The sequence below is a fragment of the Arachis ipaensis genome, chromosome B6, assembly GCF_059453495.1.
Source record: "Arachis ipaensis isolate K30076 ecotype BB chromosome B6, ASM5945349v1, whole genome shotgun sequence".
Taxonomy (NCBI): domain Eukaryota; kingdom Viridiplantae; phylum Streptophyta; class Magnoliopsida; order Fabales; family Fabaceae; genus Arachis; species Arachis ipaensis.
The window spans coordinates 82,569,031-82,641,119 of NC_142441.1; the positions used below are offsets into that span (position 1 = coordinate 82,569,031).

Genomic DNA, 72,089 nt, shown 5'->3' on the forward strand with positions numbered 1-72,089 from the left:
CAACTTGGTGTCTCAATAAAAAACCTTTTCAGGAAAAAGGGTGCATCCTATGACGAGATCTTCTAGCTATAGTACCTTCTTAGGTTGCAAGCGTGCCATGATATGGGGAGCTCTCGTCCCTCGAGTTCGGACAGTCTGTAGTAGCTCTTTCCCAGTACTTCTATAACTCGGTAGGTTCCTTTCCAGTTTGCTGCCAGCTTTCCTTCTCCAAGTCGAGTTGTTCCAATATCATTTCGGATTAGGATGAGATCATTCTCAACAAAACTTCTTGGCACTACCCTCTGATTATACCTCGAAGCCATTCGGCGCTTTAGCGCTTCTTCCTTGATCCGAGCTCTTTCTTGGATTTCTGGAAGTAGGTCGAGCTCTTCTCTTTGAAGCTGAGAGTTGGCTTATTCATTGTAGTGGACCACTCTAGGGGACCCTTCCTCGACCTCTACTTGGATCATTGCCTCCACTCCGTACGCTAATCGGAACGGTGATTCGTTTGTGGTGGAATGTGGCATGGTTCGATATGCCCATAGGACCTGTGGAAGTTCTTCATCCCAAGCTCCCTTCCTTCCTTGGCCTCTACTGGGATCATTGCCTCCACTCCATACGCTAATCAGAATGGTGATTCATTTGTGGTGGAATGTGGCGTGGTTCGATATGCCCATAAGACCTGTGGAAGTTTTTCAGCCCAAGCTCCCTTCGCATCTTGCAGTCTCCGTTTCAACCCAGCCAATATGACTTTGTTGGCAGCTTCAGCTTGCCCATTGGCTTGAGGATGTTCGACGGATGTGAACTGGTGCTTTATGTTTAAGTCGGCTACTAATTTCCTGAAGCCTGCATTTGTGAATTGAGTGCCATTGTCTGTGGTGATGGAGTATGGAACCCCGAACCTTGTGACAATGTTCCTATATAGGAATCTCTGGCTTCTTTGAGCAGTGGCGTTGGCTAGGGACTTTGCCTTAATCCACTTTGTGAAATAGTCTACTCCGACTATGAGGAATTTGACTTGTCCTGATCCCTGGGGAAAGGGTCCGAGAAGATCAAGTCCCCATTTTGCAAATGGCCAAGGCGAAGTTACGCTGATGAGTTCTTCTGGCGGGGCGATGTGAAAGTTGGCATGTTTCTGGCATGGGGGACATGTCTTTACAAATTCTGCAGCTTCCTTTTGTAGAGTTGGCTAGTAAAATCCCGCCCGAAGTACCTTTTTGGTGAGAGCTTGTGCCCCAAGATGATTGCCACAAATACCGCTGTATACTTCCTCTAAAACTTCCCTTGTGTTAGAGGTCGGCACACATTTTAACAAAGGTATTAAAATCCCTCTTTTGTATAGGGCGTTATTTATGATGGTGTAGTACTGAGCCTCCCGTTTTAACCTTTTTGCTTCCTTCTCATTTGTGGGGAGTGTTTCTTCTTGGAGGTAATTAATTATGAGAGTCATCCATCCTTGATCCTGACTTGTTATAGCTAGGACTTTTTCTGCTTCCAAGATTGACGGGTTCTGTAGCATTTCCTAGATGAGGCTTCTATTGTTACCCCCTGGTTTGGTGCTGGCTAGCTTTGAGAGTGCATCAGCTCGGGCATTTTGTTCGCGAGGTACGTGGTAGATCTTATATTCCCCGAGTTGTCCGAGCTGTTCTTTGGTTATATCCAAATACTTTTTCATGGTGGGATCTTTGGCTTGGTAACTCCCTGTTATCTGTGAGGTGACTACTGGTGCACGAAATTGTGATGTCCAGGCTCAAACAATCCCTGGTAATGGCTCCAAAGCTTGGTGCTTTGAGCTTAATTCATAATTGTCACAACTTCGATACAACTAACCAGCAAGTGCACTGGGTCGTCCAAGTAATACCTTACGTGAGTAAGGGTCGAATCCCACGGAGATTGTTGGTATGAAGCAAGCTATGGTCACCTTGCAAATCTCAGTCAGGCGGATTTAAACATGATATTTTATTAGATTAAAATAAACAATAAAAGCGATAGAGATACTTATATAATTCATTGGTAGGAATTTCAGATAAGCGAATGGAGATGCTTTTCGTTCCTCTGAACCTCTGCTTTCCTGCTATCTTCATCCAATCAGTCTTACTCCTTTCCATGGCTGGTTTTATGTGATACATCACCACTGTCAACGACTACTTTCGGTCATCTCACGGGAAAATGATCCAATGCCCTGTCACGGCACGGTTAATCGTCTGGAGGCATCACCCTTGCCAATGGCTTCATCTTATCCTCTCAGTGAATAATATGCTCACGCACCCTGTCACGGCACGGCTATTCATCTGTCGGTTCTCGATCATGCTGGAATAGGATTTACTATCCTTTTGCGTCTGTCACTAACGCCCTGCAATCGCGAGTTAGGAGCTCGTCACAGTCATTCAATCATTGAATCCTACTCGGAATACCACAGACAAGGTTTAGACCTTCCAGATTCTCTTGAATGCCGCCATCATTCTAGCTTACGCCACGAAGATTCTGGTTAGGAGATCTAAGAGATACTCATTCTAGCTTAATTCATGTAGAACAGAAGTGTTTGTCAGGCACGCGTTCATAAGGGAGAAGGATGATGAGCGTCACACATAATCATCACCTTCATCACGTTCTTGGGTGCGAATGGATATCTTAGAAGAGAAATAAGAAGAATTGAATAGAAAACAGTAGTACTTTGCATTAATCTTTGAGGAATAGCAGAGCTCCACACCTTAATCTATGGAGTGTAGAAACTCTACCGTTGAAAATACATAAGTGAAGGTCCAGGCATGGCCGAGATGGCCAGCCCCCTTTTACGTGATCAATAGATCAAAGGCTGATCAAAAGATGCCTAATACAATAGTAATAGGTCCTATTTATAATAAACTAGCTACTAGGGTTTACATGAGTAAGTATTTGATGTATAAATCCACTTCCGGGGCCCACTTGGTGTGTGTTTGGGCTGAGCCTAAGTGTAGCACGTGTAGAGGCCATTTGTGGAGTTGAACGCCAAGTTCTGTGCCAGTTTGGGCGTTCAACTCTGGTTTTGGATCCTTTTCTGGCGCTGGACGCCAGATTTGGGCAGAAGGCTGGCGTTGAACGTCAGTTTACGTCGTCAATTCTTGGCCAAAGTATGGACTATTATATATTGCTGGAAAGCCCTTGATGTCAACTTTCCAACGCAATTAGAAGCGCGCTATTTTGAGTTCTGTAGCTCCAGAAAATCCACTTTGAGTGCAGGGAGGTCAGAATCCAACAGCATCAGCAGTCCTTTTTCAACCTCTGAATCTGATTTCTGCTCAAGTCCCTCAATTTCAGCCAGAAAATACCTGAAATCACAGAAAAACACACAAACTCATAGTAAAGTCCAGAAATGTGAATTTAACATAAAAACTAAGGAAAACATCCCTAAAAGTAACTAGATCGTACTAAAAACATACTAAAAACAATGCCAAAAAGCGTATAAATTATCTGCTCATCACAACACCAAACTTAAATTGTTGCTTGTCCCCAAGCAACTGAAAATCAAATAGGATAAAAAGAAGAGAATATACTATAAATTCCAAACTATCAATGAAACATAGTTTCAATCATATGAGCGGGACTTATAGCTTTTTGCCTCTTGAATAGTTTTGGCATCTCACTTTATCCATTGAGGTTCAGAATGATTGGCATCTATAGGAACTCAAAGTTCAGATAGTGTTATTGATTCTCCTAGTTCAGTATGATGATTCTTGAACACAGCTATTTTATGAGTCTTGGCCGTGGCCCTAAGCACTTTGTTTTCCAGTATTACTACCGGATACATAAATGCCACAGACACATAATTGGGTGAACCTTTTCAGATTGTGACTCAGCTTTGCTAAAGTCCCCAATTAGAGGTGTCCAGGGTTCTTAAGCACACTCTTCTTTTGCTTGGGACCTTGACTTTAACCGCTCAGTCTCAAGTTTTCACTTGACACCTACACGCCACAAGCACATGGTTAGGGACAGCTTGGTTTAGCCGCTTAGACCAGGATTTAATTCCTTTAGGCCCTCCTATCCACTGATGCTCAAAGCCTTGGGATCCTTTTTATTTGCCCTTGCCTTTTGGTTTTAAGGGTTATTGGCTTTTTCTGCTTGCTTTTTCTTTTTCTTTTTTTTTTCTTTCTATTTTTTTTCGCCTATATTTTTTTTTTCTGCAAGCTTTGTTTTTTTTGCTGCTTTTTCTTGCTTCAAGAATCATTTTTATGATTTTTCAGATTATCAAATAACATGTCTCCTAGTCATCATTCTTTCAAGAGCCAACATATTTAACATTCTTAAACAACAACTTCAAAATACATATGCACTGTTCAAGCATACATTCAGAAAACAAGAAGCATTGTCACCACATCAATATGATTAAACTAAGTTCAAGGATAAATTCGAAACTCATGTACTTCTTGTTCTTTTGAATTAAAACATTTTTCATTTAAGAGAGGTGATGGATTCATAGGACATTTATAACTTTAAGACAGAGTTTACTAACTACTAATGATCATGTAATGAAGACACAAACATAGATAAGCACATAACATAGAAAATGAAAAACAGAGAAAGTAAGAACAAGGAATGAGTCCACCTTAGTGATGTCCTTGAGCTCTTCTATGTCTCTTCCTTGTCTTTGCTGCTCCTCCTTCATTGCTTTTAGATCTTCTCTGATTTCATGAAGGATGATGGAGTGCTCTTGATGTTCCACCCTTAGTTGCTTCCAATAATTGTGTGGAAGAAAATGTATCCCCTGAGGTATCTCAGGGATCTCTTGATTTGCAGTCAAATGTTCTACCACTGAGCTATAGACCTTTGATGGAAGCTTTTGTCTTCCCTTTCCTCTTTCTAGAGGCTTCTCTGGCCTTTGGTGCCATCGATGGTTATGGAAAAAACAAAAAAGCTATGCTTTTTACCACACCAAACTTAGAAAGTTTCTCGCCCTCGAGCAAAAGAAGAAAGAATAGAAGAATAAGAAGAAGATATGGAGGAGATGGAGGGAGATGTGTATTCGGCCATATGGGTGGGATTGGGTGGGAAAGAGATGTTGAATTTTGAAGGAAAGTGGGTGTTTGGATGTGAGTGGTAAAGAGTTAATAGGGAAGAGTGTTTATTGGGAATAGAGGATGATTGAGAAGAGAGAAGAGAGTGAGTGGAGGTAGGTGGGGATCCTGTGGAGTCCACAGATCCTGAGGTGATCCTGTGAGGTCCACAGATCTTGAGGTGTCAAGGCATTTACATCCCTGCACCAATTTAGGCATGCAAAATGCCCTTGCACACAACTCTGGGCGTTCAGCGCCAGGTTGGTGCCCATTTTGGGCGTTCAACGCCCCTTTGCTGCCATTTCTGGCGTTGAACGCCAGAACCATGCTTGTTCTGGGCGTTCAGCGCCAGGATGCTCCCATTCTGGGCGTTCAGCGCCAGAACTATGCTCTGTTCTGGCGTTTGAACGCCAGACAGATGCTCCTCCAGGGTGTGATTTTTCTTCTGCTGTTTTTGATTCTGTTTTTGATTTTTTTGTTTATTTTGTGACTCCACATGATCATGAACCTAAGAAAACATGAAAAACAAGAATTAGATAAACATTGGGTTGCCTCCCAACAAGCGCTTCTTTAATGTCAATAGCTTGACAGTGGGCTCTCATGGAGCCTCAAAGATGTGCAGAGCTTTGTTGAAACTCTCCAACACCAAACTTAGAGTTTGGATATGGGAGTTCAACACCAAACTTAGAGTTTGGTTGTGGCCTCCCAACACCAAACTTAGAGTTTGACTGTGGGGGCTCTGGTTGACTCTGCTTGGAGAGAAGCTTTTCCTGCTTCCTCCCCATGGTTGCAGAGGGAGATCCTTGAGTTTTGAATACAAGGGAGTTCTCATTCCATTGAAGGACTATTTCACCTCTGTCAACATCAATCACAGCTCTTGATGTGGCCAGGAAAGGTCTTCCTAGGATGATGGATTCATCCTCTTCCTTTCCAATATCCAGGACTATGAAATCAGTAGGTATGTAAAGGCCCTCAACCTTTACTAATACATCTTCTACTTGTCCATAAGCCTGTTTTCTTGAGCTGTCTGCCATCTCAAGTGAGATTTTAGCAGCTTGCACCCCATAGATTCCCAGTTTCTCTATTACAGAGAGGGGCATGAGGTTTATCCCTGAACCAAGGTCACACAGAGCCTTAAAGATCATGGTGCCTATGGTACAAGGGATTATGAACTTTCCAGGATCCTGTCTCTTCTGAGGCAATGTTAGTTGATCCAGATCACTTAGTTCATTGAGGAACAAGGGAGGTTCAACTTCCCAAGTATCAATGCCAAACAATTTGGCATTCAGCTTCATGATTGCACCAAGAAACTTGGCAGTTTGCTCTTCAGTAACATCCTCATTCTCTTCGGAAGAGGAGTACTCATCAGAGCTCATGAAGGGCATAAGGAGGTTCAATGGAATCTCTATGGTCTCTAGATGAGCCTCAGAGTCCTTTGGTTCCCCAGAGGTAAGCTCCTTATTGATCACTGGACGTCCCTGGAGGTCTTCCTCCTTGGGATTCACGTCCTCTCCTTCCCTTACAGGTTCGGCCATGGCACTTATGTCAATGGCCTTGCACTCTCCTTTTGGGTTCTCTTCTGTATTGCTTGGGAGAGTACTAGGAGGGATTTCAGTGATCCTTTTACTCAGCTGGCCCACTTGTGCTTCCAAATTTCTAATGGAAGACCTTGTTTCATTCATGAAACTTACAGTGGCCTTAGATAGATCAGAGACTAGATTTGCTAAATTAGAAGCATTTTGTTCAGAGTTCTCTGTCTGTTGCTGAGTTGATGATGGAAAAGGTTTGCTATTGCTAAACCTGTTTCTTCCACCATTATTAAAGCCTTGTTGAGGCTTTTGATCCTTCCATGAGAAATTTAGATGATTTCTCCATGTTGAGTTATAGGTGTTTCCATAAGGTTCACCTAAGTAATTTACCTCTGCTATTGCAGGGTTCTCAGGATCATAGGCTTCTTCTTCAGAAGATGCCTCTTGAGTACTGTTGGATGCAGCTTGCATTCCATGCAGACTCTGAGAGATCATATTGACTTGCTGAGTCAATATTTTATTCTGAGCCAATATGGCATTCAGAGTATCAACTTCAAGAACTCCCTTCTTCATAGGCGTCCCATTACTCACAGGATTCCTTTCAGAAGTGTACATGAACTGGTTATTAGCAACCATGTCAATGAGTTCTTGAGCTTCTGCAGGCGTTTTCTTTAGGTGAATGGATCCACCTGCAGAGGTGTCCAGTGACATCTTTGATAGCTCAGATAAACCATCATAGAATATATCCAGGATGGTCCATTCTGAAAGCATGTCAGAAGGACACTTTTTGGTCAACTGTTTGTATCTTTCCCAAGCTTCATAGAGAGATTCACCTTCTTTCTGTCTGAAGGTTTGAACATCAGCTCTAAGCTTGCTCAGCTTTTGAGGAGGAAAGTACTTGGCTAAGAAAGCCGTGACCAGCTTATCCCAAGAGTTCAGGCTGTCTTTGGGTTGAGAATCCAACCATAATCTAGCTTTGTCTCTTACAGCAAAAGGGAAAAGCATGAGCCTGTAGACTTCAGGATCTACTCCATTAGTCTTAACAGTATCACATATTTGCAAGAATTCAGTTATGAACTGAAAAGGATCTTCAGATGGAAGTCCATGAAACTTGCAGTTCTACTGCATCAGAGAAACTAATTAAGGTTTCAGCTCAAAGTTGTTTGCTCCAATGGCAGTAAAGTCACCAAGCATCTTCCTTATATTATTATTATTTTCGGCTGCCATCTCCTCTTCCTGTTCAAAAATTTCTAAAAGGTTTTCTCTGGATTGTTGTATTTTAGCTTCTCTTAATTTTCTCTTTAGAGTCCTTTCAGGTTCTGGATCTGCTTCCACAAGAATGTTCTTATCCTTGCTCCTGCTCATATGACAAGGAAGAATGGACAGGAAAATGATAATAATAATAGAGATCCTTTATACCACAGTATAGGGATCCCTTTGTGAGTGGAAGAAAAGAGGGGGAGACAAAGCACGTGATGTAAAAGAAGAAATGCAACTGTACGAATGGAAGAGATGTGAGATGAGATGTTAGGATATGAATGAATAAATAGAATGAGATGGGGGAGGAATAATTTTCAAAAATTATTTTGAAAAAGGGTTAGTGATTTTTGAAAATTGGTTTTTGAAAATTGTTAGTATTTTTTTTTCGAATTTTTTTTTTTAAAATAAAAATAAAAATAAAAATAATTAGTAAATAAAAAAGAAATTTTTGAAAAAAGGGGGAGGTATTTTCGAAAATTAGAAAGGGAGAATTAGTTAGGTGGTTTTGAAAAAGTTAAGAAACAAACAAAAAGTTAGTTAGTTAGTTGAAACAAATTTTTGAAAAGATAAGAAGTTAGGAAGTTAGAAAAGATATTTTGAAAAGATATTTTTGAAAAAGATAAGATAAGAAGATATTTTTGAAAAGATATGATTGAGATTAGTTTTTGAAAACGATTTGATTTTTAAAATCTCAATTAATGACTTGATTCATAAAAAATCACAAGATATGATTCTAGAACTTAAAGTTTGAATTTTTCTTAACAAGCAAGTAACAAACTTCAAATTTTTGAATCAAAACATTAAATGATTAGTTGTTTTCGAAAATTTGATTTAAAAATAAGAAAAAGATTTTTGAAAAATATTTTTGGAATTTTCGAAAATAACTAAGAATTTTGAAAAAGATTTGATTTTTGAAAAAGATTTTGAAAAAGATAAGATTTTCAAATTGAAATTTTGATTTGACTCATGAGAAACAATTTGATTTTAAAAATTTTTGAAAAAGTCAATCCAAATTTTCGAATTTGATGAGAGAAAAAGGGAAAGATATTTTTTTTTTGATTTTTTGAATTTTTATGATGAGAGAGAAAAACACTAAAAAGATGCGATGCATGAAATTTTTAGATCAAAACATGTGATGCATGCAAGAATGCTATGAATGTCAAGATGAACACCAAGAACACTATGAATGTCATGATGAACATCAAGAACATATTTTTGAAAAATTTTTAATGCAAAGAAAACATGCAAGACACCAAACTTAGAATTCTTTACTGCTTACACACTAAGAATTCAAGAATGCATATGATAAACATGAAAAGACACAAAACAAAAAATCATCAAGATCAAACAAGAAGACTTACCAAGAACAACTTGAAGATCATGAAGAACACTATGAATGCATGATATTTTCGAAACAATGCAAGATGCATATGCAAGTGACACCAAACTTATAATGTGACTCAAGACTCAAACAAGAAACAGAAAAATATTTTTGATTTTTATGATTTTCTAATTTTTTTTGTATTTTTTTCGAAAATTATATGAAAAAGAAATAATAAGTATTCCAAAAATTTTAACATGAATTCCAGGAATCTTGCATTCTTAGTCTAAAGCTTCAGTCCAGGAATTAGACATGGCTCACTAGCCAGCCAAGCTTTCAATGAAAGCTCCGGTCCAAAACACTAGACATGGCCAATGGCCAGCCAAGCTTCAGCATTTAATTCAGACATGACACGCCTGACATACCCTACAGTCGTGTAAGAGCTGATGGTTGGAAGCCTCAGTCCAAAAGAATTTAGACATGGCTTCACATGCTTCATGAAACACTAGAATTCATTCTTAAAGATTTTGAATAAAATTTTTGAAAACGTTTTTATTTATTTTTTTCGAAAACAGATGATAGATTTTTGAAAACATTTTTGACAAATTTTTGAAAATAAAATAAAAGGAAAATTACCTAATCTGAGCAACAAGATGAGCCGTTAGTTGTCCAAACTCGAACAATCCCCGGCAACGGCGCCAAAAACTTGGTGCACGAAATTGTGATGTCCAGGCTCAAACAATCCCTGGTAATGGCTCCAAAGCTTGGTGCTTTGAGCTTAATTCATAATTGTCACAACTTCGATACAACTAACCAGCAAGTGCACTGGGTCGTCCAAGTAATACCTTACGTGAGTAAGGGTCGAATCCCACGGAGATTGTTGGTATGAAGCAAGCTACGGTCACCTTGCAAATCTCAGTCAGGCGGATTTAAACATGATATTTTATTAGATTAAAATAAACAATAAAAGGGATAGAGATACTTATGTAATTCATTGGTAGGAATTTCAGATAAGCGAATGGAGATGCTTTTCGTTCCTCTGAACCTCTGCTTTCCTGCTATCTTCATCCAATCAGTCTTACTCCTTTCCATGGCTGGCTTTATGTGATACATCACCACTGTCAACGGCTACTTTCGGTCATCTCACGAGAAAATGATCCAATGCCCTGTCACGGCACGGCTAATCGTCTGGATGCATCACCCTTGCCAATGGCTTCATCTTATCCTCTCAGTGAATAATATGCTCACGCACCCTGTCACGGCACGGCTATTCATCTGTCGGTTCTCGATCATGCTGGAATAGGATTTACTATCCTTTTGCGTCTGTCACTAACGCCCTGCAATCGCGAGTTAGGAGCTCGTCACAGTCATTCAATCATTGAATCCTACTCGGAATACCACAGACAAGGTTTAGACCTTCCAGATTCTCTTGAATGCCGCCATCATTCTAGCTTACGCCACGAAGATTCTGGTTAGGAGATCTAAGAGATACTCATTCTAGCTTAATTCATGTAGAACAGAAGTGTTTGTCAGGCACGCGTTCATAAGGGAGAAGGATGATGAGCGTCACACATAATCATCACCTTCATCACGTTCTTGGGTGCGAATGGATATCTTAGAAGAGAAATAAGAAGAATTGAATAGAAAACAGTAGTACTTTGCATTAATCTTTGAGGAACAGCAGAGCTCCACACCTTAATCTATGGAGTGTAGAAACTCTACCGTTGAAAATACATAAGTGAAGGTCCAGGCATGGCCGAGATGGCCAGCCCCCTTTTACGTGATCAATAGATCAAAGGCTGATCAAAAGATGCCTAATACAATAGTAATAGGTCCTATTTATAATAAACTAGCTACTAGGGTTTACATGAGTAAGTATTTGATGTATAAATCCACTTGCAGGGCCCACTTGGTGTGTGTTTGGGCTGAGCTTAAGTGTAGCACGTGCAGAGGCCATTTGTGGAGTTGAACGCCAAGTTCTGTGCCAGTTTGGGCGTTCAACTCTGGTTTTGGATCCTTTTCTGGCGCTGGACGCCAGATTTGGGCAGAAGGCTGGCGTTGAACGCCAGTTTACGTCATCAATTCTTGGCCAAAGTATGGACTATTATATATTGCTGGAAAGCCCTGGATGTCTACTTTCCAACGCAATTGGAAGCGCGCCATTTCGAGTTCTGTAGCTCCAGAAAATCCACTTTGAGTGCAGGGAGGTCAGAATCCAACAGCATCAGCAGTCCTTTTTCAACCTCTGAATCTGATTTCTACAAAAGTCCCTCAATTTCAGCCAGAAAATACCTGAAATCACAGAAAAAGACACAAACTCATAGTAAAGTCCAGAAATGTGAATTTAACATAAAAACTAAGGAAAACATCCCTAAAAGTAACTAGATCCTACTAAAAACATACTAAAAACAATGCCAAAAAGCGTATAAATTATCCGCTCATCAACTACTTGTGAGTCGCTGAAGATGTTGAGTTTTTGAGCTCCAACCTCCTTAGCCAGCTTCAAACCAGCTAGTAACGCCTCATATTCTGCCTGGTTGTTTGAGGCCGGGAACCCAAATTTGAGGGAAAGCTCAACTTGGGTTCCTTGGTTGCTTTCTATTATCACACCTGCGCCACTTTCAGTCCTATTTGAAGACCCGTCCACATAGAGATTCCATTCTGTGGGGGTTTCCCAGGTATCTGTGAATTCTGCAATGATGTCGGCCAAGGATTGTGATTTGATGGCTGTCCGAGCTTCGTATTGGAGGTCGAACTCGGATAACTCGACTGCCCATTGTAGAATTCTGCTTGCTAGATCTGTTTTCTGCAGTATCCCCGTTATGGGCTGGTCGGTCCGAACCTTAATGGTGTGGGCCTGGAAGTATGGGCGAAGTCATCAAGATGTCAGTATGAGAGTGTAGGCAAATTTTTCTATCTTTTGGTAGTTTAGCTTGGATCCCTGCAGCGCTTTACTGATGAAATATACAGGCTGTTGCCCTTTGTCGTCCTCTCGAACCGGTGCTGAGGCTACTGCCTGACTTCTTACTGCAAGATATAATACGAGTGGTTCTTCCTCTCGTGGTCAAGTTAGGATAGGCGGTTGTCCTAGGAAGTTTTTGAAATCCTGGAAGGCTTGCTCGCATTCTGTTGTCCATTCAAACTTCTTTCCTTTCCTTAAAGTGGCATAGAAGGGGAGAGATCTTATTGTTGATCCTGCTAAGAATCTGGATAAGGCTGCCAATCTCCCGTTGAGTTATTGTACCTCTCTGACACAAGTCGGGTTCTTCATGTTGAGTATAGCCTGGCATTTGTCTGGATTTTCTTCAATTCCTCTTTGTGTGACCATGAAACCTAAGAATTTGCCCGCTTCTACTGCAAAGGTGCACTTTGTGGGATTGAGTCGTATGTCATGCTTCCTTATAGTGTTGAACACTTGGGCCAGGTCGGACAATAATGTTTCTTTGCTTTGTGTCTTTATTAACATGTCGTCCACGTATACTTCCATGATTTTTCTGATATGATCTGAAAAGACTTTATTCATCAGCCTTTGATAAGTAGCTCCCGCATTCCTGAGGCCGAAAGGCATCACAATGTAGCAGTAATTTGCTTTTGGCATTAAAAACGAGGTCTTTTCTTGATCTGGTGGATACATGAGAATTTGGTTGTATCCGGAATATGCATCCATAAACAAGAGGTATCTATATCCGGAGGAAGCATCTACCAGGGCGTCGATACTTGGGAGTGGGTAAGGATCTTTTGGGCAGGATTTGTTGAGGTCGGTGTAGTCGGTGCACATTCGCCACTTCCCGTTTGATTTTTTCACCAAGACGACGTTAGCTAGCCATAGTGGGTACTTGACTTCTCTTATGAATCCTACCTCCAGTAGTGCTTGTACCTGTTCTTCCACAGCTTGGGATCGTTCTGGTCCAAGTTTTCTTCGTCTCTGCTGTACCGGCCGAGAACCTGGATAGATCGCCAACTTGTGGCATATTAGCTTGGGGTCTATGCCTGGCATGTCTGCAGCTTTCCATGCGAAAAGATCGACATTATCTCGCAAGAACTGTACTAGTGATTCCTTTGCCTCTCCTTCAGGATCGTGCCAATGTTAGTCGTTTTGTCCGAGGTGTCTCCGATCTGAACTTTCTCTATTCCACCTTCGGGCTGTGGGTGGAGTTCTTCTCATCTCTGAATTTCACCAAGCTCAATTGTGTGGAACTCTTCTCCTCTGCCTCTAAGGTTTAGACTTTCATTATAAGAGCGGCGTGCCATCTTTTGATCTGCTTTTATTGTAGCTATCCCTTCTGGAGTTGGGAATTTCATGCATAGATGTGGAGTTGAGACTATTGCGCCGAGTTGGTTTAGTGTTGTCCAGCCTATTAAGGCATTGTAGGCTGAACTCACGTCGACCACGATGTAGTCTTTCTTGAGCGTTCTGGACTGATTCCCTTTTTCGAAGGTTGTGTGTAGTGACACATATCCCAGTGGTTGTACTGGGGTATCTCCCAGTCCGAACAGGCTGTTCGGGTATGCTCTAAGCTCTTTTTCTTCTAGGCTGAGTTTGTCAAAAGTAATTTTGAATAAGATGTCGGCAGAACTCTCTTAGTCTATTAATGTGCGGTGGAGATTGGCATTTGCCAGTATGATGGTGATGACCATGGGATCGTCATATCCTGAGATGATACCGGATGCGTCTTCTTTGGTGAACGTGATTGCAGGGATGTCGGGTGCTTCCTCTTTCCCTTCGACATGATATACTTCTTTGATGTATCTTTTGCGGGATGATTTGGAGGTTCCACCTCCTGCAAATCCTCCGTGTATCATATGGACATGTCTTTCTGGCGTGCGAGGTGATCGCTCAGCTCGTCCGATGTCTTCATCTCTTCGTCTTTTTCTTTGTTCATCATCTCGGGTGGCTAGATACCGATTTAGTTTTCCTTACCTTACTAATTTTTCTATGATGTTTTTTAAGTCGAAGCACTTGTTGGTGGAATGTCCTCAGACCCGATGATATTCACAGTACTCGTTCCGATTTCCTCCTCCTTTTTTGCCTTTGAGTGGTCGAGCTGGGGGTATCTTTTCTGTGTTACAGACTTCTTTGTAGATATCCACAAGGGACACCCGAAGAGGGGTGTAATTATGATACTTTTTGATTTTTTTGCCCGTTCGATCTTCCTTCTACTTGGATTCTTTATCTTTATCTCGATAGGTGAAATCGGATTTCGAGGCTTCTCCAAGTCGAGAATTTTCTTTCATGTTGATGTACTTCTCTGCCCGCTCTTGTACCTCGTCTAGGGATGTGGGATATTTCTTTGATATAGATTGGCTGAAGAGTCCTTCTCGTAGGCCATTGATGAGGCCCATGACGGCAGCCTCTGTTGGTAAGCTTTGTATGTCTAGGCATGTTTTGTTGAATCTTTCCATGTAGTTGCGGAGACTTTTCCACTCTCCTTGCTTGATACCTAGTAGACTGGGGGCGTGCTTAGCCTTATCTTTTTGGATGGAGAATCTGGCCAGGAATTTTTTGGCTAAGTCGTCAAAATTGGAGATGGACTTTGGAGGTAGGTTGTCGAACCATCTAATTTCTATCTTCGTGAGAGTCGTTGGAAAAGCTTTGCAGCGAATGACGTCTGGGGCGTCGGTGAGGTATATTCTGCTTCTGAAGTCGATGAGGTGATGGTTGGGATCTGTAGTGCCATCATACAAAGTCATATCCAGAAGTTTGAAGTCCTTAGGGATTTTAGTCTTCATGATTTCCCTAGTGAATGGATCCTGATCATTGCGAGAGTTGTCTTCAGGGGTGGTCCGAGTAGTCTTTGCTTTGAGATCGGCTTCAAGTTGTAGAAGTTTATCTTCTAATTCTCGGCGTCGCCTTACCTCTCTCTGTAGATCCTTGCCGACTTCTTGCTGGTACTGGCTTTCTTTTTCAAGTTACTTTAGGCGATCTTGAAGGGCTTCTATTACTCCCGGATGTGATAAGTTTTTGTCTCCGTTAGATTCCAGAGTGTCCTTTGGTGTGGCACCCGTGTTTTTGTGTGGCGTTCTGTCCTCTAAATCTGAGTTGTGGTCGTTATCCTGTTCATCCAACATGGTGATGGGATGACTTCCAGGTTCCCCGGAAACGGCGCCAATGTTCCAAGGGTTACCTGAAACTGTAGGTTGATCTCGGATGAGATCTTCTGTACTGGTCGGAGATGATGTGTCCGGCTGGTGGGTGGCGGCCGGAGCTGTCGTGTCCGACTTGTTGGACTGGCTAAGCTGCTGATCCTTTGTCACTGGAGGGTGGTCGTACCTGCAAGGGACTCCGATGCTTAAGTTAGCAAGGGTATTAACAGGATTTTAGTAGAATCAGAGTATGAGTTATACCTGGGTGCTCCAGTGTATTTATAGTGGTGAGAAGTGACCTTGTTAGATAAGATAAGTTAGTTATCTTATCTTATCTTATCTTTGGGTGAGGTCAGCTTATCTTCAACGGAACCGCCCTTCTCTCTATAGGCTTGAGCCGCCTTTGGATTTGGGCTGTGTTCCTTGAGTTGGGCCCTTTTTGGGCTTTCCTGTCGATTTTGCCGACCTCTTTTGGAGAGAGGTCGGATAGTCTGACCTGAAGAGGTCGGTCGCTTTATCTCCAATCATTCCAAGTCGGATAGCTCAACTCAGAGTATGAACAAGCAGTAGAATAATGAAATGAGTTAAATAAAGGTACATTTTGGATTGTTTCGGAGTTAAAAATCTAAGAGGAGAAATCACAATCCAAAATATATTATAAGTAGAATACCTGTTAATTAGGAGAAACAATAATCATGCCATGAGTTAAAAAAGTTGAAGGAGTTAGTTAAAAAGCAAAGGGAGAAGTTAGAAAGTTAAAAGTGGTTAAAAGTGAAAAAGAGGTTAGAAAGTGGAAAGCAGTGAGTTAGGAGAAAGAAAGTTAAAGTAAGTGGCATGATAAATGTTTCCTAGGTAACAAGAAATTCACAAATTTAAAGAATAATCAACTCATATTCGAGCAAGGATAACAGGTTGATGATGATTCATATAGATATAGAAATAGCAAAAATTGAAATCGAATCATCAAAAGTACAATTTATGAACCAGGAAATTGAAAGGAAAAAGAATGTTGGCCCGTGCATTCATGAATTGGTTTAGTTGTAGCTAAGTAGTGCAAAATTGAAAATTGCCAAAACCAATTCCTGAATGTAAAAATGAAACAATTTGCAGAAAATTGGGCAGCATTCCGGCTAAAATTGGATGTTCTCGGGTAATAAACAGCAAGCAGAAAAGTTCATATAAAGTAAAATAAAGCTGCAAATACACATAAGTAATATGAACATGAAAGAGCAGTGTAACAGCAGCATGAAACAGTGAAGAACAGCATATGAACAGTATTAACATCACAGCAACATCAGAATTGCAAAAAATATAAGTAGAAAGAACAGTGCAATTATCAGGCCTAAATTCAATAACCACATCCTAGCTACCTAACCACCTAGAATCCACTACAAACATGCATCTCTAACTAGCCTAATATTGAACATAAACTAAAAAATATGCAACAAACTACGAATGAAAGAAAAGTGGCGTTCGGTGGAACCTGGTATGCGTATGAACTAAGGTAGGGATCAGAGAGACGGCAGTGGTGAAGTGGCGGTGATGGGAGGGGGCACGGCGGCGCGGTGGCGGAACAGGGTGGCACGGTGGTGGAGCAGGCTGGGTTGGAGGGTGGGGTTTGGGTTGGGTGAGGGGTTGTGATGGTGGGAGGGGTAGCGCTGGCGGCGGGGTGGTCGGGGCTGGCCGCGGTGGGGGACAGTGGTGGTGGAGGGAACAAGAGAAAGAAGAAGGAGAGGGGAGGAAGAAGGAGGGGGTGGGCGTCGCGGTAGGTCTGGGTGGTTGGGGGTGGTGCAGCAGTCGGAGGTGGTTGGCGGTGGTGATGGTTTGCAGAGGAGGGAGTTGCAGAGAAGGGAAGGGTAATGGGTATGGGGGGCGCGATGGGATTAGGGTTCGCGTGACTAGGGGTTAGTGGATTTGAATCTACGCGAACGCGTGGAACACGCGATCACGTGACTAGGGTGAAATGTGGTTGACACGGTCGCGTGGTTGACGTGATCGCGTAGAATGGGTAAAAGATGGATGACGCGGCGTCACTGGAAATTGTGCTAGACGCACACTTCCAGCGTCGTTTCAGCGCAACTCTCTGTCTCCATTTAGGGTGCCATACTATCCACGCAACGCGGACGCGTCGCTCACGCTTTCGCGTGGGATGGATGTTTTGCAAGTGACGCGTTCGCGTTAGGGACGCGAATGCGTGAGACGTTTTGTGCTAAACGCACACCAGCCGCATGATTCCAGCCCAGATTTCTGGGCGTTGGATTTTTACGCCAATTTCCAGATCACGCGTTCGCGTGAGTGACACGGACGCGTGGGAGGTATTTTTCATAACTGACGCGAACGTGTTAGCGACGCGCGCTTTTTCTTTTTTTATTATGCAATTATGCAATTATGTAGTATGCAATGCTAATGAATAATATTCAGGTTCAATGAAAATAATATAATATAAAAACAAACAACACGAAATAAAATTGAAAAAGAAATGACCATACCATAGTGGGTTGTCTCCCACCTATCACTTTTAGTTAAAGTCCTTAAACTGGACATTGGATGAGCTTCCTGTTATGGTGGCTTATGCTTAAATTCATCCAGAAATCTCCATCAATGTTTGGAATACCAACAGCCTCCGGGGTCCCAAACTAGGCATGTAAAGCTGTTGAGCAGCTTCAAACAGGTTCTCAGGCTCCCAGGGTGACGAATGTCAGAATAGATTCCAGGATCCCAAACTTTGCTTTTGAATCCGCCTCTGTCTTGATCTATATTCTTCCATCCGGGCGGTTTAGAAATTGTATTCTCACCAAGATGACCAAACGTCTTCCGAGACCCATTTAATTGAACTTGACACCAATCTTTGCACTTCGAATTGAAGCGTGGAACCTTTTTGAATCTTGCACACCAGCTCTGAGCATGAGCCATTTCCCTCTTACTCTTAAAGCCGCAGAGAGCTCTAAGCTGGCCATCTGTTTCAAGCAAACCATATTCAAGTGGAATGGTAAAGATAAATGTTAAAGATTGTACCCACTTGAAGCTTGTATTCGGTGGTAATGGCCTTGGGACAGGTGTTTCCAGTGGTTCTGTAAGTTCTACTCCCTTGTATTCTTCTGTGAATTCCTCCACTTCTTTGCAAAATTCTTCAAATGCAACTACATCTTGATCAAAGTCTTCTATGTCTTCCTCATCACTCAAGTCATACGTTAGAGGTTGAGAGAAATCTACCTCGACATCATCTTCGTATTCACTTGGATAAGATTCTTCAGGCTCAAGGAGTTCAGTTGCGGATGTGAGTTCGTGATTAGGAGAGCTTGATTCATGATCATTACTGCGTGTGGAATCAACTTCTTCGTCTGTTCCACCCAATTTCTCACAAGGTGTATGCTTTGGAGGTTGTGCACTTTCCTCTTTGGCATCAATTTCGAACTTCTCAGTGGAATCCTTTACAGTTCTCGATTCCTATGGAGGTTCAGCATCTCCTAAATCTTCAACCACTTCTTTCTCTACAACTATCATGGCTTCCTCCACTTGTTCCAATACAAATCCATGCTCCTCATTGTCCACCGGAGTTTCTCGTGTTTCCTTCATTCTACGCTCTTCTTTTGATTCTCCACATACAGCCATGGGAGTATTTTGAGCGCTCATATGTCGGGAAGGTATTATATTTACTACATCAGTTAAGGCAGTAGTGAGTTCCAATACGCCCCTTTGCCTCCTCGCTTGCCCTTGAAGAAGAACACGAAGTTTGTCATTCATTGGAGGTTGGGGTGGGTATGAGGGTTCATTGGTTGGGGAAAAGGGTTCAAAATAAGAATGTGGTGGTTCTTGGGAGTAATTGGATTGGAATTGTAGTGGGTAAGGGTCATACAGTGGTAAATGGTGAAAAGGAGCTTGTGAGTGTGGTGGTTCAAAGCTACGTTGATAGGATGGTCTATAAGCACAGAGTGGGGCTTGCTGGTAATTACAAGGGGTCCACCATGTCTACCAGCTTGGTATGCATTGTAGAGTGGTCCTTGCCCACGATATCTTGGAGGGTGTTGTTGCCTAAAGGGTTGATCAGGGCCTCTTGGCTCCATCCATCTTTGATTGCTTAGACCTGGATGCATATTCCTGTTGTAGCTTCCACTCCTTTCAACAGATTTAGAACCAAACTCAAAGTGAGAGGGGTGAGAATTCATAGTAGCTAATAGAAATAAAAGGGAAAAACAAAAACAAATAAACAAATAAAAGAAAAATATTTACAATAACCAATAATAAGGCACACATTTGCAGTTCCCCGGCAACGGCGCCATTTTGACGAACGGATTTTCTATCGGTAAAGAAATATAAAAATATGATCGCGTTGTAAGTATAGCTTCTAAACCAATAGAAAACCCTTTTGTACAAACGTTTTGGTTGTCACAAGTAACAAACCCCTTTAAAATTGATAACCAAAGTATTTAAACCTCGGGTCGTCTTCTCAAGGAACTGCAGGGAGGTGTTCTTATTATTGGTTATGAGTTTTGTAAATTGGGGGTTTTGAAAATAAGGAACAAGTAATTTAAATGACAAGTAAAATAAATAAATAAATGTAAAATAAACTCTTGGCAAGGTATGAAAATTAGAAGTCCTATCCTAGTTATCCTTATCGATGGTGATGAGAATTATATTTTGCTCCCACTAAGTCAACCTCTAACTATGAAGGTAAGTCAAGTGGATAAATCAATTTAACACCTAAAGTCCTAGTCAACTCCTAAGGAAAGACTAGAGTTATAGGAATTTAGATCAACCAGCAAAGATAACAATTATCAATCACGATGAGTTTGACAACTCAAGAGTTACCAATTAATCAATTTAAGCCAAGAATATAAAAAGTTAAATAAGAATCATAAATCTGAAATACCTCAGTTTATATTAAATAAAGAAAATCCTAACATGAATGGTTCATAAGCCAATTTGGCAACATAAGTGATTAAATGAGAGCATTAAAGTATCTGAAAGTAAAAGAGGAATATAAAGTAAAAGAAATATTGCACCTGATGAAGAGTTGAACTCCTAAATCCTTTAAGAGGAATCCTAATCCTAGAACCTAAGAGAGAGGAGAGAACCTCTCTCTAAAACTACATCTAAATCATGAAAAGCGAATAATTGAAGGCCTCCTTATGAATGGATGGATTCTCCCACTTTATAGCCTCTAATCTGTGCTTTCTGTACTTGGATCTGGGCCAAAGAGGGTTTCAGAAATTACTGGGAGCGTTTTCTGCAGTTTCGGGTGCGTGGCGTCTGTCACGCATCCGCGTGGGTCACGCGGTCGCGTCATCTGGGAGTTTTCCTTGTCACGCGTTCGCTTTGGTCACGCGTACGCGTCATCTGCGTTCTGCTCAAGGCACGCGTCCGCGTCAGTCACGCGTTCGCATCACTGCCTTTTTGCGCTAGGCACGCGGCTGCGTCGCCCATGCGTTCGCGTCGCTGCCAGTTTCTTCAAAAACTCCATTTTGTGCTTTCCTTCCATTTTTGTATGTTTCCTCTCCATCTTTTAAATCATTCCTGCCTTAAGAGATCTGAAAATACTCAACACACAAATCACGGCATCGAATGGTAATAAAAGGTAATTAAAATAATTATTTTTAAAGCATAGGAAACATATTTTCACATATTTCACATAATAAGGAAGGGAAAGTAAAACCATGAAATTTCACATGAATAAGTGGGTGAAGGATTGAATAAATCACTTAAATTGAGCACAAAATATATCATAAAATATTGGTTTATCAATCCCCTCTTCCTCCATCAATTTATGGGTCTTTTCCATGCACAATCAAGTTAGATTTGGGCCTAGAGCCTCTCAGAAATCGCCAGCTACGATTTCTTTAATGAAGTCACGTGCTGGGAGTCACGCGTGCGCGTCGGTCACGCGTGCGCGTCATCTGAATTCTGCGAGCCACGCGTACACATTGAGCATGCGTATGCGTCGGTCACTGCTGTTCCAATCCACGCGTGCGTGTCGCCTCTAGTTCTCCAAAGCTCCATTCTTCATGTCCCTTTCACTTGTGCATGCTTCCTTTCCATCTTCTAGACCATTCTTACCCTATAGATCCTGAATCCACTTAACAAACACATCACGACATCGAATGGTAATAGAAGAGGATTAAAATATAGCATTTTTAAGGCTAAAGAAGCATGTTTTAAACCATGAAGCAAAATTAGGAAGGAAACACAAAACCATGCAATTTATATGAATAAGTGCAGAAAATATTGATAAAACGTCCCAAATTCTACACAAGATAAACCACAAAATTGGAGTTTATCAAACCTCCCCACACTTAAACCAAGCATGTCCTCATGCTAAAAATTAAAAGACCAAAGAACCTAGGAGAATGGGGTTTATGAAATGCAATTTACCTACATGGATGCAACTAATGCAAATGCTTCTATCTACTTGGTCAAAAGTGAGTCAACTTCTAAGAACATATATGAATGCATAGGGCCCAAGTAATATGATCATTCATGAAGTCTACCAATTCAAATATCAAAATGGAATGTAAACAACTTGCAAGAAGAAAGCTTGTGAAAGTAGGGAACAAGGAGTTGAGCATCGAACCCTCACCGGAAGTGTATCCGCTCTATTCGCTCAAGTGTATAGGGTTGATCACTCAATTCTCCTCTAATCATACTTTCCAAGATTTGTCTTTCATCTAACAATCGACAGTTATTCGGTACATGCGTACATTCATCACGAGGACTTATCTTTAGGTTGTAATAGGGCTAGGGTAAAGGTAAGGATGCATATATGGCCAAGTGAGCTTGAAATTTGAATCCTTGATTAACCTAAGCTCTCACCTAACACACACAACAACCTATACAATTCTAATATACAACCTAACTACCCATTCATTCACTTTTCACACACATGCATTTTCTTTCAATTCACAACCCATATGCATTGGTCATTATTGGCTTCGCCTTGGGGCATTTTTGTCCCCTTTTTATTGCCTTTTTTTTTTTCTTCTATATATTTTTGTTTCTTTTATTTTTCTATTTTTTTTCTACATTTTTTTCTTTTTATTTTTCTTTTGCTTTTCTCTATTGATGAATCATATACAATGATGCCAATGCATATGGTTCAAACATTCAATACATGAGTGTGTACCCAATTCCTAATATTTTCAATAAAAACTACAAAAAACACACTTTTACCTCTACCAATGTTCCCAAGCTTCCCTCCTGCTTAAATGACACACACCCTCACTCGCCTAAGCTAATCAAAGATCCAAATCAGAGGACATTTATTATTTTTCACTTAGGGGTTGTGATGTGCAAAATTAAAGAACAAAGGAGGTTTAACATAAGCTCAAAATTGGCTAACAATGGTAAATAAAAGGGTTAAGGCTATTTGGGTAAGTAAGCTATTGAAATGACGGCCTCAATTATATAAAAGCATTCATACACAAAATAACGGACATATAGAATCAAACAAATTAAGGATTGCAATCATAGAAAGAGAACAATGCACCCAAGAATGGAAATAAGTGGTTATAAGATGTAACCATACAATTGGGCTCAAAACTCACATGCTTGTGTGTTCTTATCTCAAAAACCTTTTCCAAAATTAATTCCTTCAAGCAAGTTTAACACAAAAATTTTTTAAAATTGGTAGGGTGCCCTAAAAATAGTTTCTTGGAAAAGAAATCATCATCCTAACCAAGTAGTCCTAACGACAAACAACTACCATGCAAAAAGTGTTTAAATGCAAAAACTAACCATGCAATACAAATTATCCTAATTAAAAAAAGAAAATTAAAATTTTGGGTGTTGGAAAGAAAAGAAGGATTGTTACCTATAAAAGTCGGTAAACGACCTCCCCACACTTAGAAATTTGCACGGTCCTCCGTGCTATCAATGATGAACAGAGTGGGTCTGGGAGTGTTACTCGCAATGGCCATAGGATGGGGAGACAAGGACGTCTCCTTGTTCACCTCTTGATTACTTCTTTGCCATGATCTGAGGTGGACTCTGAATTGTTGCTTTCTGCCATAGGTAGATTGGTGAATCTTGTGGGAACTTCCTTTTCTGCCTCATCAATACGGCTAGAGCTCTTCAACCGCTTAGCAAGTGGTTTGGCCTTCGAGGAAGTTTGCGTCTTGACGGTTGTTTTTTTTTTTTTTGAGGTGCTCTCTTTGTAGATGACTTTTTTGGATATCTTTTCTTTTCCTTTTTAGTAGCCATCCTACAAAGGAAGAAAAGAGAAAAATATTAAGCTCAGAGAGACAAAAAACCGGAATTAATACAATGCAAGTGATGATTAATACCACAGAAGAGCGAAACGTCTTAAAAACATCGTAGCTACTACATGCAAGTAAGATGACAAAATGATTAAGGTGGCACATCACTAGCATGAGACACAAGAGTGGAAGAGGCATGCAAGTACAAAGCATAAGAAGAATAAACTCAAGCATCAATAACAACAATAACAAACACATGCAAGAATGGTGGAAAAGACTTTCGCTCAACTAACTCCAAGACAATGAAGTCTAGAAATGGAAGAATATGGGGTTAGAGAGCATTGAACCACTCGTTCTTACATGATACTTGATAAACCCCAATTTTGTGGTTTATATTGTGTAAAATTTGGGGGGTTTTTGTCAATATTTTTCACACTTATTCACAAGAATTGCATGGTTTTGTGTTCTCTTCCTAATATTGCTTCATGATGGAAAACATGCTTCTTTTGCCTTAGAATTGCTATATTTTGATCCTCTTTTATTACCATTCGATGCCGTGATGTGTTTGTTGAGTGATTTCAGAATTTATAGAGTAAGAATGGCCTAGAAGAGAGAAAGAAAGCATGCACAATAGGAAGGAACATGAAGATTTGGATTTTGGAAATCTCAGCACGGGCGCGCGCACACCTCGCGCGCACGCGTGGATGTGGACAGCTGGAAGCTGCGCGCGAAGTTCAGCGCATCCGTGCGGATTGGAGAAAACCCCACCGATGTTCACGCGTACATGGCGCGCACGCGTGGATCGCAAAATCAATTGACGCGCACGCGTGCATGGCGCGTACGCGCGATAAGCTGCATGTGACCTCATTAAGGAAAATCATGCCTGGCAATTTCTGAGGCTCAAGAGGCCCAAATTCAGGCTGGTTCTGCATGGAAAAGATCCAAGGATGCTAGGGGGAAAGGAGGGGATCATTCATTCACACTTAGACACAATTTTTAGCTAGTTTTTTGTTTTTGTTTTTCTAGAGAGAGAAATCCTTGTTCCTCTCTAGATCTAGTTTGATTTGATCTTCCCTTGTGAATTCTGAATTGGATCTTGTTGACTTCTAGTTTTGATTACTTAATTTGAATTTCCTAGTATAATTTTGTTTAGATCTGGTGTTAGATTTATGTTTTCTTGTCAATTGTCATTTTTTACCCATTTCATGAGTCTTGTGGATCTTTAGTTGTTAATGTTACATTGATGATTTTCATGATTAATTGTGTTGTTTGAGTGAATTTACATTGATAATTGTTAGTGGGTACTTGTTAATTTCAATTCAATTGCATTTTGAATATGTCTTTTAGTAATTCTTACCATGTGTTTGATGAAATGTTTCCTTTGATTATGGAGTAGTTTTCTTTACTCTTGGCCTAAGCTAAGGGAATTGAGTGACCTTGAGTCATTGGGTCTCATTGAATTGGTGATTTGAGAACCCTTGGTGATCAATTTGATGCCCATTGACACTAACCCACTACTAATCTAATTAGTAGATAGGTTGGGACTTATGGGTTGATGTGATCAAACCTATTTGACGTACTTCAAGCCTAGAAGTAGACACTACGTACTTAAGGCTTTTGAGAAGTAGGCTTAATGGGTTGGTACCTCATAATTACCAATATTTGGTATGTTGACAAGGATGGCGATCTCAATTCCCATGCCTAGCTAAGAGTTGCTTTTATTATTCATATTTGAAAACCAAAATTTCAATTGCTTAATTCTAGTCATAGTTACTTGTTAGTTTTATATTAGAATTATATTACTCGTCCTCTTATTAGTTTGAATTGCTCATACCTTTCTTTAGCTACTTGAATTAGTTTCTTACATTTTAAGATTACTTGCTTGTTTAGACTTTTAATTTAATTTCTTGCTCATGACCTACAACCCCGGAATTCTAACCAATGTTGAAGTACATGTTTGCCTATTCCTTGTGAGACGACCCGAGGTTTGAATACTTCGGTTACTTTTATTGCGGTTGAACTTGTGACAACCAATTCCTTTAAAATTTGATTCGCGGATTATTTGTCGGTTGAGGGCTATACTTGTAACGCGAAAATCTTGTTAAATTCCTTACCGACGGTATTCCTCCCATCAAATTTTTGGCGCCGTTGCCGGGGAATGGTTGCAACATATGCCTTGATATTGGTTATTTGAATATGTGAATAGTGTAGATAGTTTACTTGCTTTCAATACTTAGCTATAGTTTAGATTTCTTTTGTATGTGTGCTATGACTCCCAAATTTGATGACTCGGTCTCAACCGAATTCTAGCTTAGCCGAGTTTTACCCTGAGATTGAAAGAACTTTGTTACACACTCGGCAAGCTAGAAGGCGGTTGGACTATACGGCTAGTACTTCGGCCTCTCTTGAGGAACATACCAAATCACTAGACGATACTGAGAGTGACTTAGAGTCCGCTACTTCCTATTCTTCTGTTGGTACTACTAATACATCTTTGCATCCAACAGGTGAACCATACATGGCAGAGCCGCGACGGATCACTTTGCATGAGCAAGGGGCTCCGGATATCATACTTCAACCTTTGCAAGCAAGGTATCCCAACCTTGATCCAAACTTTGAGTTGAAGAGTAGCTTGATAAATCTACTTCCTAAGTATCATGGGTTGCCGGGTCAAGATCCTATCTGACATCGAAGAGATTTTCAAGTTGTTTGTTCTACGGCTCGAAGGCATGGAGTCGATGAGGTGGCTATTATGGTTTTTGCCTTCCCTTTCTCTCTTGAAGGGCAAGGAAAGACATGGTTTTATTTGCAACCGGATGAGATTCTGACCAATTGGGATTTCTTGAGAAGAGAATTTCTAGATAAATTCTTTCTACTGGAGAAGACCGACTACATCCCGAAGGAGATCTCGGGTATAATGCAAAAAGACCAAGAGAGTTTGTATGAGTATTGGACTCGGTTCAAGAGGCTATTGGAATCTTGTCCACACCATGGATTGAACACTCACTTGCTAATTAGTTACTTCACCGGAGGTCTTTGTGCTGAAGATAGAAGATTGCTCACCACTTCTAGTGGTGGTTCCCTTTCAAAAAACAAGACGGAAGGAGAAGCTTGGAGCTTGATAAATGATGTTGCCGAGGCTGCACAACATGTAAGGGTGAGAAGTAATCCTCTCAAGGGAGTGGTAGAACCATCACCGTCCAAAGCAAGTTTAACCAAGGCGCTTGGGGATATGACCACTATCCTTACACAAATACAAAAAGATCAAAAGGCATACTACTCCATCCAAGCCATCCAAGCCCCACCCCAAGTTGCACAACTTGAAGGCCCTCCTAGAATTTGTGGTCTGTGCTCTAGCACCACACATTACACCGATCAATGTCACCAAATTCAAGAGGAGCATGCCCTTGCCGTGGCCAATGTGAATTACAACAACCGTCCACCCTATCCTTCTCAAAGCCAAAATAACTACTCTCATAGTAGTAATCAAAATCAAGGGTGGAGGGATAATGCACAAGGGAGCAATCAAAACCAAAGATAGAACAACTCTTTTTCTCACTACAACAACAACCAATCTCCATCTTAATACCACCATAAGAACAACAACCACCAAGCCAACCAAAATTACCACAACCAAAACCAAAACAACTACACTAAATACCAAGCACCATACCATAGACAACAATCCAACCAAGCCTCTTCATCTTCCAACAATCAAGTTGATGAGCTTAGAGCTACTATGGAGAAATAAGAGGAGAATAACAAGGCTTAATTCAATACCTTTAATGCACAATATGGCAACTTGAATGCACAATATGGTAACATGAGTGCCCAACTAGCCAATCTCACTGACATGATTCCAAGGTTGTCCATGTCCTCCCCCTCCAACAACAATACTAACCAACCCTCAAGCTCTTCTAACTTTCCATCCCAACCCCTTCCAAACCCCAAAGGCGGTCTCAACGCCATCACTCTACGGTTGGGGACTACATTGGAGGAGATACCTCCTAGGGTTATGGAAGACATTCATGAGGAAGAAGTGGTCGTTGAAGCTCCGCATGAAGAAGGGGAGGTAGACAAAAGGCATGGGGAAGAAGGAGTAAGCCTTAAGGAACCCAAGAGGAAAGCTATAGTGGATGAGTCCATCCCTATCCCATTCTCTTCCATGGTAAAGAAAGCAAAGAAGACTCCAGAATTTGATTTAAACATGCTTCAAGTGTTCAAGAAAGTTGAGGTAACCATACCACTTCTTGATGTTATCCAACAAATTCCGAAGTGTGTAAAATTTTTGAAAGACTTGTGTACACACAAGGATAGGATAGTAGAGTTGGAGATATTATCCTTGGGTAGTTCAATTTCTTGATGGAGCCAATTCCAAAAAAATGTGGTGACCCTGGGCCTTGTTTGGTGTCTTGTCGTATTGGTGGGCGCACTTTTCATGACTGTATGTGTGATCTAGGGGCTTTCGTAAGCATCATACCACTTTCTATCTTTGTGCAGTTGAATTTAGCTCCATCAAAGAAGTCGGCGGCGAAGTTTGCCCTAGCCGATAAAAGTGTGATCACTGTGATGGGAATAGCATAAGATGTACTTGTGGCAATCAAGGACTTGGTCTTTCCGGTTGACTTTTACATCCTTGAAATGCCTCCAACAGAAAATAGAAGCTCATCCTCCGTTCTACTTGGTAGACCCTTCCTTAAGACCTCTAAATTCAAGTTAGATGCCTTCACCGGTAAATATTCCTTTGACGTCGGAGACAAGACTATCAAGTTCAATTTGGAAGAAGCCATGAAGCATCCTCCCGAAGAGCATTCCATTCTCCGATGTGATGTAATCGATGAAGTGGTAGCGGAAGTGCAAAAAGAAGACTACAACAAGTTATGCTACTCTATTGTTAAAGAGACGGATGACCAAGAGGGTGAACAAGAGAAAGTTGTTGAGAATGAACGCTGTAAGCTTGATGAAAAGGAACCTCAGCTTGAGGCAAAGAGTGAACTGAAGCCTCTTCCATCTCATTTGAAGTATGCTTTCTTAGAGGACAACCAAAGGTTTCCGGTCATTATTGCTAGTGAGCTTTCTAGTGAAGAAGAAGGGAAGCTCCTAGATGTTCTAAGAAAGTACAAGAAGGCAATTGGTTGGAGCATAGCCGATATTGTGGGGATTGACCCCCTCAAGTTCATGCATCGTATATTTCTCCAAGAGGGAGCTCGGACGGTTAGGCAACCGTAAAAGAGGCTCAACCCGGCCATCCTTGATGTGTAAAGAAGGAGGTCACTAGGCTACTTGAGGCGGGTATCATATACCCAATTTCTGACAGTGAGTGGGTGAGCCCGGTCCAGGTTGTTCCCAAGAAATCGGGCATCACTGCGGTTAAAAAGGATGATGGTGAAGTGGTCACCAAGAGAGTACAAACTGCGTGGCGAGTGTGTATCAACTATAGAAGATTGAACGCCACTACAAGGAAGGAGCACTACCCTTTGCCCTTTATCGATCAGATGTTGGACCGTTTGGTGGGTAAATCCCATTATTGCTTTCTTGATGGATTCACTAGTTACTTCCAGATTCACATTGCTCCTGAAGATTAGGAAAAGACCACATTCACTTGTCCTTTTGGCACCTTTTCCTACAAAAGGATACCATTTGGACTATGCAATGCACCTGCTACTTTTCAGCGGTGTATGACAAGTGTCTTTTCAGATCTGATGAAGAATTGTCTGGAAGTCTTTATGGATGACTTCAGTGTTTATGGAACTTCATTTGATTGTTTCTTAGAGAACTTGGCTAAGGTCTTAGCTAGATGTGTTGACACTAACCTTGTCTTGAACTTTGAAAAATGCCACTTTATGGTAAGGCAAGGTATAGTGTTGGGGCATGTAGTATCTAGTGAAGGCATTTCTGTAGACCCGACCAAGATCGATGTTATCACCACTTTACCTCACCCGTCATCTGTGAGGGAGGTCCACTCGTTTTTGGGATATGCAGGATTTTACAGGCGCTTTATTAAGGATTTCAGCAAGATTGCTTTGCCATTGTCGCGCCTACTCCAAAAAGATGTGGACTTTGAGTTTGACAGTGCATGTGTGAGTGCATTTGAAGAGCTAAGGAGAGTTCTTACCACAGCACCGATTGTGCGAGGCCCCAACTGGACGCTACCATTCGAGATAATGTGCGATGCATCAAACCATGCTGTATGTGCCGCGCTTGCCCAGCGCGATGGTAAACTTCCTTATGTCATTGCTTACTCTTCTAAAACATTGGATGCAGCACAATCCAACTATACCACTACAGAAAAGGAACTCCTAGCTATTGTTCATACTTTAGATAAATTCAGATCTTATTTGCTAGGATCCAAGATAGTGGTATACACGGATCCTACAGCTTTGAAGTACTTATTGACAAAGAATAAGTCAAAACCTATACTCACACGTTGGATCTTGCTTTTGCAAGAATTTGACATTGAGATTAGGGATTGGAGTGGATCTCAAAACTTGGTTGTAGATCATTTAAGCCGCCTTGAGAATTTAAAATTTGACCCATTCCCGATCAATGACTCATTCCCATTGGATAGTTTACATGCTGTGTCGGATAGCTTTCCTTGGTTTGCACCAATGGCAAACCACTTGGTTGCAAAAATCTTCCCTCCTAACTTTTCTAAAAACCAAAGAGACAAGTTGAAGAGTGATTCCAAATACTATATTTGGGATGACCTTCACTTGTGGAAGAGGGGAGTGGACCAAGTAATTCGAAGATGTATCCCGGAATCTGAAATTCAACCCATTCTTGAAGCTTGTCATTCGTCCGAATGTGGCGGCCACTTCGGCCCACAGAGGACAGCTAAAAAGGTGTTGGATTGTGGATTTTGGTGGCCAACCTTATTCAAGGATGCTAACCGGTTCTATGTGTCGTGCCATCAGTGTCAAAGTCGGGAAACACGTCCCAAAGGGATGAGATGCCTCAGCAATCTATGTTGTTATGTGAGATATTTGATGTATGGGGCATTGACTTTATGGGACCATTTCCCAACTCTAGTGGGTATCTATATATTCTGTTAGTGGTTGACTACATGTCAAAGTAGGTAGAAGCTATACCTACCCGCCTTGACGACGCCAACACCGTCATTTTTTTTATTAGAAATAACATTGTATGCCGTTATGGGTCGCCACGAGCAATCGTAAGCGACCAAGGATCCCACTTTTGTAATAGAAAAGTAGAGGCACTGCTCAAGCGCTATGTGGTATTGCATAAGATTACCACTGCTTATAACCCACAAACCAACGGACAAGCGAAAGTGTCCAACTGGGAGATTAAGAGAATCTTGGAGAAAGTGATAAATCCATAAAGGAAGGATTGGAGCCTCCGATTGGGAGATGCACTATGGGCGTATAGGACGGCCTACAAGACTCCGTTAGGGATGTGTCCCTTCCGGATCGTCTATGGTAAGGCATGCCACCTTCCGGTAGAGATTAAACATAAAGTCTATTGGGCAGTAAAGCAGTGTAACATGGATTTCACCAAGGCAGGTGTGGCCAGGAAATTGTAACTAGAGGAGCTTGAATGCTTGAGGATACAGACATATGAGAATGCCTGGATCTACAAGGAAAAGACTAAAGCCTTTCATGATCACCACATTCGAAGGAAGGATTTTTAAGAAGGTGATGAGGTCCTCCTCTACAACTCGAGGCTTCGATTTATGCCTGGCAAGCTCCGTTCTAGATAGGAAGGACCCTTCAAGTTGAAAGAAATAAAGCCCTATGGAGTAGTGGAATTGTTTGACCCTCAAAGTGATACAACTTTCAAAGTGAATGGACATAGAGTGAAGAAGTACCATGGCTACAAGTCACCAAGAGAAGTGGAAGTGCTCCTACTTGAGGATGCACCAAGAGGAGAGGAAGCTTAAGTGAAGGACCATCCAACTTAAGGACGTTAAAGAAAAGTGACTGGTGGGAGGCACCCCACCATGGTAAGATCTTCCTTATGTATACCTTCTTGTTTTTAGCTTTAGATTCTTGTACATTTTGTGACTTCTTGATGTTGTTGATTGCTTAGGAATGATAGTTTTGTTGATCTTGTTGACTTACTAGGATGTTCATATAGGTTCCATCATTCTTGGTATGGATGAATTATTGAAATTGGAGAAAATGCTTTGTTTTGAATGGTGCATGAATTTGTGTGTTTCCTTGACTATCTAGCTTAAACACCTGCCAAGAATGTGTTAGAATAACCTTTTCTATGTTGTTTAAAAAAAAAGACCAGGGGGCATCCGCGCGCAAGCGTACTGTGCGCGCGCGCCGGTGGTGCATTTCACACTCCTGGTACAAAAACCCAAGAGTTATGCCCACCTTGTGCCCACTTCATGCTAGGCGCCCACGCGCAAGCGTGCGTGACGCCTGTGTGCCCCTTGTAACTTAGCCATCGACGCACAAGCACATTGTGCGCGCGCGCGTCGGTTGTCCACTCTGACCTCTCTGGTACAAAAAACCAGAGAGTTATGCCAACTTCGTGCCTTTTCTATGCCCGTGACTGACGCGCAGGCGTATTGGACGTGTCCGCGCTGGTCGCCACCTTCATCAGGCACGCATCCGCGCACTATGCGCGTCCGCGCCGCCTGTGCTGCATGCCAACTTTGGTACAAAAAACCGAGAGTTAGGCCTACTTAGTGCCAACTCTGTGCTAGGGGCCCAACTGTCTTCACGCGTACGTGCCCTTGACGCGTACGCGCCCCTCGCTCAGCCCTCATCGACGCGCAAGCGTACTGTGCGCATGCGCGTCGATTGCGCAACCCAGTTTTAAACCTGCGTGCCCTGTCTCTACCCTTTTTCTCACCTCTTTTCTTATTTCTTTCTTCTTCTTCTACCATCACCTCTCCTCTCTTCTTCCTCTTCCATACACCACCACCACCTCCGGTGGCACTACATCTCTTGTTTCTTTTTCTCATTTTTCACAAAAGGAAACTTCACCTTGTTCTTTTACACTCCTCAAGGTTCTACTTCTTCTACATCTCATCTCTTGCTCTCTTTTGATAATCTCTTCTTCTAGTTACATGTTTCTTTTTGTTGATTCTCGTAATTTCTCTTTCAGTTGCATGATTATACTACTTGTTTTTTTTGCTTGTTTACTTTTTCTTTTCTTGCTTTTCCATGGACGTTGGACTTGAGTTTTAATTTGCTTTGATAGATCTTCTTGTTATCTTTCATTATCTTTGTAAGTAGGTGATGTTGTGTGATGATTGATATTTCATTTTGGGACTCTGATTGGTCGAGTATCTCGTTGTTGCTCATTGCTTGATAACTGCACGCCAAGTGTTCGAGGAAATGCATGAATGCCATTTTGGTTTATTTTAGTCATATACCTTTAATTTGGTGCTTCCCCCTCATTCACTTGCTCTCTTCTAAGTGCATTGAGTCCACTTTGCTTTATGCTTGCTAATTAGATACTCATTGAACATGACTTGCTCTTTGTTATGGATGCTTGAGATTATTCTTCTCATGCCATATTGCATGCTTTACTCACTCATGCATCCCATGCCAAGTGTTGTGACCCATGCCTCTATAATCATTTTTTTACACAATTTCTTTTGGGCACTACCTCTCACTTGCATGTTTTCATTAAGATGATTCTTTGGGTTTAATGTTTTCCCTTTTTTTCCCTTCCTTTTTCAAGATAGCCACCAAGAAAGGCAAGGAGAAAGCTTCAAGGAAACCGGCCACAAAGAGGGCACCCCAAAAGTCAACCTCCAAGGCGCACCCTACATTAGGAGCCAAACCCCTATCTAAGAAGGCGAAGGCACCCGCTCCTATTGATGAAAAAGAGAAGAGCAAACCGGTAAAGGATTCTTCAAGGTTCCCCAACCGCTTCTGTGAACTTGTGTGTCCCTGCCATGGTTGAGAGGAACTATCATGCCGAGCATCTACTCACTCCGCCGGACAAGGTTGCTCATTGTATTCTACCCTGCATTGAGCAGCGAGGATGGGAGTTTCTTCTGAGAAAACCACAAGAGGTCAACCTCTCGTGGGTGGTAGAGTTCTACACTAACTACCATCTCCCCTCTCTTCAATCGGTATATGTGCAGCAGAAGCAAGTCCCAGTTTTAGAAGAGGCTATTCAGCAAGTGCTTAATGTCCTACCGAACCAAGTGACATGGATGGCTACCAAGAGATTCTACGTCAGTGGGATGAGTTTGGGTTTGATTGGGACTCGATTCTTCGAGTCATTGCCGAACCAGAGACATTTTGGACCCAAGGTCGACTCCGGATGCGACCCAAGTGCATTGAAGCATGTTCCCTCACTGTAAAAGCTAGGGCTTGGGCCCAGATCCTATCCCACTATGTGCTACCTAGCACCCACAAGTCGTCCTTCACGGCGGATCTCGCCTTGCTTGTTTGGTGTGTTCTCACAGAGAGACCGGTGAACATTCCACTTCTTATCAAGCAAGCGATGGGTCAAGTCCACGCCCGGGGTAACTTGCCATTTCCAGCATTGGTGTCTGATTTAGTTGCTGCTGCGGGTATTCCTTGGGAAGCCATGGACACGAAGGCTATAATTCTGGCTAAGGGCGATGTTATCCCAACTGAAAAATACTTACAGCTTCCTATGAACAACCCAAGCCTTGACATAGCCCCTCAGCCTACTATTCCTTCCACCTCATCGTCAGCACCACGACAAAGATCCACCCATCAAATGATAGAAGATCTACACCGGAAGATTGATAGATATTTGCGGCACAACCAACGCCGGTACACTTACATCCAGAAGCTCTTGCGTTGTGTTACCCCTAGCATGGAGGAACCCGAGATATTCACGTCCACCCCGAACCTAAGTGATGGGAGCTCTAATGAAGGGGGTAGTGAAGGTTCTGGTCCTGACCGCCCTTTGCGCATTGTTGGTAGCACGGAGGAATGTGCTAAATTCTAAGTGTGGGGAGGTTGTTCGACCGATCTCTATGGGTAACAATCTCTTCCTTTCAACACCCATGGATTTATCTTTTGCTTAGTAGTTATTACATTGCATGTGTAGTTAGTCTTGCTTGTAAATACTCTTTGCATGATAGTTAGTCTCTATAGAGTTACTTGGTCAAAATAATGACTTCTTCCCCAAGAAACTGTATTTTTGGGTACCTTACCAATCTAGAAAAAAAAATTATTTTTGCGGTAAACTTGTTTCAAGAATGTATTTTGGAACACAGTGATTGAGCTAAGAACACAAGCATGTAAGTTTTGAGCCTATCGTGTGGTTATATCTTCTAACCATTATTCCCCATTCTTGTATGCATTATTCTCTCTCTATGATTGTAATCCTTGCTTTGTCTGGTTCTATATGTCCATTACTTTGTGTATGAATGCATTTACATGATTGAGGCCATCATTTCAATAGTCACTTTTCCCAAATGGCCTTAACCCTTTTATCTACCATTACTAACCAATTTTGAGCCAATGATAACCCCTTTTTGTTCTTAATTAGAGCACATCAACAACCCTAAGTGAAAAACAATAAATGCCTCTAGATTTGGATCCTTTATTAGCTTAGGTAAGTGAGGGTGTGTATCATTCAAATGGGAGGGTGTACTTGGGAACTTAGGTAGATGTAAAGGTGTGTATTTGTAATTGTAATTGGAAAGTCTGGGAGTTGGGAACATACTCATGTATTGAATGATTGAACCATATGCATTGAAACTTTTATACATAGAACCCCAAGGAAAAGGGGACCAAAAAGAAAAAATTATATGTGTATATATGAAAATATAAGAAACAGAAATAGAAAAATAGAAGAAACAAAAATATGAAAAAAAAAAAGAGAAAGCAATGAAAGGGGACAAAAATGCCCCAAGACAAAGTAATAATAACAATGCATATGGGATGTGAATTGAAAAGAATGAATGAGTATGCGAAAAAGTGAAACCCATGGGTAGCTAGGAATTGTATTAGAGTTGTATAGGTTGTTCTATGTGTTTAGTGAGAACTTAGGTTAATCAAGGATTCGAATTTTAAGCTCACTTGACCATATACATCCTTACCTTCATCCTAGCCCCATTACAACCCATGAATAAGACCTTATAATACTTGTATGCATGCATTAAGTAATTGTTGATTGTTAGATAAAAGACAAATCTTGGAAAGCATGATTAGGAGAGGATTGAGTGACGAACCCTATACACTTGAGCGAATAGAGCGGACACACTTCCGGTGAGGGTTCGATGCTCAACTCCTTGTTCCCGGCTTTCACAAGCGTTCATCTAGTAAGTTATATGCACTTCATAGTGATGTTCAAATTGGTAGGATTTATGAACTACATATCATTTTCAGCCCGTATGCTCATATGTGTTCTTGGAGGATGGATTTACCCTTGACCAAGTAGATAGATGATTTTACATTAGTTGCATGCATTCATTTAGGTAATTTGCACTTCATAAACCCTTTCTTACCATGATCTTTAGCCTTTTTATTTTTAAGCATGAGGACATGCTTGGTTTAAGTGTGGGAAGATTTGATAAACCCCAATTTTGTGGTTTATATTGTTAAGAATTTGGGGGGTTTTGTCAATATTTTTCACACTTATTCACAAGAATTGCATGGTTTTGTGTTCTCTTCCTAATATTGCTTCATGATGGAAAACATGCTTCTTTTGCCTTAGAATTGCTATATTTTGATCCTCTTTTATTACCATTCGATGTCGTGACGTGTTTGTTGAGTGATTTCAGAATTTATAGGGCAAGAATGGCCTAGAAGAGAGAAAAAAAAGCATGCACAATAGGAAGGAATATGAAGATTTGGATTTTGGGAATCTCAGCATGGGCACACACGCGCACCTAGCGCACACGTGTGGATGTGGACAGCTGAAAGCGGCACGCGAAGTTCCGCGCATCGCACAGATTGGAAAAAACCCCACCGACGCGCACGTGTACATGGCGCACACGCGTGGATCACAAAATAAATCGGCGCGCACGCGTGCATGGCGTGTACGCGCGATAATCTGCACATGACCTCATTAAGGGAAATCGTGCCTGGCGATTTCTGAGGCTCAAGAGGCCCAAATTCAAGCTGGTTCTGCATGGAAAAGACCCAAGGATGCTAGGGGAAAGGGGGGGATCATTCATTCACACTTAGACACAATTTTTAGCTAGTTTTTTGTTTTTATTTTTCTAGAGAGAGAAACCCTTGTTCCTCTCTAGATCTAGTTTGATTTGATCTTCCCTTGTGAATTATGAATTGGATCTTGTTGAATTGTAGTTTTGATTAATTAATTTGAATTCCCTAGTATAATTTTGTTTAGATCTTGGGTTAGATTTATGTTTTCTTGTCAATTGTCATTTTCTACCCATTTCATGAGTCTTGTGGATCTTTAGTTGTTAATGTTACATTGATGATTTTCATGATTAATTGTGTTGTTTGAGTGAATTTACATTGATAATTGTTAGTGGGTACTTGTTAATTTCAATTCAATTGCATTTTGAATGTCTTTTAGTAATGCTTACCTTGTGTTTGATAAAATATTTCCTTTGATTATGGAGTAGTTTTCTTTACTCTTGGCCTAACCTAAGGGAATTGAGTGACCTTGAGTCATTGAGTCTCATTGAATTGGTGATTTAAGAACCCTTGGTGATCAATTTGATGCCCATTGACATTAACCCACTACTAATCTAATTAGTAGATAGGTTGGGATTTATGGGTTGATGTGATCAAACCTATTTGACGTACTTCAAGCCTAGAAGTAGACAGTACGTATTTAAGGCTTTTGAGAAGTAGACTTAATGGGTTGGTACCTCATAATTATCAATATTTGGTATGTAGACAAGGATGGCGATCTCAATTCCCATGCCTAGCCAAGAGTTTCTTTTATTATTCATATTTGAAAACCAAAATTTCAATTGCTTAATTCTAGTCATAGTTACTTGTTAGTTTTAGATTAGAATTATATTACTCGTCCTCTTATTAGTTTGAATTGCTCATACCTTGCTTTAGCTACTTGAATTAGTTTCTTACAGTTTAAGATTACTTGCTTGTTAGGACTCTTAGTTTAATTTCTTGCTCATGAATTACAACCCCGGAATTCTAACAAATGTTGAAGTACATGTTTGCCCATTCTTTGTGAGACGACCCGAGGTTTGAATACTTCGGTTATTTTTATTGGGGTTGAACTTGTGACAACCAATTCCTTCAAAATTTGATTCGCGGATTATTTGTCGGTTGAGGGCTATACTTGCAATGCGAAAATCTTGTGAAATTCCTTACCAATGGTATTCCTCCCATCAATAGTACAAGCATAGCAAACCATAAACAATGAGCAATTGATGATGAAAAATCATAGAAATGACGCTCAGTGCTCATATCGGGCAAGTGTTGCGAAAAAGAGGAACTAAATTGAAAGAGAAAGGTTAACAATGCACAAAGATGTTGTTGGCTCTTTTTCACAAACACTTGGTGTCCAAATTGTAAATAACAAGCATGTTTGATGACTTCAAGGGAGATATGCCCCCAAAATAGAATGTCATTTATCATAGCACAACAAACTAAGAGATATGAAAGAATCCACCAATTCAAAAGTAAATGAGATTCAACACCCATACAAGAAAATAAAAGGAAAGAAAAGAAACAAGAGTAAACAAAGAAACAAACAAACAAGAAAATTAAAATGCAACCCAGAATAAAGAGAGAGTAAAGTAATTAAATGCAATAGTGATGCACCACTATTCCGTGGTACATTTTGTTCTTAATTTAGGTGGATTTCATCCATTATTCCCACATTATTCAATGAAATAGCATGGTTTCATGATTTTCTCCTAATTTGTGCTTAAGTATGAAAACATAATTTTTAGGCCCTTAATTGGTTAATTTTAATTCACCTTTGATTCCACTAGATGCCTTGATGTGTTTGTTAGTAAATTTAGGTTCAAAAGACTAGTAATAGATCAAAGGAATGAAGAGAAAATCATGCAAATTGGAGAAATCATGGAAATCAAGGATTGGGAGTGCATTCACTAATGCGCACACGTGGCTAATGCGCACGCGTGAATATGGAGTCGCATGGCGACGCGTCCACGCACGTGACATGACGCGTACGCGTGGAACGTAAAATGCCAAGCGTACGCATTATAGCTTGATGAACGAACTTTTGTGTGGTCTAGAATTCCACTAATGAATTCTCGTATTAAAGTGTAGTTTCTAAACCAAACAATAGTCCTTTCATACAAAAATTTGTTTGTCACAAGTACAAACCCCTAAATTTTATAAACCGAAGTATTTAAACCTCGGGTCGTTCTCCCTAGAAATTGCAATAAAGTGCCTTATTATTGGTTATGGAGTATGTTTTAGGGTTTTTGATATAATGGACAAGAAATATAACTGGCAAAGAAAATAAACTAACAAAAAGGTTTTGGCAAGGTTAGGTGGTTAAGAATTTCTATCCTAATCACTAACCACAACATGAGAATTAGCAAGGATCAATCCCACTAAGTTAACCCCTAACTAATAGTAGAGGATTAACGGATTAAGCAATTTTCCTTCGGCAAGTATACCGAATTGTCGTCAAGTAATAACTCACAAAAGAGTGAGGTCGAATCCCACAGAGATTAACAGATTAAGCAATCAATGGTTGATTAATTATCCTAGTCAAACCGTTCAGATTTGGATAATGAGCAGCAGGAAATGTAAATTTGACAGAAAATAAAGGAAAAGCAATAAAGTGCAGAAAAGTAAAATGACAAGAAAATTAAATGTAAGAACTAAAAATAAAATGAACATTGGGATCAAGAGATATTGCAATCCTCCGGATGATGTTCATTCTCATCTCTTCCTCAATCAATGCATTCATTGATCTCCTTGGCAATCTTAAGTGATCGAATTACAATTCCTTGTAATTCAATCTCTCAAATCTTGATCAATAGCCAATTCCTTGGTCAATTGCTCATGAGAAGAGATGAAGTATGGTCACTGATTATACCACATGCATTCCCAAATCAAGTGTTGGTAGAATTATAGTCACCATATCCTTCCAACCCCAATTTGGTCCAACATGAGAAAGTATTTCTAGCATGATCTCTTCATTCCTCTTCCAAGGTTCAGAAGAGATCCAAGTATGACTAGCTTCTTTTCCAAGATAACTACCCAATTGGATGAAGATTGAAAGCTTTCTAGTAAAATCAAGAGAAAAGAAAGAAGAAGAAGAATGACAACTACAATTGATCCGTTGAATCACAATAGAGCTCTCTAACCCAATGAAAAGAGTTAGTTGGTCATTGCTTTACAAAAAAAATAGAAAAGAAAGAAAGTGCAGAAAAGTAAAGATGAAGATTAAAACTAAAATTGAAACTTCAAAATTCATAAATGAAAAGTACAAAGGAAAGAAAGAAAAGGAAAAGTGTGTGAGGGGAGGGAGTCCGAAGACCCCTCTCTAATCCCCCCTTCCAGAATGTCCTTTGAATGTAAAAGCTAAGGCCCTTATATAGGCTCTCCTAAATTACAAAATGAAATAAAAAGCAATTTACAATTAAATGAAATTCCTATTCTAGATGCTTCTTGTGGCCTTGATTGGTTGACACTTGTGGGCTTGCTTCCTTGAGGTTGGGTGGTCCTTGAAAGAGAATCAAGTTAAGGTCCAGGTGCTAATGTCAGTGCCAATGTTAGCCACACTAACGCTACAAGTGTGGCGTTAGTGCTGAAGTTAGTGTGGCTAACGTCACACTTGCTACCCAGTTGGTGTTTTTGAGGCTTAAACGATGCCTCTGGTTTGTGCTCCAATTTCATGCCGACTATAGAGTATTATATATCGTTGGAAAGCTCTGAATGTCAGCTTTCTAACGCAACTAGAATCGCCTCAATTGGACCTTTGTAACTCAAGTTATGCTCTTTTAAAGGGGACAGGTTGCTGGCATAGTGGCTGGCGTTATTGGCAAACGTGAGTGCCAATAACGTCCGCGATCAGGGGCTGAAAATTGCCAGTTTCTGAAGCTCAACTTAATGTCCACCCCATACTATTATATATTTTTGGAAAGCCCTGGATGTCTACTTTCCAGCGCCTTTGAAAGCGCATCATTTGGAGCTCTACAACTCGAGTTATACTTCTTGGAAGGTGAAGAGGTCAGCTGGCCTTACTACAGGTTGATACCATGTTCATCTTTGCACTTTCGGGGCAGGTTTTCTCCCTCAAATTTAGTGTCCACCATGTAGTGCCATATATGCTTGGAAAGCTTTGGAATTCTACTTTCCAATGCCATTGGAATCACCTCATTTTGAGCTTTTTGGCTCAAGTTATTCTTGTTTGAAGAAGGCATGGTCAGGCTGCTGGGTGAGACTTTTGCCCACATTAACTACCACGTTAATGTAGTTAACGTGGAAGCTAACGTGGGTCTTTTTGCTTCGCCAACGTTAGTGGAGATCACCTTTTCCACTAACTTTGGCATCTCCTTTTCCTTCCACGTTAGTTCCCACGTTAATGTAGTTAACGTGGAAGCTAACGTGGGTTTTTTTGCTTCGCCAACGTTAGTGGAGATCACCTTTTCCACTAACGTTGGCATCTCCCTTTCCTTCCACGTTAGTTCCCACGTTAATGTAACTAACGTGGAGACTAACGTGGGTCTTCTTGCACCTTCGCTAGCGTTATTGGCACTCACTTTTGCCACTAACGTTGCTCCTTCTTCAAAGTTGATGCCATTAACGTTCCCACTAACGTTCCAACTTTCCTTCCTTCCACGTTAGTGGCCAAGTTAGTGGTACTAACGTAGCCACTAACGTGGCTCTTCTCTGCTTCTTGTTACCTAAAATCAATCAAACAAAGTGCATCAAAGTCTTGCTCTTAATCATGGGATCATGCATCATCCATTTTATCATTCAATTCATGCATAATTCTCATGAAATCATTCAAAATTCACAATGTTTGCCTGAATCATGGTGTGAATGCATTTTCATCCAAATACTTGCTCATTTCCTAGAAAAATGCATGAAACCACCCTAAAGCATACAAAAAATGGCTAGTAAAACTAGCCAAGATGCCCTGGCATCACAACACCAAACTTAAATCTTGCTTGTCCCCAAGCAAGAAAAGAACTATGCACAAAGAATTCTCTTAATTGAAATGTATTGAAGAATTGCTTATGATGCCTTAGTGGGTGAAATGAATAAGTGGCAGTGGGGTGAACTCTAATTTGTATGCTTATGCAAGGATTCCAGTGCTCATTAGTCCTTACATTTTGGAAGTCTTAGATCTTAGAACTTTCATTCAAATGATATTATGGAAATCTCTTTATAGATTGTCACCTTGAAGTAGCACTTATTTTCTAGCATTTTTCTTTCTTTTTTTGGAATTTGGCCTTGACTCTAGGTGTCATGTATCAAAGCGGCTTTTTAAGATAAGCTTTCAATCAATACTCCCAAACCAGTTGGTCTAAGGTATTAGGTGTTGAAGCACCCCTTAGGATTTACTTGCTCAAGCCTCTCTCTTTGATACAAATCCACCACAAGCATTTAACTAGGACAATAACTCTTTGAGTTCTTGTTTCTTTCTTCTTCTTCCTAGTAATTGATGCTCAGAACCTTGGGCTTGTTCTTTGTTTTTCTTTTTCTTTTTTTTCTTTTATTACTGCTTCTTGGATCAATAGATGTTTGAGAAATTCCATAATACTTCTCTAAACTTCATTTCCTGTCTATGAGCTCCCATGCAAGTTTTCACAAACATGCAACCTCAATACACAATCATACAATCAGAACCTTCACTCCTCTTAATCTTTTTCTTGCCCCAAGATTTATAAAATTCTTCAATATTTTCCTTTCAAAAGAATGATTTCCTTGTTACGTTCTTAGAGATTTTTGGGTGCATGTAAAATTCAAGATGATAATCATGATATCATAGCAACATGTTCTAAATCAAATATCAAATTATGCTTATTCACAAGGAGTAATCACACATGCATACAAAGAAAATAGAAGACAATCATGCAAATTAAAGTGCTAGAAATAAGTAAGAGGAGAAAGGAACTTTACCACCTTGTATTTTATCTTCATTATTGTTGCCCTTTTCCTCCTATTCTTCCCCTTCCCACACCAAACTTAGAATGATTGCTTATACTCAAGCAACAAGTAAAACAGTGTTGATGGGGTCTATGATAGATCATGAATGTCTTAGAATAAAGTGTGAGTATGCATGTGTTTCAGCAAGCAAGATTAAGGATACAATAAAGGCACAAGAGATACAAACAGAGACATTTTGATTGCATTAATAAGTGGTGTTGGCATGGTACTTTGCATGAAAGTTAAGTGGCAACACCAAACTTAGTGTGACACTGTCATTTTAGAATGATGCAAATACCTAGTGAAGATTGAATATTATTTTGTTGCATGGCAACACCAAACTTAGAATGCAATCATATGTCAAATTATTGAAAGTAAACTATGCAAGGAAAGAAAATGTTACCTACGGTTGGGTTGCCTCCCAACAAGCGCTCTTTTAATGTCATTAGCTTGACATGTTGTTCATGAATTTCTTCCTCTTCTTCTAGTTTGTTAAAAGGAATGACCTCAAGAGAAAAGAGGAGCCAGTTAATGCCCCTTGTTTTGAGTGCCTCTCCCTAGCAAGCTTTCTTTTGTTATTAGCTTGTGTAAACTTGCTTGTTGGGGTAGGGGTGGGATGGCTTTTAGTTGACCTTTTCATTTTCCTGGATATTGTCCTTCTTTTCTTAGTCACCATCCTCTTTTTAGTGCTCATGTTGATTGCATTCACCACCTTGATTTCAGTACTTGGGTGTTGTATGATGGTTGGAGCATCCTCTTCATCAAGAGCTTCTTGAATTGGTGGTTCAATGAACTCATCCTTTATGCAACTCTCTGTTTTATTGGAGTTGTGTGGACTCCCTTGATTGACTTCCTCTCTTTTTCTTGAACTTTGAATGAACTCCTCTATTTCTGGAGAGAGTGAAGTGGTCACTCTTTGTAATCTCAGCTCTTCAATGAATTGTTCTTCAGAATAGAGTTGTGCATTCTGTCTCAATTTTTCTTCATGGTCTCTTTTTGCTATTTTCTCCTCTTTGTTTGTCTTTATTATTTCTTCAAGGAGGAGTTCTATCCTAGCGAGTATCTCTTCTTCTCTACTTTTTTTGAGTTCTTCCATGATGAGTTCCATCCTAGCAAGTCTATCTAAAGGAGGTTGGGTAGGTTGTAATGGTTGGTCGGGGTTGGTTTGTGAATGGAATTGGTTGTTTTGTGGTTGTGTGTTCTGAAAGTGGTATGACTCTTGTGGGTAGTGGATTGAGTTTTGTGGATGGTGAAATGAATTGTATGGATTTGGGATAGACTTTTGTGCTGAGGCATACTCAAATGATGAAGAATTTAGGCATGTAAAACTTGGAGGTGAAGTTGTATAATTGAGAGGTGATGGCTCTTGATGAATTGGGTATGAATGAGTGAAATCTCTTTTATTTTGATCTTCCCAGCCACAACTTGAGTAGTGATCAATTTCACCAAAATATGGACCATTTTGTGGCTGGGGAAAGTACCCCATTTCATGTTCTTGATACTTCCACCCACCATGAGCATAGTAAAGTGAATCATTCTGTGGTGGTGGAGAGTTTCCCAGGAAGTTTGATTGACTAAAATATGATGGATGCTCCTTTCTTTCCTGCAGAAAGCTTTGTCTCAAACAATAATCACCAAAAGAAATTGGAATCTCCATTGTCACAGATGAGGAAATTCCCAATGAGGCAATATCACAAATAGTTAGTTAGCAAAAGAAAATAAAGTAACAAAAGAAAACAAAGACAAAAGAAAAGTGTCTAATCTAGTAAATCAATCAACCGGTAGTTTGTTAATCACAATTAATCCTCGGCAATGGCGCCATAAACTTGATGCACACGGAAACTTGTCTCTCAACAATTTTCCTTCGGCAAGTATACCGAATTATCGTCAAGTAATAACTCACAAAAGAGTGAGGTCGAATCCCACAGAGATTAACTGATTAAGTAATCAATGGTTGATTAATTATCCTAGTCAAACAGTTCAGATTTGGATAATGAGCAGCAGGAATTGTAAATATGACAGAAAAGAAAGGAAAAGCAATAAAGTGCAGAAAAGTAAAATGACAAGAAAAGTAAATGTAAGAACTAAAAATAAAATGAACATTGGGATCAAGAGATATTGCAATCCTCCGGATCATGTTCATTCTCATCTCTTCCTCAATCAATCCGTTCATTGATCTCCTTGGCAATCTTAAGTGATCGAATTACAATTCCTTGTAATTCAATCTCTCAAATCTTGATCAATAGCCAATTCCTTGGTCAATTGCTCATGAGAAGAGATGAAGTATGGTCACTGATTATACCACATGCATTCCCAAATCAAGTGTTGGTAGAATTATAGTCACCATATCCTTCCAACCCCAATTTGGTCCAACATGAGAAAGCATTTCTAGCATGATCTCTTCATTCTTCTTCCAAGGTTCAGAAGAGATCCAAGTATGACTAGCTTCTTTTCCAAGATAACTACCCAATTGGATGAAGATTAAAAGCTTTCTAGTAAAATCAAGAGAAAAGAAAGAAGAAGAAGAATGAGAACTACAATTGATCCGTTGAATCACAATAGAGCTCTCTAACCCAACGAAAAGAGTTAGTTGGTCATTGCTCTACAAAAAAAATAGAAAAGAAAGAAAGTGCAGAAAAGTAAAGATGAAGATTAAAACTAAAATTGAAACTTCAAAATCCATAAATGAAAAGTACAAAGAAAAGAAAGAAAAGGAAAAGTGTGTGAGGGGAGGGAGTCCGAAGACCCCTCTCTAATCCCCCCTTCCAGAGTGTCCTTTGAATGTAAAAGCTAAGGCCGTTATATAGGCTCTCCTAAATTACAAAATGAAATTAAAAGCAATTTACAATTAAATAAAAATTCCTATTCTAGATGTTTCTTGTGGCCTTGATTGGTTGACACTTATGGGCTTGCTTCCTTGAGGTTGGATGGTCCTTGAAAGAGAATCAAGTTGAGGTCCAGGTGCTACTGTCAGTGCTAACATTAGCCACACTAATGCTACAGGTGTGGCGTTAGTGCTGAAGTTAGTGTGGCTAACGTCACACTTGCTACCCAGTTGGTGTTTTTGGGGCTTAAAAGATGCCTTTGGTTTGTACTCCAATTTCATGCCCACTATAAAGTATTAAATATCGTTGGAAAGCTCTGGATGTCAGCTTTGAAGGGGACAGGTTGCTAGCATAGTGGCTGGCGTTATTGGCAAACGTGAGTGCCAATAACGTCCGCGATTAGGGGCTGAAAATTGCCAGTTTCTGAAGCTCAACTTAATGTCCACCCCATACTATTATATATTGCTGGAAAGCCCTGGATGTCTACTTTCCAACGCTTTTGAAAGAGCATCATTTGGAGCTCTGCAACTCGAGTTATACTTCTTGGAAGGTGAAGAGGTCAGCTGGCCTTACTACAGGTTGATACCATGTTCATCTTTGCACTTTCAGGGCAGGTTTTCTCCCTCAAATTTAGTGTCCACCATGTAGTTCCATATATGCTTGGAAAGCTCTGGAATCCTACTTTCCAATGCCACTAGAATCACCTCATTTGGAGCTTTGTGGCTCAAGTTATTCTTGTTGGAAGAAGGCATGGTCAGGCTGCTGGGTGAGACTTTTGCCCACGTTAACTACCACGTTAATATAGTTAACGTGGAAGCTAACTTGGGTCTTTCTGCTTCGCCAACGTTAGTGGAGATCACCTTTTCCACTAACTTTGGCATCTCCCTTTCCTTCCACGTTAGTTCCCACGTTAATGTAGTTAACGTGGAAGCTAACGTGGGTCTTTTTGCTTCGCCAACGTTAGTGGAGATCACCTTTTCCACTAACGTTGGCATCTCCCTTTCCTTCCACGTTAGTTCCCACATTAATGTAACTAACGTGGAGACTAACGTGGGTCTTCTTGCACCTTCGCTAGCGTTATTGGCACTCACTTTTGCCACTAACGCTGCTACTTCTTCAAAGTTGATGCCATTAACGTTCCCACTAACGTTCCAACTTTCCTTCCTTCCACGTTAGTGGCCAAGTTAGTGGTACTAACGTAGCCACTAACGTGGCTCTTCTCTGCTTCTTGTTACCTGAAATCAATCAAACAAAGTGCATCAAAGTCTTGCTCTTAATCATGGGATCATGCATCATCCATTTTATCATTCAATTCATGCATAATTCTCATGAAATCATTCAAAATTCACAATGTTTGCTTGAATCATGATGTGAATGCATTTTCATCCAAATACTTGCTCATTTCCTAGAAAAATGCATGAAACCACCCTAAAGAATACAAAAAATGGCTAGTAAAACTAGCCAAGATGCCCTTGCATCAATGAATTAAACCTAGATCTAAGAAATTCTAATCCTAATTCTAGAGATAAGAGGGAGCTTCTCTCTCTAGAAACTAAGCTACATGATGCTAACACTTCAAACAATTCCTCCCCTCTTTGCCCCAGCTTGAATTCTACATGCAATAGCATTAGAAATGAGTTGGGTTGGGCCCAAAGTGCTTCAGAAATCGCTGGGGGCGATTTTACTTTAGTGGGCCACGAGCAGCATCGGCGCGCACGCGTACATGGCACGTGCGCGCTCCTGAACGCAAAATAACATATGAAAAATTTTATATCATTTCGAAGCCCCGGATATTAGCTTTCCAACGCAACTGAAACCGCCTCATTTGGACCTCTGCAGCTCAAGTTATGGTCGATTGAGCGTGAAGAGGTCGGACTTGACAGCTTTACGGTTCCTTCATTTCTTCACAAGTTCTCCCACTTTGCATGCTTTTCTCCTCACTTCTTCCATCCAATACTTGTCCTATGAACCTGAAATCACTCAAAAAATATACCAAGGCATCGAATGGAATTAAAGTGAATTGAATTTAGCTATTTTAAGGCCTAAAAGACATGTTTTCACATTTAAGCACAAATCAAAGGAGAATTGCAAAACCATGCTATTTTATTGAATAAATGTGGAAAAAGGTGATAAAATCCCCCAAATTAAGCACAAGATAAACCACAAAATTGGAGTTTATCAAATCTCCCCATACTTAAACTAAGCATGTCCTCATGCTAAAATCAAGAAAGAAGCAAAGGGACATCAACATTTATTCAATGCAAACTAACTACATGCAACCTATCTATATGCAATCTATCTACATGAATGCATCCACTTAGTCAAAATAAATCAATTTCCAAGAATACATATACAAACACAAGGGCTAAGGCAATAGCAATCACTCAACCCAGAATTGAATTGAATTATTAAAAAGATTTTACAAACTTGCAAGAAAAGAGATGATCATGGGTGAAAACATGTAATTGAGCAATCGAACCCTCAACGGATGTGTATCCGCTCTAGTCGTTCAAGTGTATGGGGTTCTCCCCTAATCATGTTTTCCAAGATTTGTTTTTCATTTAACAATCGACAATTATTTCATGCATGCATACAAATATCATGAGGACTTCCCATAGGTTGTAATGGGGTTAGGTCAAGGTATGATGCATATGGTCAAGTGGGCTTGAGATTTGAATCTTTGATTAACTTAAACTTCCCACCTAACCTATGACAACCTATACAATTCTAAACAAACCTAACTCCCCATTCTTCACTTTTTCACACACTCATGCATTCTCTTTTTTATCACCACCATATGCATTGACTTTTATTGAACCTTGCTTTGGGGTATTTTGTACCCTTTTTATTGCAATTTTTTGTCTTTCTTTTTCTATTTCTATTATTTATTTTCATTTTTTTTCTTTCTTTTTTTTTAAAACTAAAATATATATACAAGAACATCAATGCATATGGTTTACACATGATTAATACATGAGTATGTACCAAATTCCCAAGATTCTCAACACAAATACAAAAACACACTTTTATCTCTACCCAATATTCCAAACTTTCCCAAAATCAAATAATGAACACTCTCACTAGCCTAAGCTAATCAAAGATCCAAATTAAGGACATTTATTGTTTTTCACCTAGGCTTGTAATGTGCTACAATTAAGAACAAATGGGTTAAGCATAGGCTCAAGATTGGCTAACAATAGAAGATAAAAGGTAGGCTATTTGGGTAAGTGAGCTATTTGAACAATGGCCTCAATCATGTAAATGTATGTATACACAAAATAATGGACATAAAGAATCAAACAATTCAAATATTACAATCATAGAAAGAGAATAATGCACACAAGAATGAAAGTAAGTGGTTATATATGATGTAACCATGCAATTAGGCTCAAATCTCACATGCTTGTGTTCTTAGCTCAAAAATCATGTTCCACAAAGTATATAATTCAAGCAAGTTCTAAAAAAATTTTTTTTTTTCAATTGGGGTGCCCTATAGATAAAGTCCTTGGAAAATATCATGATTTTGACTAAGCTTAATATATACATATGCAATGCAACCAAAAATCCTAAAAGACCTAAAAATGAAATGCAAAAGTGTTGGGATTAGAAACTTGTCACCCAAAAATGCCGAGCGGTCGGATGACCTCCCCACACTTAAAAGTTTGCATCGTCCTCGGTGCATCCAAAGATGACCAAGGGGGTACGGCGACTTTCCTAGTTGCTACCTTCAGCTGGTAGGTCAACCGGTGCTGCGTGTTCTTCCTTCTGCTTCTATTTTTGCTTATGGTGCATCGATCATGAAAAACAAAATAAACACCGTAAGATGAAAACATACAAAAGCTAGAAAGCGTGAATTGTTGGAATGAGGTGAGTCACTAGAATTGAACGAGCGAATTAGTGTGACATTGATGAAAAAATAGGTGTGTGGGTTCTAAAATTGCATGCGGTTTAGGACTCACACCCTAGTATTTAAAAATCATATCACAATTATACAAAAGAAAACATGCACTTTACTTATTCTAGTGTGCTTGAGATACTTTAGAAGACTTATAGGCTAAAACAACCTAACGAGTAGTGAAGAAGCATAAAAGCATTCAAGAAAAATCAAGCAATTGTGAAATTGGATAATGCATGGACATTGATTGATGTGCAAGTAAATTTGATGAACAAAATGGTATAGAGAGCTCACACATCAAACAATGACACATATTGAAGTTGTTGCAACACCTAAGTGACATAGAGGTGAAACACATGGATGCTATGGAACTTAGGAAAAAGAAGATAGAAGTGAAAATCAATCACACAGCAAGCATGGTCCACAAAGCTTGAAAAGCTCAAAAATACGTCACTAGGTAAGCTTTCGATCCAATTTCACAATTCCACAATCTCAATGCATAAAATAGGTGATGGTCATTTAGAACAAGCATCCTAAAAAAATGCATTGATAATATACAATTTCCTAACAATGGATGATGAATGCATGGTGGCCAAAACATGCAATTCAAAGAGGTAAGATGCATGAAGGCAATGTAACAAGTACTTGGTATCCAAAAGTGTCAAACATGAAAAATTCCAAACCAAGTAATAAATTGCAACCTCAATAAAGGAATCCAACAATGACAATAACAACAATGATGTTAAACTAACATCCTATTAGTAATAAGCAGCAATAAACAGTAAACAAGATTAGTAATCCAACACTTATAATGAAAAACAAAAGTTAAACTAACTAAAAGAAATGGTGTTACATGATGCTTGGTGGTGTTGGATGATGATTGAAGGGTGGAAAGAGAAGAGAAGAAGGAAAGAAATGGAAAGAGGAGAAGAAAAGAAGGTGAGTGAAACAGGGCAATCCACGCGTGCGCGTCATGTGCGAGTAAGCGTGGATTGATGAAAATGGAAGCAACGCGTACGCGTACAGCGCGCGTACGCGTGCATGGCAAAGCAGAGAGTCGACGCGGATTGATAAACCCCAATTTTATGGTTTATATTGTGCTTAATTTGGGGAATTTTATCAACTTTTCTCACATTTATTCAATGAAATAGCATGGTTTTGCAATTCTCCCTTGATTTGTGCTTAAATGTAAAAACATACTTTTTAGGCCTCAAAATAGCTAAATTTAATTCACTTTAACTCCATTCGATACCTTATATGTTTGTTAAGTGATTTTAGGTTCATAAGGCTAGTATTGGATGGAAGAAGTGAGGAGAAAAGCATGCAAAGTGGGAGAACTCATGAAGAAATGAAGGAACTGTAAAGTTGTCAAGCCTGACCTCTTTGCACTCAAACGACCATAACTTGAGCTACAGAGGTCCAAATGAGGCGGTTTCAGTTGCATTGGAAAGCTAACATCCAGGGTTTCGAAATGATATAAAATTTGCCATATGTTGCTTCTCGTTCAGGGGCGCGCATGCGCCATGTACGCATGCGCGCCGATGTTGCACATGGCCCATTAAAAGTGAAATCGTGGCCAGCAATTTGTAGCTCATTTTGGGCCCAATCCATCATTTCTGATGTTATTGAACCTAAGGATTGAGGGGGGAATGAACAAAGTAGTCATAGTTTTAGTTTTCATCATGTTTTAGGGTAGAATTCTAGAGAGAGAAGCTCTCTCTTCTCTCTAGATTTTAGGGTAGTTTTAGTTAATTCTTCTTGGATCCAAGTTTTAATTATTGTTTTGATTTAGTTTCTCCTTTTAATTTCTTGTTGTTACATCTCTACTCTTCTAGTTTTACTTGTCATTTCCTTTATTTTGTCCTCTTTTATGTTTATGAACAATTGTTGGATCTTAATTTTCTTTAATGCAATTTTATGATTTCATGCTCTCTCATGTTGATCTTGATTGTTATTATTGATTTCATGCAATTGGTAGTTGGTAGATTTATTATTCTTGCACTTTTATTATGCTTTCCTTTATTACCCACCAAGTGTTTGACAAAATGCTTGGTTGGGTTTTAGAGTAGATTTTGAGCATTCTTGGCTTGGAAAGAGTAATTGGGCAATCTTGAGTCATGAAAACCCAACTTATGTTGGTGATCTAGAGTTGTTAGCTAATATTGTTTCCATTGACGCTAATCTTTTGCTAATTTAATTAGTAAGTTGATTAGGACTTTTGGATTGAGATTAGCTAGTCTTATTAGACTTTCTCTCATGGAAGATAATATGATACCTTCTTCCAATGTTGGAGATGACGTAATAAGATAAATTCTTGTTATTATTGTGGTATGATTGATTAGTCTTGCTTGACTTTCTCCCTATTTGTTGGAGTTGACTAAATAAGATGAATTAATCATTGCATGACTAGGATAGAAAGCCTATGATCTCAACACTTGCCATGAATGTCTCTCTTTATTACTTGCTTTCTTTAGTTACTTGTTTGATTTACTTTTCTTGTCATTTATTTTGTTGCCCCTCTTATCAACCAAAAACCCCCTTTACCCCTTCATAGCCAATAATCATTCACTTCATTGCAATTCCTTGTGAGACGACCTGGAGTCCAAATACTCCGGTTAATTTTCATTTGGGGTTTGTACATGTGACAACCAAATTTTTGCATGAAAGGACTATTGTTTGGTTTAGAAACTATACTTTATAACGAGAATTTATTAGTGGAATTCTAGCCCACACAAAAGTTTGTTCATCAAAATGGCGCCGTTGTCGGGGAGTTGCAATGGTATTATATTGTTGGCTATTGTGAATATGTGAATATGTTTGCCTTTTTGCTTGTTTGTTAGCTTTCATTAGGCTTAGGACTTTGTTGCTAATTTTTGTTAGCTTTTGTTTTTATTTGCTATTATGAATTCTCATCATCACTTTGGCGATGAGTTTGGTTCAAATTATGTTGTAGGAAATGGAAGCTACAATGAGGATGTGTATCAAGGATGGAACAATCAAAGATGGGAGGAGCCTCAAGGGATTGATCAGCCTTCTTGGCAACAACAACCTCTAGATTCTTATGGGTATAACTCTCATCCTAATGCATATCAATCTAATGGATGTGGTGACCCTTATTGTGATTGTCAACAACCACCACCACATGCCTATGAACCACCCCCTCAACATAATTTTGAACCACCTTACTCATAAGCCCCTTTTCACCAAACACCTCTGACGTGGCGGAAATTGGCGAATTAAGAATTGTTATAAGATATGCATTGCAAGTATAGTTCTTAACGAACCAGAAATCCACTTATCAATTTAGAAGGGTTGTCACAAAAATTAAAATTAAAATACTGGGAGTATGAATCCCAGGTCGTCTCCCAACGAGTTGCAGAAAGGTGTGTTATTTTATTAATCAGATGTTTTCAAAAAGAGTTTGAGTTGAATAAACAGGAAATTGAATTAGAGAAATTAAGTAATTTAAATAAAAGCCTTGACTGGGAGTAGATTAGTTGGAAGCCCTATTCTTGTTACAGTACTCTCAAGATTAATTGATAATTGAAGGTTGTTCTGTTTAGTTATCCCTTACTAGGTAAGGAAAAGTCAAACACGTTGGAATGCTATTTCTATTCACAAGTCCCAATCCGCTTACTTGGAAGGACTGGCGTTAGTGACTAGAGAGCAATCCAATAATAAACCCGATTATAATTTCTCCTTTGAGCATTCCAACTCAAGGGTTCCTTTCAATCAACTCCCCATCAAGTTAGGGAACTACTTGCTCATTGTGAATGTGGAATTCATAACATAGAAAAGATAATTAAAGAAAGACATGATAAATAAAACTCAAAGGAATCAATTAAAAATAAAAGTAACTCTTGTATTAATAAATTCTAAAATAATCCAATAGTAAAATTGAGTAAATTAAAGGACATGGAAGAGTAAATCCAAGTAAAGAAAATGAACTAGAATGACGAAGTCTTGATGAGGTAATAACTCTTCTTAATATCCCAATGCAAAGAGCAAAATAAAATCCTAAGGACTATGAATGTGTAGAGAGAAAAACCTAGAGGAGGAGTAAAAAGTAGATCTAAAACTAAAACTGTGTAGAATGAATGTTATTGTTGGTTTCTGCATGTCCTCTGGCTCTAGTCTGCTTTTTTGGGCCGAAAACTGGGTCAAAACAGGGCCCAAAATCGCCCCCAGCGATTCTGCAGATTATGCAGATCGTGCACGTCACGCGATCGCGTCATTCATGCGGCCGCGTCATTCGGCGTTTTTCTTTTCCACGTGGGTGCGTCGTCCACGCCTCCGCGTCACTTGTGCTATTCCAATCCACGCGGTTGCGTGGGCCATGTGGCCGCGTCACTACGATTTCCTCTCTTTCCTGCGGTCGCGTGAGCCATGCGGCCGCGTCACTTCTCGTTGGTCCTCTCCTCAATTTCTTGTGTTCCTTCCATTTTTGCAAGCTTCCTTTCCAATCTCCAACTCATTCATGCCCTATACAGCCTGAAACACTTAACACACAGATCACGGCATCGAATGGAATAAAGGAGAATTAAAATGCGTAATTAAAAGTTTCTTAGGAAGCAAGTTTTTAATCATGTGATGATTTTAGGAAGGAAATATAAATGCATGCTAATCACATGAATAAGTGGGTAAAGATCATGATAAAATCACACAATTAAACACATTATAAACCATAAAATAGTGGTTTATCAACCTCCCCACACTTAAACATTAGCATGTCCTCATGCTTAGTTGAAGGAGATAGAATAAATGAGTAAGAACATGTAAAACTCATGCAATGCAATGCAACCTATATATGTAAGTGCAACTATATGATTCTTGTCCACTTGATCAATAGTAAATAAGCTCCTCAAAACAATTACAAATCAAATTCCACTAATTCAATTCTCATACAGTAAGAACAGATAAAAATACAAGAAGGTAGCTCATGAAAGCAGGGAACATAGAATTTTAAGCATTGAACCCTCACTGATGATGTGTGTACGCTCTAATCTCTCTAGTGTATAGGGCAATCACTCTATCCTTCTCTAATCATGCTCTCTAATTTTTGTTCTTTTCCTAATCAATCAACAACATTTAATATACCAAATGCAAACATCATGAGGTCTTTTCAAGGTTGTAATGGGGCCAAGGTAAGGGTAAGGATACATATGTGGCTAAGTAAGCTTATAAACTAAATCTTTAATTAACCCAAGCTTTAACATAACCTATTCTATACAACTTTAGAATTCATACCTAGCTACTCAGAATTTCCCTTTCACATTCCATACTCATGCATCAACTTTTTATTTTAATTTTATCATACATGCATTGATCTTTGAATTCTTAACTTAACATTGGGGTAATTTTGTCCCCTTATTTATTTATTGAATATTTTTGGTTTTTTTTTAACATAAACATAAAAATAAACATAGCTTATCAATGCACATAGATATTTAATTCTTATAGTTTCACATGAGTAGGTATCCAAATTCCCATTATATTATCATTACACATTCCCTTATTATCTTTTGTTCCCACAATTTCCCATACTTAATTAGCACACACAATTCTATCTTAAGCTAACCAAAGATCCAGTTTGGGATATATAATTGTTTTTCCGCTTAAGGCTAGTAATGTGGTAAAATATAGAACAAATGGGATTTAAAGGCTCAAAGTGGCTAACAAAGGTAATTGAAAGGGTAGGTTTAATTTGGATAAGTAAGTTTGAACAAATAATGGCCTCAATCATATGCAAGCATACAATTATAATAAACATTGAACATATAGGATGAAACAAAATATAGATTACAATCATAGAGAAGTAAACACACAAGAATAAAATAATTATGGTTAAATAATGTAACCATGCATAAAGGCTCAAATCTCACAGGTTGTGTGTTCTTTTAGCTTAAAAATTATGTTCCAAATACAACTTCAAGCAAATTTAACATAAAAGTTTTAATTAAAATTAGTGAAATTTTGTTCAAAAAAATAGATTCTTAGAAGAAACTTATTGTCTTTTCAATCAAATAGAACATGCATGCAACTAATCTATTACTATGCAATTTATCCTATTCTACAAAAGAAACAAAAACTAACTAAATATCCTAATTTATTGGTGTTTAGGGAAGAGAAATTACCTCCAGAAGTCAGGTACTGACCGATCTCCCCCCACTTAAGGCTTTGCGCCGTCCTCGGTGCCATCTGTCAGGAATAAAGGTGGGCTGGTAGCAGTATCTCCACAGTCGAGGCCAACATGGCTTCCTGTGCTGGTAAAGAAAGTGGAGTCTAGGGTGTCTGAGTCCTTGAATTTTCCCATAATCAGCTCCTTGAGGTATGTGAATCGGCGCTTGTTACGACGCTCTCTCATCTTAGCTTTATGTTCCTGCTGATCCAACCTTTCGAGTATCTGATGGAGCAGTTGGTCTGTGGTAGGTGCTTGTGCTGTTGAAGAAGGAATATCTTCAATCGGTTCAGTATGATGGCTTGTGGCGGCTGGTGGAGGTCTGATGTATTTCTCGTTAGGGACATATTGATCATCCCGTGGAAGCATGGCTTTGGTGTCCCCAGCTCTGTAGGAGACTCCGGCTGCGGAGACAAGATCTGAGACCAAGGCGGAAAAAGGTAAGTTGCCCGCAATTTGTATGTGTCCCATGGCATTCCGGATGTGTCTTGGTAGGTTCAGAGGTTGGTCTGTAAGGATGCACCATAGTAGAACGGCCATGTCCGCAGTGAAGGAGGACTCGTGAGTGCTCGGAAAGACGTAATGGGACATGATCTGTGCCCATACGCGAGCCTCCAAGGTAAGTGCTGAAGCTGATATTCCCTTAGGGCGGCTATAATGGTATCCGTAGATCCATCTGCTGCCAGGTAGTGCGATAACTCTGAGAACAGCGTCCAGTCAAATTGGTACATCTGGCGCTTGAGTGCGGCTTCTTGAAAGGCATCCAATCCTTCTGGAATAGGGGGAAGACCAAGAGCTCTTTGAATGACCTCTTCTGTAATGGGGACTTGCTTCTGACGGACAAAGACAGACTGCAGGGTTGGCAGTTGGAAGTTGGAGTAGAACTCGACTACCTAAGAAAGATTGACTTGCCTCGGCTGTCTCTGTAGGAAATCCCATTGTCTTTGTGCAATCTGCGGTTCAACAAAGGTAGCAATATGGTTTGGGAGGAGAAGAAGGTATTCGTTGTTGTAGCTCCTTTCTGCTAGGATGGGGAACATCTACTCACAGTAGCGATTGAGAAATCGCGTAGTGTCCTTTGCTGGGAAGGCTTTTTCTTTATTATCAACCTTTATAATCCTCTTAGTTCTTTTTGTTGAGGGTTTAACCGCAGTTGAAGAGGGTTCTGCCACTAATGCTCTTTTTGTTTCTCTTCTTGCTGATGATATGGGAGGAGCTTTCTCTTTTCCTTTCTTGGTGGCCATCCTGAAAGGGGAAAAGAAGAAAGTAACGTAAATTCAAAGGGATAGAGCAAGGAATAAGATGGTATGGGTGGCAATCAATGCACATTAAAAATGAATGAAGTGAACACATGGTCATGACTACATGTGAAAATTTCATCAAAGGGAATAGAGCAAGTGCATGTTTGGGTAATTAGATGCAAGATGTTTATTGGCATGCCGGCAAAGGCATGAGTAACATAGATCAAGCATCACTCGTACAAACCATCACGTTTGTATTGACAATTATTTTCAACGAATAAAATATGAAAGGGGTTTTGTGAAAAACAAGCATTTAATAGTAGAATAGAATAGCGTAGAAAAATGCATAATGCCATATTGGCTTTTTCACAAACACATAGCATACATGTTAAATAGGGTATAGAAAATATTAAATTAAACATGCAAGAAACCCTTTTAAAAAGGTATATAATTGCCAAACAATTTTACAACAATCCACAAGCATATAATGAGAAACAATGACTAAAATAAATTTCTAACACCAAGTAAAAAGGAAAAAGAAAGAAAAAAAATATGAATAATGAAAGTAAAAAGAAAAGAAAAGAAGATAACATATAAAAATAAGAAGAAAAATAGAAAAGTAAGGAGGGAAGAAGAAAAAGAAAAACCTTGTTAATGGGGGTGAGAGAGAGAGTGAGAGTGTAGAAAGTGAGAAAGAAGGAAGAAGGAGGAAGGGAGAAATAAGGAGGGAAAAGAGAAAATAGGATTTGGGGAAAAGAAAGATAAGATAATTGGCAAATCAGGGAAGCTGTGCGGCGCAAGCGACGCGGCCGTGTGGGGCACGCGGTCGCGCGAATTGCGCTTATAATAATTGACGCGGTCGCGTCGGTCACGCGGTCGCGTGACCCGTTTTATGCCACTGGCGCAAGGGCAACCTCGCACTCGCACAACTCTCTGTTCAAAATCATTAATTGCCAAATATTGGGTGACGCGATCGCGTGGGGCATGCGATCGCGTGAGTGGCCATTAGAAGGATATGACGCGGTCGCGTCGGTCACGCGGCCGTGTGGGAAGGATTGTGCGTTCAGCACCAATCCAGCACCACTCTAGCACAACTTTCGGTCGTGCACCCTTTTCACGTCGAATTCCAGGGCTACGCAGTCGCATGAGTGACGCGGTCGCGTGGGAGGCCAATGTTCCCATGTGACGCAGACGCGTCGGCGACATGGTCGCGTGGGGCGATTTGTGCCACTGGCACGCCTCCAGCCACGCTCTTGTGGGACTCTCTGTTCGTTTAATATTTCCTCCAATCTCCTGCGACGCGGACGCGTCAATGTGGCGGTCGCGTCGCGTGAAAATTTTTTTTTTAAAATAAAAGCATGGAAATGCAGATGCACGAAATGCACTAATAAGGAGAAGAGTTATTGAATAGGAAAACTAAAAATAAAGAAAAGAACGATCATATCATGGTGGGTTATCTCCCACCTAGCACTTTGCTTTAACGTCTGTAAGTTGGATGCTCCACTAGCTCAGTCTTCGGCTATGTGGGGATCTTCCAAGAGGAAGTTCTCGAGCTCCTTGTTTTTCTGCATCCTCCTTCCATGGTACAGCTTTAAACAATGTCCATTAACTTTGATAAGTTCAGAGCTTGAAGGATGGCTTAGGTGATAAACTCCGTATGGTTCGGCCTTCTCTACTCTGTATGGACCTTCCCATCTTGATCTCAACTTTCCTGGCATGAGCCTCAGTCGAGATTTGTAAAGGAGGACTAAGTCCCCAGGTTGGAACTCTTTTCTCTTGATGTGTTGATCATGTACAGCCTTCATCTTCTCCTTGTATAGTCTTGAGTTCTCATAAGCTTCTAGGCGAAGGCTTTCCAGTTCTTGCAGTTGCAACTTCCTTTCAGCTCCGGCTTTCTTAATTCCCATGTTGCACTCCTTTACTGCCCAAAAGGCTTTGTGCTCTATTTCAATAGGGAGATGACAAGCTTTTCCATAAACTAAGCGGAAAGGGCTCATCCCAATGGGTGTTTTGTATGCTGTTCTGTATGCCCAGAGTGCATCTTGTAGCCTGGTGCTCCAGTCTCGTCCATGAGGTTTGACTATCTTCTGCAAGATACACTTTATCTCTCTGTTTGACACCTCGACTTGCCCATTAGTCTGAGGATGGTAGGCTGTTGCAACCTTATGAACTATCCCATGCTTCTTCATTAATCCTGTTAGTCTCCTGTTACAAAAATGGGTGCCTTGATCGCTCACGATTGCTCGTAGTAATCTAAAGCGACAAATAATGTAGTTTCTCACAAAGGAAACAACAGTGTTAGCATCATCAGTGCGGGTAGGAATTGCTTCCACCCATTTGGAAATGTAATCCACAGCTAGCAATATATAAAAATAACCATTAGAATTTGGAAATGGACCCATGAAGTCAATGCCCCAAACATCAAAAATTTCACAAAAAAGCATAATTTGTTGAGGCATCTGATCCCTCTTGGATATATTACCAAATTTTTGGCATGGGAAACAAGATCTACAAAATTCAGTAGCGTCTCTAAAAAGAGTAAGCCACCAGAATCCACAGTCTAAGATTTTTCTAGCTGTTCTTTGAGGGCCAAAATGTCCTCCACTCTCAGATGAGTGACAGGCCTCTAAGATGGACTGGAATTTTGATTGAGGCACACACCGTCTAATTACCTGGTCAGCGCCACATCTCCATAAATATGGGTCATCCCATATATAATATTTAGACTCGCTTTTCAGCTTGTCTCTTTGATACTTAGAAAAGTTTGGAGGAAAGGTTCGGCTAACTAGATAATTAGCTACAGGTGCATACCAAGGGACTACCTCAGATACTGCTTGCAGGTTATCAAATGGGAAATTATCAGCTATAGGAGTGGGGTCATCTGTATTGTGCTCAAGGCGACTCAAGTGGTCTGCCACTAAATTCTGGTTACCATTCCTATCCTTAATTTCTAAATCAAATTCTTGTAATAGCAGTATCCAACGTATGAGCCTTGGTTTGGATTCCTTTTTAGCTAATAGATACTTTAGAGCTGCGTGGTCTGAGTACACTACTACCTTCGCACCAAGTAAATAGGCTCTGAATTTATCCAGAACAAAAACAATAGCAAGAAGCTCTTTCTCAGTAGACGCAAAAGCAATAACAAAGGGGTCCTTACCTTCACGCTGAGCCAGTGCTGCTCCTACTGCATGGTTGGAGGCGTCGCACATTATTTCAAATGGCTGGTTCCAATCTGGTCTTCTCATAATTGGAGCTTGAGTCAGGGCAGTCTTCAGCTTTTCAAATGCTTGTTTGCAATCCTCACTGAACTCGAACTCAATATCCTTCTGCAGTAGCCTGGTTAAGGGAAGTGCTATCTTACTGAAGTCCTTAATGAATCTCCTGTAAAAACCTGCATGGCCAAGGAACGAACGGACTTCCCTCACAGAGGAGGGGTAAGGTAAACTAGAAATAACATCCACCTTTGCTGGATCTACAAAAATGCCAGTATTAGACACAACATGTCCTAGTACAATACCTTGTTTTACCATAAAGTGACATTTTTCAAAATTTAATACAAGGTTTGTACTGACACATCTATCTAATACTCTAGATAATCATCTAAGCAAAGGCTAAAGGAATCGCCGTATACACTAAAATCATCCATAAAAACTTCCATACAGTCCTCAATAAGATCAGAGAAAAGACTCATCATGCACCGTTGGAAGGTAGCTGGTGCATTACACAAGCCAAAGGGCATTCTCTTGTAAGCATAAGTCCCAAAAGGACATGTAAAAGTGGTCTTTTTCTGATCCTCAGGAGCTATATGAATCTGGAAATAACCTGTGTAACCATCTAAAAAACAATAATGTGATTTACCTGACAGGCGATCTAGCATTTGATCAATGAATGGAAGAGGATAGTGATCCTTACGAGTGGCCTGGTTGAGGCGTCTGTAGTCAATGCAGACCCTCCAGGCATTCTGAACACCGGTTGCAATGAGATCTCCATGCTCATTCTTCACTGTAGTGATGCCAGACTTCTTGGGCACCACTTGTACTGGACTTACCCATTCACTATCTGAAATGGGGTAGATGATGTCTGCCTCCAGTAGTCTGGTCACTTCCTTCTTTATAACCTCTAAGATAGTGGGGTTCAGTCTTCTCTGGGGTTGACGGACAGGTCTTGCTCCCTCTTCTAAAAATATCCTATGCTCACAGACTTGAGGGTTGATGCCTACTATGTCTGCCAAACTCCAACCAATTGCCTTCTTGTGCTTCCTCAGCACACTAAGTAACTGCTCTTCCTATTAAGAAGTGAGTTCCCTTGCAATGATAACTGGAAACTTCTGCTCGTCTTCAAGGTAAGCATATTTGAGGTGTGGAGGAAGGGGTTTTAATCCTAACTTCTAATCATGGTCAGGCTCTGGGTTGTCTGGAGCTAGCAACAATGGTAAAGCACTGTCATTGTCCTCTGAGAATATCCCCTCACTTGGACCTTGTCCTATGTACTTCTCTTCAAATTCCTGCTGGTGAACTTCAGCCACGGTTTCATCTATAATGTCACACTGGAGGATAGAATAATCCTCTGAAGGATGCTTCATAACTCCATTCAGATTGAAGATTACTACTCGGCCATCTATTTCAAAAGAGTATGTTCCTGAAAAAGCATCTAATTTGAACTTCGAGGTCTTCAGGAATGGTCTTCCGAGTAGGATTGATGATGACTTCTCTGAGTCATTTTGGGGCATCTCCAGGATATAAAAATCAGTAGGAAACGTGAGCCCCTTAATGCCCACTAATACATCTTCAGCAACTCCGGCCACTGTAATAATGCTTTTATCTGCTAACACAAAATGAGCTGCCGACCTTTTTTAGGGAGGGACCTCAAAATATCATATATAGACAAAGGCATTATACTCACACATGCTCCTAAATCACACATGCAGTCAGAAAATACTACACCACCAATAGTACAATTAACCATACATGGACCTGGGTCACTACACTTTTCAGGTAAACCTCCAATTAAAGCAGATATGGAACTACCTAAAGGAATAGTTTCTAATTCATTAATTTTGTCTTTATGTATACATAAATCTTTTAGAAACTTTGCATATTTAGGTACCTGTTGAATAACATCAAAAAGAGGAACAGTTACCTCAACCTTTTTGAATATCTCTACCATTTTGGGATCAGGTTCCAGCTGCTTCCTGGGCTTCCTTGCAAGTTGTGGAAATGGAATGGAAGTGGTGCCTTTTGCAGTATCTGCGCCCTGTGGTGCTTCCTCCTGTGGCTGAATTTCTTCTTTTTCAGCTATGTCCTGTATGTCCTCTTCCTCTTCAACATCTTCTATTTCCACTACCTCTTCAGCTGAGGCGTTTTGTGGTGGGCTTGGCTCCTCCTGATTCCTCTCCTGCAGTGTGGTTCTGGACCTTAGGGTGATGGCATTAATGTCACCCTTTGGATTGGGTAATGGTTGAGAAGGGATTCCACTAGAGCTCAAGGGTTGGTTATTGGAGTTATTCATTGATCCAATCTGTGAGACAAGAGCTTGCAAAGTAGAGTTCAGACCATTTAGTCTAGCATAAAGGTTATTTTCCATGGTCTGTTGTCTCTGATCAATAGATTGTAGTAAGTCATCATTAGAAGATGAGGAAGGATAAGTAATTTGAGAGGTCTGCTGTTGGGTATTCTGTGGTCCTTGGGATTGCCTCAGGTGAGGTGCTCTGTAGGGATGGTTCTGGTTCTGCTGCCTGTTGTTATTATTATTCCACCTCTGATTTCCCTGATTGTCTCTGCCTCCTCTATTGTTGTTTGATGAGCGGATAATTTATACGCTTTTTGGCATTGTTTTTACATAGTTTTTAGTATGATTTGATTAGTTTTTAGTATATTTTTATTAGTTTTTAAATAAAAATCACATTTCTGGACTTTACTATGAGTTTGTGTGTTTTTCTGTGATTTCAGGTATTTTCTGGCTGAAATTGAGGGACCTGAGCAAAAATCTGATTCCAAGGCTGAAAAAGGACTGTAGATGCTGTTGGATTCTAACCTCCCTGAACTCAAAGTGGATTTTATGGAGCTACACGAGTCCAAATGGCGCGCTCTCAATTGCGTTGGAAAGTAGACATCTAGGGCTTTCCAGCAATATATAATAGACCATACTTTGCTCGAGGATAGACGATGTAAACTGGCGTTCAACGCCAGTTCCATGTTGCATTCTGGCGTTAAATGCCAGAAACAGGTTAAAACCTGGCGTTTAACTCTAGAAATAGCCTAGGCACGTCTAAAGCTCAAGTCTCAGCCCCAGCACACACCAAGTGGGCCGCAAAAGTGGATTTCTGCACTATCTATCTCAGTTTACTCATATTTTAGAGATTTATTTTGTACCTCATGATATTTTAGATCTGAACTTTGTACTCTTTGACTGCATGAGTCTCTAAACTCCATTGTTGGGGGTGAGGAGCTCTACTGTGTCTCGATGAATTAAATGCAATTATTTCTGTTTTCTATTCAAACACGCTTGTTCTTATCTAAGATATTCATTCGCACTTCAATATGATGAATGTGATGATCCGTGACACTCATCACCATTCTCAACCTATGAACGCGTGACTGACAACCACCTCCGTTCTACCTTCAATTGAATGAGTATCTCTTGGATTCCTTAATCAAAATCTTCGTGGTATAAGCTAGAATCCATTGGCAGCATTCTTGAGAATCCAAAAAGTCTAAACCTTGTATGTGGTATTCCGAGTAGGATTCAGGGATTGAATGACTGTGACGAGCTTCAAACTCACAAGGGTTGGGCGTAGTGACAGACGCAAAAGGATCAATGGATCTTATTCCAGCATGAGTGAGAACCGACAGATGATTAGCCGTGCGGTGACAGCGCACCTGGACCATTTTCACTGAGAGGACGGATGGTAGCTATTGACAACGGTGATCCACCAACACACAGCTTACCATAGGAGGAACCGTGCGTGCGTGAAGAAGAAGACAGGGGGAAAGCAGAGGTTCAGAAGACAAAGCATCTCCAAAACTCCAACATATTCTCCATTACTGCATAACAAGTATTTATTTCATGCTCTTTTATTTTTCGCAATTCAAACTGATAATCATAATTAATCTCCTGACTAAGATTTACAAGGTAACAATAGATTGCTTCAAGCCAACAATCTTCGTGGGATCGACCCTTACTCACGTAAGGTATTACTTGGACGACCCAGTGCACTTGCTGGTTAGTTGTGCGGAGTTGTGAAAAGTGTGAATCACAATTTCGTGCACCAAGATTTTGGCGCCGTTGCCGGGGATTGTTCGAGTTTGGACAACTGACGGTTTATTTTGTTGCTTAGATTAGGAAAATTTTTCTTTTTGGTTTAGAGTCTTTTATTATTGTTTTTGGTTGAAATTTTTTTTAAAATCCTTATTTTCTCTTTTTAATTTTTTTGAAAATTTTATAAACTGATAATTGAGTTTTTCTGTTTGAGTTTAGTTTTATATTTTAAGTTTGGTGTCAATTGCATGTTTTTTTTATTTCTTTTAAATTTTCGAATTTGTGTTCATTGTTCTTTCTTAATCTTCAAGTTGTTCTTGTTTATTTCCCTTGTTTGATCTTTAGTTTTTCTTGTTCTATGTATTTTCTTATTTTTCTTGTGCATTTTCAAATTATCAGTATTCAAAAAAAAAGTTTTTCTCTGTTTAATCCTTGTATTTGTTGAATGTGTCTATATTCTTGTGAATAGTTGCTCATTTGAGTCTTTCTTTCTAAAATCTTTTCAAAATTAATTTTTCTTCAATTAAATCTTGTGTCAAGTTTTAAGTTTGGTGTTTTCTTGTCAGTTTTTATTTGATTTTTGGAAATTTATTTTTGGTTTTCTAAAAATTTTAAGTTTGGTGTTCTTTTTTTAATGTTCTTGAGTCCTTTGAGTCTTTGAATTTTTGTTCTTCGTGTTCTTGTAAATCTTCAAGGTGTTCTTGATTCTTTCTTATGTTTTGATCTTAAAATTTTTATGTTTGGTGTTCCTTGGTGTTTTTCCTCCAAATTTTCGAAAATAAGCAGCATTAGATCTAAAAATTTTAAGTTTTGCGTCTTTTTATTGTTTTTCTCTTTCCTCATTGAATTCGAAAATATCTTTTTCCTTTATTTTAATTGATTTTTCGAATTTCCCTTTTAAAAATTCAGATTTTATTTTAAAATTTTTTATTTTATCTTATCTTAGTTTTAAAATTTCAAAATTCAAATCTTTTTAAAAAAAAATCATATCTTTTTCAAAATCTTATCTTATCTTATTTCAAATTTCAAATTTCAACTTCCGAAATTTCAAAATTCAAATTTCAAAATTCAAATTTCAAAACTTTTTAATTTAGATTCCTTATCTTCTCTTACCTAACTTATCTTATCTTTTCTAATCTCAAATCTTAAAATCAAATTTTTTCATATCTTTTTATTTTATTTTATTTTATTTTATTACAAGTATCTTTAATTTTAAGAAATATCTTTTTCAAAACTTTCTAACCAATATCTCTCTCTTCAATTTTTTTCGAAAATCCTCACCCACATCTTTTTCAAATCTTTTTAATTAATTAATTTAGTTTTCAATATTCTTTTATTTATTTTTCTTCAAATTTTCGAAATCATAATCAATTTTTCATTTATTTTATTTTATTTTATTTTATTTTAATTTCGGTTTTCAAAAAAAAATTATTTTATTTGCAATTCACAACATCTCCCTTTCTCCATCATGGACCTAAGTGGAAATGAACAGTCCAGAAGGACTCTGGGGTCATATGCTAACCCCACTACTGCTTCATATGGGAGTAGTATCTGTATTCCCTCCATCGGAGTGAGTAGTTTTGAGTTGAATCCTCAGCTCATTATCATGGTGCAGCAAAGTTGCCAGTATTCCGGTCTTCCACAGGAAGAACCTACAGAGTTTCTGGTACAGTTTTTACAAATTGCTGACACAGTACATGATAAAGAAATAGATCAGGATGTCTACAGATTATTACTGTTTCCATTTGCTGTAAAAGACCAAGCTAAGAGGTGGTTAAATAACCAACCTAAGGCTAGCATAAGGACATGGAAACAACTGTCAAAAAAATTCCTGAATCAATATTTCCCTTCAAAACGGATGACATAGCTAAGGCTGAACATCCAAGGCTTTAAACAAGGAGACAAGGAGATAATGAATCTCTTTATGATGCTTGGGAGAGATACAGAGAGATGTTAAGAAAATGCCCCTCTGAAATGTTTTCAGAGTGGGTGTAGTTAGACATCTTCTATTATGGGCTTACAGAAAAAACTCAGATGTCTTTGGACCACTCAACTGGTGGATCTATACACATGAGAAAGACAATTGAAGAAGCTCAAGAGCTCATTGATACAATTGCCAGAAATCAGCATCTGTACCTAAGTAGTGAGTCTTCCATAAAAGAAGAAGCCAAAGCAGTGTCTACTGAACTTGGTCTTCCAGAACAGGTTGCTGAAATCAATCAACAATTGTGCTTTCTAACAAAACAGCTAGCAGAATTCAAGGAGATGCTACAAGACACTAAAAATGCTAATAAAATTATGGCACAATTGAATCAGACAAAACAGCAGTTATCAAAGCAGATAACAGAAGAGTGCAGAGCAGTTCAATTAAGAAATGGGAAAACATTAAATACCTCACTTCAGAGCAGCAGAAAGCCAAGAAAAGAACAACTAACAGAGGATGAGCAAAATATTATTCAAAATCCCTCTGAGGACAGTAAGCGCCCAGAGAGGAACAACTCTGGCGTTCGAACGCCAGAAAAGGATGCAAGGTTGGCGTTAAACGCCAAACCTACGCGCAGTTCTAGCGTTCAAACGCCAGGAACAGGCAAGGAGCTGGCGTCAAACGCCCAATGGAAGCTCAGTTCTGGCGTTCAAACGCCAGATACAGGTAGGAAGTTGGCGTCCAACGCCAATCAAGCTTCCAGCCCTGGCATTCAAACGCCAGTGAGGGATCAGACACACACAAGTGCTGATAACAACTCCTCTTAAAAGGCTTCTCTAACCACTTCTGTAGGAAATAAACTGCAGCAACCAAGGTTGAGGAATACAAAGCCAAGATGCCTTATCCTCAAAAACTCCGCCAAGAGGAGCAGGATAAGTAATTTGCTCGCTTTGCAGACTATCTCAGGACTCTTGAAATAAAGATTCCGTTTGCAGAGGCACTTGAGCAAATACCCTCTTATGCCAAGTTCATGAAAGATATCTTGAGTCATAAGAAGGATTGGAGAGAAACTGAAAGAGTTCTCCTCACTGAAGAATGCAGTGCAGTCATTTTGAAAAGCTTCCCAGAAAAGCTTAAAGATCCCGGGAGCTTTATGATACCATGCATATTAGAGGGTAATTGCACCAAGACATCTTTATGTGATCTTGGGGCGAGCATCAACCTAATCCCTGCATCCACTATCAGAAAGCTTGGCTTGACTGAAGAGGTCAAACCAACCTAGATCTGTCTTCAACTTGCTGATGGCTCCATTAAATACCCATCAGGCATAATTGAGGACATGATTGTCAAGGTTGGGCCATTTGCCTTCCTTACTGACTTTGTAGTGCTGGAAATGGAGGAGCACAAGAGTGCAACTCTCATTCTAGGAAGACCATTCCTAGCAACTGGACGAACCCTCATTGACGTCCAAAAAGGAGAGATAACTTTGATAGTCAATGAGGATGAGTTTAAGTTGAATGTTGTCAAAGCTATGGAACATCCAGACACATCAGACGACTGCCTGAGCATTGATATTATTGACTCCCTGGTGGAAGAGGTCAATATGACTGAGAGTCTCAAATCAGAGCTAGAGGACATTTTTAAAGATGTTCAGCCTGATCTGGAGGATTTAGAGGAATTGAAAAAGCCTCTGAAACTTCCTCAGGAAGAAGAAAAACCTCCTAAACCCGAGCTCAAACCATTACAACCATCCCTGAAATATGCATTTCTGGGAGAAGGTGACACTTTTTCGGTGATCATAAGCTCTGCTTTAAATCCCCTGGAAGAGGAAGCGCTACTTCAAGTGCTCAGGACACACAAGACAGCTCTTGGGTGGTCCATGAGTGACCTTAAGGGCATCAGCTCAGCAAGATGCATGCACAAGATCCTATTGGAGGATGATGCTAAGCTAGTGGTTCATCCACAGAGGCGGCTAAATCCAGCCATGAAGGAAGTGGTGCAGAAAGAGGTCACCAAATTACTAGAGGCTGGGATTATTTATCCTATTTCTGATAGCCCCTGGGTGAGCCCCATCCAAGTTGTCCCCAAAAAGGGAGGCATGACAGTGGTTCATAATGAAAAAAATGAACTGGTTCCTACAAGAACAGTTACAGGGTGGCGCATGTGTATTGACTATAGAAGGCTCAATACAGCCACCAGAAAGGATCATTTTCCTTTACCATTCATAGACCAGATGCTAGAAAGACTAGCAGGTCATGATTATTACTAATTTTTGGATGGCTATTCAGGCTACAACCAAATTGTAGTAGATCCCCAGGATAAAGAGAAAACAGCATTCACATGTCCATCTGGAGTATTTGCCTACAGAAGAATGCCATTTGGGCTGTGTAATGCACCTGCAACCTTTCAGAGATGCATGCTCTCTATTTTCTCTGATATGGTAGAAAAATTTCTGGAAGTCTTCATGGATGACTTCTCAGTATATGGAGACTCATTCAGCTCCTGTCTTGATCACCTGACACTGGTTCTGAAAAGATGCCAAGAGACTAACCTGGTTTTAAACTGGGAAAAATGTCATTTTATGGTGACTGAAGGGATTGTCCTTGGGCACAAGATTTCAAACAAGGGAATAGAGGTGGATCAAGCTAAGGTAGAGGTAATTGAAAAATTACCACCACCTGCCAATGTTAAGGCAATCAGAAGCTTTCTGGGACATGCAGGATTCTATAGGAGGTTTATAAAGGATTTTTCAAAAATTGCAAAACCTCTGAGCAATCTGCTAGCTGCTTACATGCCATTTGTGTTTGACATAGAGTGTCTGCAGGCGTTTGAAACTCTGAAAGCTAAGCTGGTCACAGCACCAGTTATTTCTGCACCAGACTGGACATTACCATTTGAACTAATGTATGATGCCAGTGACCATGCCATTGGTGCAGTACTGGGACAGAGGCTTAACAAGCTTCTGCATGTCATTTATTATGCTAGTCGCATTTTAAATGATGCCCAGAAAAAGTACACAACCACAGAAAAAGAATTGCTTGCAGTGGTTTATGCCATTGACAAGTTTAGATCATACTTAGTAGGATCAAAAGTGATTGTGTATACTGACCATGCTGCTCTTAAATATCTACTCACAAAGCAGGATTCAAAACCCAGGCTCATAAGATGGGTGTTGCTTCTGCAAGAGTTTGATATAGAAATAAGAGACAGAAAAGGGACAGAGAATCAAGTAGCTGATCACCTGTCCCGGATAGAACCAGTAGCAGGAGCATCCTTCCCTCCTACTGAGATCTCTGAAACCTTTCCGGATGAGCAATTATTTGCTATTCAGGAGGCTCTGTGGTTTGCAGACATTGCAAACTATAAGACACAAGGTTCTCCTTCTGTAACCATGGAGAGGAAGCATGAAAAGCTTCTTTCAATACAGAGTCAAACAAAACCCCCACATTCAAACTCTAAGTTTGGTGTTGGGAGGCCACAACCAAACTCTAAGTTTGGTGTTGAGAGGCCCCAACCCTACTCTGATTATCTGTGAGGCTCCATGAGAGCTCACTGTCAAGCTGTTGACAATAAAGAAGCGTTTGTTGGGAGGCAACCCAATGTTATTTAACTATATCTATTTAGTTTGCATTGCTATTTTATGTTTTCTATAGCTTGATGATCATGTGAAGTCACAAAAACTACTGAAAAATCAAAAACATCATGAAAAATAACATTAAAAATAGCTCACTCTGGAGGAAGAGCTTACTGGCGTTTAAACGCCAGTAAGAAGCATCAGACTGGCATTTAACGCCAGAAAGAAGCATCAAGCTGGCATTAAACACTAGAAACAAGCACCAAGTAGGCGTTCAACGCCAAGAAAAGGGAAAAGCTGGCGTTTAACGCGAGAAACAAGCAGCAGTCTGGCGTTAAACGCCAGGATTGCACACTAAGGGCATTTTGTGTGCCTCAATGGAGCAGGGTTGCTAAGTCCTTGACCCCTCAGGATCTGTGGACCCTACAGGATCCCCACCTACCTCACCATTCCAATTCAAACCATTCCCCTCCCATACCCACCCATTCACATACCTCCTTCTCCTCCACTTCTCCTTCTACTCCCTTCTATCTTCTTTTGCTCGAGGACGAGCAAAACGTTTAAGTTTGGTGTGGAAAAAAAGTGCTGCTTTTTATTTTTTCATAACCATTTATGGCAACTAAGGCCGGAGAAACCTCTAGAAAGAGGAAAAGGAAGGTAGTTGCTTCCACCTCCGAGTCATGAGAGATGGAGAGGTTCATCTCAAGGGTCTATAGTTCAGTGGTAGAGCATTTGACTGCAGATCAAAGAGCTATGAGGAAGGAGCAACAAAGACAAGGAAGAGACATAGAGGAGCTCAAGAGCGCCATTGGTTCTTCAAGAAGAGGAAGACGCCACCCTCACTAAGGTGGACCTGTTCCTTAATCTCCTTGTTCTTATTTCTCTATTTTTCGTTTACTATGCTTTATGTTTATTTATGTTTGTGTCTTTATTACATGATCATTAGTGTCTAGTGTCTATGACTTAAAGATATGAATAAAATGTTTTCTAAAAAAGAAAAAGAAGTACATGAATTTTGAATTTTAAAACAGTTTAATTATTTTGATGTGGTGGCAATACTTTTTATTTTCTGAATGAATGCTTGAACAGTGCATATGTCTTTTGATACTGTTGTTTATGAATGTTAAATATGTTGGCTCTTGAAAGAATGATGAAAAGGAGAAATGTTATTGATAATCTGAAAAATCATAAAATTGATTCTTGAAGTAAGAAAAAGCAGTGAATACAAAAGCTTGCGGAAAAAAAAAAGAAAAGAAAAATGAAAAAAAAAAGAAAGAAAAAGAAAAAGCAAGCAGAAAAAGCCAAAAGCTCTTTAAACCAAAAGGCAAGAGCAAAAAGCCAATAGCCCTTAAAACCAAAAGGCAAGGGTAATAAAAAGAATCCAAGGCTTTGAGCATCAGTGGATAGGAGGGCCTAAAGGAATAAAATCCTGGCCTAAGCGACTAAACCAAGCTGTCCCTAACCATGTGCTTGTGGCGTGAATGTGTCAAGTGAAAACTTGAGACTAAGCGGTTAAAATCAAGGTCCAAAGAAAAAAAAAAAGAGTGTGCTTAAGAACCCTGGACACCTCTAATTGGGGACTTTAGCAAAGTTGAGTCACAATCTGAAAAGGTTCACCCAGTTATGTGTCTGTGGCATTTATGTATCCGGTGGTAATACTGGAAAACAAAGTGCTTAGGGCCACAGCCAAGACTCATAAAGTAGCTGTGTTCAAGAATCAACATACTAAACTAGGAGAATCAATAACACTATCTAAATTCTAAGTTCCTATAGATGCCAATCATTCTGAACTTCAAAGGATAAAGTGAGATGCCAAAACTATTCAAAAGGCAAAAAGCTAATAGCCCCACTCATCTAATTAAGACTGATCTTCATAGATGTTTTTGGAATTCATTGTGTATTCTCCTCTTTTTATCCTACTTTGTTTTTAGTTGCTTGGGGACAAGCAACAATTTAAGTTTGGTGTTGCGATGAGCGGATAATTTATACGCTTTTTGGCATTGTTTTTACATAATTTTTAGTATGATTTGATTAGTTTTTAGTATATTTTTATTAGTTTTTAAATAAAAATCACATTTCTGGACTTTACTATGAGTTTGTGTGTTTTTCTGTTATTCCAGGTATTTTCTAGCTGAAATTGAGGGACCTGATCAAAAATCTTATTCAGAGGCTGAAAAAGGACTGTAGATGCTGTTGGATTCTGACCTCCCTGTACTCAAAGTGGATTTTCTGGAGCTACAGAAATCCAAACGCACTCAATTGCGTTGGAAAGTAGACATCCAGGGCTTTCCAGCAATATATAATAGTCCATACTTTTCACGAGGATAGATGATGTAAACTGGCGTTCAACGCCAGTTCCATGTTGCATTCTTGCGTTAAACGCCAGAAACAGGTTACAAATTGGAGTTAAACACCAGAAACAGGTTACAACCTGGCGTTTAACTCTAGAAACAGCCTAGGCACGTGTAAAGCTCAAGTCTCAGCCCCAGCACATACCAAGTGGGCCCCAGAAGTGGATTTCTGCACTATCTATCTCAGTTTACTCATTTTCTATAAACCTAGGTTACTAGTTTAGTATTTAAACAACTTTTAGAGATTTATTTTGTACCTCATGATATTTTAGATCTGAACTTTGTACTCTTTGACGGCATGAGTCTCTAAACTCCATTGTTGGGGGTGAGGAGCTCTGCTGTGTCTCGATGAATTAAATGCAATTATTTCTGTTTTCTATTCAAACACGCTTGTTCTTATCTAAGATGTTCATTCGCACTTCAATATGATGAATGTGATGATCCGTGACACTCATCA

The 72,089-nt window shown here is 39.8% G+C and overlaps 1 non-coding gene across 1 annotated transcript; it reads left to right on the forward strand.

Annotated features, from left to right (window-relative positions):
- Positions 1–7,303: 7,303 nt before the first annotated feature.
- Positions 7,304–7,411, forward strand: LOC148561537 (small nucleolar RNA R71). Its single transcript, XR_015888194.1, has one exon. It is a non-coding gene; the product is annotated as a small nucleolar RNA R71 (small nucleolar RNA).
- The last annotated feature ends 64,678 nt before the right edge of the window (positions 7,412–72,089 follow it).